General features: G+C 41.5%; 1 protein-coding gene and 1 long non-coding RNA gene across 2 annotated transcripts; one reads left to right on the top strand and one right to left on the bottom strand.

The window, feature by feature from the left end:
* Positions 1-35,052: 35,052 nt before the first annotated feature.
* LOC133891511 (FT-interacting protein 3-like) lies at positions 35,053-40,519 on the bottom strand. The gene is made up of 2 exons (XM_062332240.1): positions 40,034-40,519; positions 35,053-38,336 (listed from the first exon to the last, which is right to left on the bottom strand). The coding sequence occupies exon 2, from the start codon at positions 38,290-38,292 to the stop codon at positions 35,269-35,271; it is 3,024 nt and encodes a 1,007-aa protein (XP_062188224.1). The 5' UTR covers positions 38,293-38,336; positions 40,034-40,519; the 3' UTR covers positions 35,053-35,268.
* Positions 38,600-50,221, top strand: LOC133891512 (uncharacterized). The gene is made up of 2 exons (XR_009904235.1): positions 38,600-39,376; positions 49,860-50,221. It is a non-coding gene; the product is annotated as an uncharacterized LOC133891512 (long non-coding RNA).
* Positions 50,222-72,089: the final 21,868 nt, after the last annotated feature.

Raw genomic sequence — 72,089 nt, forward strand, 5'->3', positions numbered from 1 at the left:
TGCCAGTTTTGGTAAGCTTCTCCATTGGCATGATGAAGATACCAACTTAGCCAGAGTTCTTGTAAAGGTGTTAATCGATGATCCTCCGGAAATACCAAGAAGCATGAGAATCAAATGGGGCAATGAAATGAATGGTGATGGCCGTTCCTGGACTTTTCCTGTATACATTTTGAATACAGAGCTTGTGGGTGCTGAACCTGATGATGAAGACCCCCCTCCTCCACTCAATGGTAACCCACACCCTTTTGAAGGGCCTGTACTGGCAGGCGAGCCAGAAGCGATGGCACATATGGCAGATCAGCAAATGGATCAGCTAATCCAGTTAAATCAAGCACAAGAACTACCTCAAGATCAGTTCTCAGATGCAAGCTCAATTAATCAGCCAGTATCATCTGAACAAACCTCCTTTGTTGCTCAAGGACAAGGAATCCTGAAGGAAATTAAATTGAGCAATGATAAGCAAGTCTTCTCTTCATTCCAGCAGGGTGAATCATCTCAGAGGCCTCTACAACATTAGCTGGATAGTCCAGTCACACAAAACAATGAAGATCAGCAGCAGCAAGCTTGTACTAACCAGTTTGAGGCCATTACACAGTTTCTTGCAACTAATCTCAGAAGACTCATTGGACACTATGTTCAAAACCCTCAAGTCAGTGGAAACAGGATATTCACTCTTCCTATTCCAGCTTCTCTTATCCATTTAAATCTGGACAGAGCTGAGATTTTACAGATGGAAGTGCAAACTCTGAATGCTCACACCAATGTTCAGACGGAAGTGCAAACTCTAAATGCTCACACCAATGTTCAGATGGAAGTGCAAACTCTGAATGCTCACACTAATGTTCATATAACTGAAATTCGAGCTGAATCTCTGACTTTGGATGCCAAAAGGGGGGAATTGATTGAAGAATGCAATACCAAGACAAGAGAAGTGGTAAAACCACCCATCACCAGAGTTTATTACAGAAAGAAGTATAAAATAAAAAATGATCCTAGGCAAGGAAAAAACAGCAGGAACTGCACTACCAACATCTTCCCAAGTTTTAATGAAGAACCTGAGCAAGCAAGAACTAATGCCAGCTGTATTGAAAAAGGAAAAAAGAGGAAGGGTACCCCACTGACTGATGAGGGACTAAGAAGAAGCAGAAGAGTTCAGAACAAAAACAAAGGGCAAAAAGAAAATCAATCATCAGCTACTCAGGGAAGCCATGCCAGAGGAAGGAGGAGTAGAAAGAAAATCTGCTCTCAGAGGCAACTGGCTGGTAATCTCCTAATTCCCAAGTTCAACCTAACTGTTGAATTCCCAGGGCTTTCTAATCTTGAGATTTATGATAAAGTTGGTTTAACTTTTCCTGAAATCCCTTTTGTGGACATTCAAAAGGTTGCAATAGAGAAGTGTCAGCTGCCTCCTTCGGAGGTTACAACAGAACTGCTGATGGCAAGCTTGGAGGGGGAAGGAAGATCTGAGGCCAAAAGCAGGAAGTATCCATTGATGCCAACAGATGGATAGATTTATGTGTTCTACTACTTTTGGCAGGGAATGCCCTGCTTATCATCTTTGTATTCCTAAGTTTGGGTACTTATTTAGCTCTATCAGCAACTCTAGCTGTTCTTTAAGTGGGATTATCCTCAGGACTGATCTGAATGTTATATGTGGTGGTGATGGGCTCTTATGGTACTGTTGGAACTTCATGATTATCTTGATGGAATGTGCTGGCTGTTTCTGCACTTTTAAATGTCACTTAAACCCCAAAATTTCTCCTTTGGGATCTTCATTCAAAATTGGTTTGGGAAGAAATTTTTGGTTATCAAGCAATCTTTGGTTGCCTGATAATTCTCTTTCTAGTCTCAGTGTATATGGATAACAATTCCAAAAGAGTCTGGAACATCCTCAACTGGAACATTAGAGGACTCAATTCAGAAGATAAATGCAATGCTATCAGAGAGAAAATTGATGAAAGTGCCTGTTCAGTTTATTGCATTCAAGAAACAAAAAGAGAACATTTTGACCACTCTTTCATTAGGAAGCTGGCTCCCAAAAAACACAATCAATTTGCCTATTCCCCATCAATTGGCAACTCTGGAGGCATTCTAGTAGGGTGGAATAGTTCTGTCTTTGCTGGAGAACCTATCCTTATAAACAGATTTGCTGTAACTGTCAAGTTCACTTCTCTTCATAATGGAAATTCCTGGAAATTATCCTCAGTTTATGGCCCATGTCAAGGTCGAGAAAGAGACAATTTTGTGAGTTGGCTAAACAGTTTAGAAATTGAAGAAGACAAAAATTGGATGATAATTGGAGATTTCAATTTCTATAGATCTTTGTCAGACAGAAACAAGGAAGGGGGAAACATAAATGACACTTTCATCTTCAATGAAATAATCAGTAACCTTGGTCTCCTTGAAATTCCACTAAAAGGAAGAAAATACACATGGAGCAATATGCAGGAAGACCCCTTATTGGAGCAAATTGACTGGTGTTTCACCTCTCCTAATTGGATTAGTGACTTCCCTAGCACATTGCTTCTACCTCTGGCCAAGCCACTCTCTGATCATATTCCAATCAAGGTTCAAATTGGCACTTCTATTCCAAAAGCTCAGATTTTCAGATTTGAAAATTTCTGGCTAGATCACCCAGGTTTTTTTGAGGTAGTTCAAGAAGTTTGGAGCACAGAACTAAGGACAAACAACAGTGCTTCAAGAGTCTCTTCCAAACTCAAGCTTCTCAGGAAAGCACTCAAGAAATGATGTAAAGGCTTCTCACAACTCAACAAAGTTATCAAAGAGTGTGATGAAGTCTTAGCTGTTCTGGATAAACTAGAGGATCAAAGACCTTTATATCAACAAGAAAGCAACTTCAGAAAAATCCTGAAGAATCACATTCTAAGACTTTTGAAATACAAGCAAGAATATTGGAAAAAGAGGTACACAGTCAGATGGACCAAGTTTGGAGATGAAAGTACAAAGTTCTTTCATGCTGCTGCAACTGAGAGATACAGAATCAACACTATTACAAGCTTGGAGACTCAAGATGGCAGGATTATCACTGATCACTATGAGAAGGCAGCCATTCTACTTGACACTTTTAAGAAAAGAATGGGAACCACAAACCATCCAGAGATGTATTTTGAGCTAGAAAACTTGGTCAACAGGCATAACTTGGAGCAATTATCATCTCCCTTTAGCAGAGATGAAATTGACAAAGCGCCAGGCCCTGATGGATTTAATGGCCTATTTCTCAAGAGATGTTGGCAAATAGTAAAGGAAGATTTCTATGCTTTATGTGATGATTTCTTTAGTGGCTTACTAGACCTGTGTGCCATCAATAGCTCATTCATTACTTTGGTCCCAAAGAACAGTAATCCAACTGGAGTCAATGACTTTAGGCCAATTTCTTTACTGAATTGTATTTTGAAAATTCTCACAAAGCTCTTGGCAAACAGATTGCAAGGCATCATCACAGATATAATCCATGACAATCAATATGGTTTCATCAAAACAAGAACCATACAAGATTGTTTAGCTTGGGCCTTTGAGTACATATACCAGTGCCAGCATTCTAAAAAAGAAATTGTGGTTTTAAAGCTAGACTTTGAAAAGGCTTTTGACACTATTGAGCACAACACTATTCTGAATATGCTAAAGCATCTGGGTTTTGATGACTTATGGATCAGTTGGATTGGAAAAATTCTTGGCTCTGGCACTTCAGCTATATTGCTCAATAATGTTCCTGGTAATTTTTTCCACTGCAAAAGAGGGGTGAGACAAGGAGATCCTTTATCTCCCTTATTATTCGTGTTGGCTGCTGAACTACTTCAGTACATAATCAATAAAGTAAGAACATTGGGAATTCTTAGCTTGCCAATCCCAATCACTTACACTGAGGATTTCCCAATAATTCAATATGCTGATGACACAATCCTTTTCATGAAAGCATCTCAAAAGGAACTTTTTTTTGCCTTAAAGGGATTCTTGAAACATTTTTTCAATCGACTGGGTTAAAGGTAAACTTCAACAAATCATGTATGGTGCCTATAAATGTGTCAGCAGAGAAAGCTGAGCAGCTTGCAGGGGTTTTTGGATGTCAAATTGGGCAAATGCCCTTCACTTATCTGGGACTCCCTTTAGGAACAACAAAGCCGAGAATTGAACACTATGCTCCATTTATGAGCAAAACAGAGAGAAGGCTAACATCAACTTCTTGTATGCTGACTCAAGCTGGTAGATTGCAACTTGTAAACTCAGTTTTATCCTCTCTACCAACCTATATGATGTGCACCCTACAAATTCCTGCCGCGGTCATGGAATACATTGATAGAGCCAGAAAACACTGCCTTTGGAGGGGATCGGACATTAATGCAAAAAATAAACCTCTAGTGGCATGGAAAAGGGTGAGTAAGCCTAAAGACAAGGGAGGACTAGGGGTGATCAATCTCAGAAACCAGAACAAAGCACTGCTTCTTAAGCATTTGGATAAATTCTATAATCAAAAACAAGTTCCTTGGGTAAGGTTGATATGGACTACATACTACTCTAATGGGAAAATTCCCCAAGCAGTTCCTGAAAAAGGCTCATTTTGGTGGAAAGATGTCATGAGATTGTGGGATATTTTCCGAGACATTGCCACCTGCTCTGTTGGAAATGGCCAAACAATTCTTTTTTGGACAGACCACTGGAATGGTCACTTGCTTCAGGATAAATTTCCAAGGTTGTTCTCATTTGCCAAAGACAAATCAATTTCAGTGGCAAAGTTCTTGGCCAATCCATCAATTGGGCAACAATTTCACATCCCTTTAACCATGCAAGCCCATGAAGAATATTTGCAACTGCAGGACATTCTTCAAGGAATACAGACTCAATCAGAAGGAGATAATAAAGATAAATGGCAATACATTTGGGGTTCTTCTATATTCATCAAAACGTTGTTACAATCTGCCTTACAAGTACCTAAGCCCCCCTCAGCCTTTCCTATGGATATGGCAATCCAAATGCTGTAACAAACTCAGAGTGTTTATTTGGCTATTACTAATGGACAGATTGAACACAAGAAACCTACTCAGAAGAAAAAATTTCAAAATTGAGGGAAACAACTACTCCTGTGTCCTCTGCAGACGTCAGCTGGAGGAAACAGCTTTCCACTTGTTTTTTGAATGCAGCTTCAGTCGATCTTGCTGGGAATCAATTGGTCTAAAATGGACTCGCACTCTGCCATTCTTCAGTATGATACAAAATGCCAGACAAAGTTTCAACAAGCCTTTCTTTATGGAAATCTTCATAATAGCTGCTTGGGGAATCTGGAAGCAAATAAATAATATGATCTTTGATCAGAAGCAGCCTTCTCTCCACTCTTGGAAAAAGACCTTTGCTGATGAAGTTCTACTTCAAGCTAATAGAATCAAGGAAGATTTAAGAACTGAGCTTCTAGAATGGACAATCTCAGTTTGCCCTAGTTAAATCTCTTCTGTTAGTGACCTGTTGGCCTCTCTTTTCCCCTGCCTCGGAGTTTCCACCCTCTTTTGGGTTTTGTATAGTCTTACTTACTTTTATCTTTTAATATACTTCTCAGTAGGGGTCTCCCCTGCTGAGTTTACCCCTTTCAAAAAAAAATAAGCCAAGGTAGAGATCATGCATCAATATAGGTTCTACCCATATCGACCCGACATTGACTCACTAAACATGCGAACATACATAAAACATAATTTATCAATTTAGACTCCACAATTCATTCAAAGGGTGCAATATGCTTAGATACTTACCTTACTACTTAGGTGATCGCCTAATACTCCCCGCACAACACCCACAGAATTTGGGAAGGTTGGCGTCGCCTTCAACCACGGCCGGATCATGCGCTGATTCTTCGTTTACTAAACAAGAATGCGTACAATGATGAGCATGAAGGAAGTGCAACAATGCATGCCACCATATGCATATGAAGAGAAGTCATGAAAAGTATGCTTTATAATGCATGGATATTTTTTCTAGTTAGAACAAGTCATAAGAAGACTCGAACTCCAACTTCAAAATCTATCCAACCAAAACACGGATTCTTGCCATAAATGCCTAGGGGACTCACCCAAGATGCTTTGCCGAGCTTGGGGACCGTCAGTTGAAGGAAGAAAGCTCGGGAAGAGTAAGAACACCGGTGCTTCTTGTGCTTTAACCATGAACACCAAAAGACATCAAAACTGGCTCGGATTTTGGGGGTGAAAGAGAGAGGGAGCTTGGGAGAGAGTGAGAGGGAGCACGGGTGGGGAGAAAGTAAGATGAGGGAGAGAGAGGGGAGCAGGTGGGTGCTGCCTCTTTGGATGGTTGGGATAGTGGGGCTGACCAGGAGGTCCCACGTGGAAGAGAAAGAGATATGTTTTAACTGTAAATTTCATTATTTTCTCTCTCGAAATTCTTTCTCTTGCCCGATTGACTTTAAACGAATTGCACTGGCATTTCAAAATACAACTGCACAAAATTAAACATAATGCTTAAGAAACCTGATTACACTTAATTACGTGATTACGGATTTAGGACGTGACAAACTTTCCCCTTATAAGTAATTCATTTTTGCCACTCAAGATGCACGAAAATTTATTTCTGATGAAGTACTGAAAAACCAGAAATGTTTCAATAGCACATCTGAAGACATGCCTTTTGAATCACACCTACCATCCTCCAAGCCATTCCTTCCTTTGGATTAGCCCACCAGGCCACCACTTGCATGATCTTGCCTACCTCAAGAGCTATTTTTATTTATATATTTTTTCGATTAAAAATTTAAATAAATAGATTTCTTGTGGAAAAAAATTACAAAACTAGACGCCTATCACCCTCTCGGGGGGGCGGTAAAGGCCTAACCGCCCTCTGAGAGGCCGCCCTCTCAGGGGCGGGTAGGCTTATAGCCCTATGAAGTGGTGGTAAGCTACACTACATGAACACGGTGAACAGTACTTTAAAGTTTAATTTCCCTCCTATCTTCTCTATTCAAAACAATGATGTTCTGTTGCTCCAAAAATCCTAAATTTTTTTGTACGTGTTAAATAATCCATGTGCAACCCATTTTAATTGAATTCACACAAAAATCATGTTTATAATTTAAACTAAAATTCTCCAAAAAAGGCTACTTTTATAACTTCTAGCAATTGTTAGGGCCTCAAATAAATTTCTAAAAATCTGGTAAAATTCACTAATATTCTTCTTATGTGATGTGAAAATTTCTAAAATTATTTTCACCCCTAGATTATATGGTAAAAAAGTGGATTCCTTTGTAATGCACCATTTATATGTATTTTTATAATTTCATGTGATATTCTTCTTTTAACTTAATTTGAATTAAAACATATATAAAACTAGTGCTAAAAATAATTTTAGAAATTATCACATCATATAAGAAGAATATTAGTGAATTTTACAAGTTTTTTAGAAATTTATTTGAGGCCCTAACAATTGCTAGAAGTTATAAAAGTATCCTTTTTTGAGAATTTTAGTTTAAATTATACATAGGATTTTTCGATGAATTCAATTAAAATGGATTGCACATGGATTATGTAACACTAAAAAAAGTTTTAGGATTTTTGGAGCAACAGAACATCACTGTTTTGAATAGAGAAGATGGGAGGAAAATTAAACTTCAGAGTACTGTTCACCATGTTCATATACTGTAGCTTACCGCCCCTGAGAGGACGGTAAGAGTCTGTGGGACTGCTTACCGTCCTCTCAGGGGGCGGTTATGGCGGTAGGTATCTAGTTTTACAAAATTTTTTATAAGAAATATATTTATTTAAATTTTTAATCGAAAAAATATAAAAATAAAAAAGCTCCCTACCTCAAGGGCTCCTACACTGAAAAATGGCCCAGGCCCAAATCACCCAACAACATGAATCATGAATGCACCTGAATTGCTCCTGGGCTCCTGCCAGGATGCTACTAAATATGCAACAGTGTGCAGTTGGAATCCTCAATTTGCACAACAAACGAAAAACGAGGTCCAACCTAGAACAAGGTGTTTTTTTCATTAAGAAAAGAAGCACCTAAATTCGAGGAGTCTAAAACAAAACTAGATAGCATCAAAGACTGCATCTCTTGGGAACCTTGCCAGGATGCTATCATGCTAAAACTGCAACAGTGTACTCGCAACCCACAATTCCCACAACAAATTTGGTGGAATACAAGACTCGCTAGCATCAAGACTGTATCTTTCGTACCTTCCTCAACCCTGAAGGCGGCAGCAATGCGCCCCCACCCCACCCGAATCTTTGTCTGGGGCAATGCGGCAGAATCAAAGTGACAGCTTGAGCCGCACCGCGCACCTCGGAGCCGGAACGGTGCCTTGCGCGGAGCAGATCTTGGAAATATCGCCGTTGCGCAATGCGGCAAGCGGGAGATGCGTCGTCGTCTTCGCTGCAGCTTCCATCCGATCGCCTTGCGGCGTCGCCTGAGTTTTTTTATGCTCGAGTCGTCTCCTCCCGTGGGGTGGCCGGCGAAGAAGCTAGCTGTCAGGAATTCTTTAGTTGACGTGCCTCGTATCAAAATTCATAGTCAACCCTCTGTATTTCATATTTCCTTTTCTTTAACTAAAAGGGCCCAAATAGAGCAGAATTTGCTAATAATGGGAATGGCTTTGGCATGTGTAGAAAATAGTATAAGAAAAGCTGGTGACAGATATTTGTCTTTTTCAGTTTAATTCCAACTTCTATTTCTATTTTTTTTTAAATAAAGCTTTATTAACTCTCAAGATAATGTAACCGTGTCAGAGTTTTCTTTCAGCTGCTTAGCTAGGATACACACGGCCAAAACACAAGATGAAACAAAATACCAAAATCCAAAAGAAGGTGCCAAACAGTTCGGAAACAAAACTCCTAATCAAAATTATTGTGGTTGGGCTTCTATGTGTAGTCCAAACTATCATCCAAACCGGCTGAAGAGCTTATTGGCTTCTCACTCCAAATATTCCGTTGTTAAAGTAACCACCTCACGTTGCTCCTATCATTGTAGCACATACTATGAGTGGAACCAACATGTACATATAAAAATAACCTGCAAAGAAGAAAAAATTTCCACTTGTTAAAGACAATATTATTTATCCATAGCCATAAGGACCAACATAGGTGGCTATTGGTGCCAGTATATTGGCTTTAAAATTTTTTCTAATACCTGAAGCCAATTCCCACACATATTCGATGCACTTCGTGGTGCGTAAAGATTTGAGACCACCTAGACTATGGACTATGCAAAACAAGCGAAGCGACAATCATAGAAGAGGTGTTTAATTATCTCTTTTTATAACAAAAGCAACAGTTCTGATCCCCTAACCATTGTCTTTTAATCAGATTATCTTTTTGGAGATACCAAAGGAAGATTTTTTATTTTTAGTGGTAGCTTAAGTTTCCATATTGGACTCTTCTAGGTTGGTTCGTCACCTCGCACAAGAGCCTTATATGACGAATTAATGGAAAACTTTCTGGATTGGGTTAAGCTCCATTGGAATATGTCTTGCTCGTGTGCCAAAATGATATTGGTCGTGCATGCAATTAAATCCTTCCACGCCACTAAGTTTGGACCATTTAGATCCCGCATGAAGGTTATATTGTGGGGATTAGTCTGTAGGGCCATAGCCACTGACTCTTGTTTGCTTTGCACTATATTGTAAAGTGGGGGATTTTGCTTAGTCAAATGTCCTCCCATAACTTGATTTCAGAGCCATCCTTTATATTAAAGGTGCCATATCGAAAGAAGACATGTTTCATTCTCATTAATCTGGTCTAGAAGTGAGAGTCACGTGGTTTGCCTTCTATCTGTGAAAGTAGTGTTGACCCTATGCATTTATTACACTGCAAATTTTGCCAGAACCTATCCTCAGGCAGTAATTTATATAACCATTTGGAAAGGTGAGCGGTGTTTTGGATATCGAGGTCATGGATTCCTAGTCCATCCAGATATTTGGGTTTGCAAAGGACTTTCTATTTTGTCAAGCGGTACTTCTTTTTTTGGTTGTCACTTTCCTAATAGAATCTGGAGTGGAAGTAGTCAAGCCTTTTGAGTACCCGACGTGAGATTAGGAAAAATGATATCATGTATGTGGGCAAGTTGTTGAGGGCTGAGTTAAGAAGGACAAGCCTACCCCTCGTGGTAAGATACTTAGCCCTCCAGCTGCTCAATCTCTTTTCTATTTGTTCTTCTACTCTTTTCTAATCTGAATTCCTGAGTTTACAATAGTGAATTATGATACCTAGATATTGTTGGGGGTAGCTCATCCTTTGTACATCCGAATATCTATGCATATTGGTCAGTTTTGTTTTTTGTGCACCAAAATAGAACAATTCACTTTTATAAAAAAATAATTTTTAAGCCTAAGAGTTGCTCAAAAGCATAGAACAAGAGCATCATGTTCTTGGCCTTTTCCAAATCATCTTCCATGAAAAGGATAGTGTCATCAGCATATTGTAGAATTGATAGCCCATTGTCTATCATATGGGGGTACAATTCCTTCAATCTGAACATCGTCTTTAGCTCTATCGATTAAGACTGCTAACATATATGCGACGATATTGGAGAGAGTGAGTCTCCTTGACGAAGACCCCTTTTGTTTAGAAGAACTGATCGGTATTGTCATTCACTTTGACTACTACGCTTCCCCTAGAAATGAAATTTTCAACCTATGAGCACCATTTAGGTGAGAAGCCTTTCATGTGGGGTTATTGTAATAGAAATGGCCATTGAACTTTGCCATAGGCATTCTCAAAGTCAATTTTGAGTATTACTCCGCTCATCTTTTTATGGTGGAGTTCATGCATAACCACCCCTTCTAAATGTTTCAACCACGCATGAAGGGCATTTGTGTGGGATGAATTATTCGATCCGTGGCATTGTTTATCCTGTTGTGGCCACCTTAGTGAAAATTTTGAAGCTAACATTTAATAAGTAGATTGACCTGTATTGTTGAATGCGGCAAGCTTCTTTAGTTTTTGGTAAGAGCGTGATCACCCCAAAGTTGAGGCTGTGAATCGGGAGGTTCCCAAAATGCAGTTCTAGGAACATTTTCATCAAGTCATCATTGATGTCGTCCCAGAATGTCTGGTAGAATTCTATCGGGAAGCCATCTGGGCTTGGTGCTTCGTTATGTTCTATCAGGAAATGGCATCACTCACTTCCTTTTCAGTGAAGGGGGTTGTAAGGAAGTCATTTTTATTGTCAACCACCTGTGTGATATCATCTGTCCATAACTTTTTCATGAAGAAATGGCTATTCATCGAAGGTCCAAATAACTCCTTATAGCATTTTGTTATGTAATCCTTTAACTGAGATGCACATTCAATTTTTTTCCTTCATCTTGTTATAGGCAGACAATGTGTTGTTTCCTATGTTTACCATTTGCAATTATATGCAAATAGCATATATTGTTGTTCCCTTGGTGGATATCATCAACCTTGGCATGTTGTTGCAATTTGGTCTCCTCTTCTTGGAGCATTTAACCAAATTTTTGTTGGAATGATTCTTGAGGTTGATCTCACTTCAATAAGACAACGGAGCTCTGAAAATTTGTCGAGCTCATCGATAATCACTAGGAGTTCTTTTTTTTTGTTATTTATAAGTCCCTCTAGTATGCGCAGTCCATCCTCTAAGGTGGCGCCTTAAGGAACTGAGCTTGATTGTCCACCTTTGAACATAATTCCTTACTCCTGACGGCTCATTCCATATCTCCTTTACGCAGTCTGCAAAACTCTCATGAGCTAACCATCCCAGCTCGAACTTGAAAGGTCTGTGACCCCCAGTAGGGGTCATATCACCTGTATCTAGAAAAATTGGAGTATGGTGTGACATTGACGTCTGCTCCAAGGCCTGTATGGTGACCAATTGGTACTTTGTCTCCCATTCTGTGGTCATTAAAACCCAGTCTCATTTTACGAATGTGGGGATTGGGTGGTTGTTTGACCAGGTATATTGGAGTCCCGATAATTCGATCTCTCTTTATGTCCAAGTTGTCAATGACTGCATTGAACAAGAAAAGCCACCGGTTGTTGAACATATCATTGTTTTTCTCATAACGTAATCTTAAGATATTAAAATCCCCTCCAATCAAAATAGAATGTGGGTTATCACGATAGATGTTCACCATTTCCTAAAGGAAGCTAGCTTTGTGTTCTGTTAGGGCAAGTCCGTACACTGCTATGAGGGTCCGTATGGACACATCGGTCTTATTTCGGAGATGGCATTTCACAAAAAGTCCCCATCTGAAATTTTGGCTATATCAAATGTGGTTGTATTTATCCCAAACAGGATGCCACTAGATCTTCCGCGAGAAGGTAGGCAATGCCAGTATAGGTCCAAACCACCAGATAGGTGGCTAAGAAGCCTGACCTCTGCCTCACTTTGTCGGGTTCTAGCAGAGCGATAAAATCCAAATTATAGTCACAAACATTTCCGTTGATGTACTGGAGTTTAGCCAAGTCACGAAGACATATGTTGTTCTAGAAGATACCTTTCATGTGACACTATTTGGTTTCTTGGATTTTTTGGATTTTTTGGTGTTAACCATAGGCCAGCTCCCCTGACTTGTTTTTTTTTGGAGGATTTTGACTTGCATTTTTTAGTAGTAGCCTTAATGTCACTTAATAAGCTTCTAAGGGCTACCTCATCCATGTCTACCTCGGCGATTTTGTTTATTAAATGGGAGAAAAGAGGATCGCCCCATGAGGCCACCATCTCACCATCACTTGCTTTAGAAAAGTCAACTACTTGTACACTTTCATTGGTTTCCCCAGAGTTTTTTAATTTGAACTTTTACCCTATTGACAGCCAAGTGTTTAAGTGACTTAATTGAAGCTTTAGTCTCTTTATCGTTGTTGCATAAAGAAATACCAGGAGAGGAAATTTTTGTGGAGACAACAAGGGCTGAGGTGTGTGGCGAACCTAGTGGAGATGTGAATGTTGTTGTAGTCGCAGTTCTCGATTTGTTGATGCTACCCCCATTCGCAATAGTGTTTGTATCAAGATTCTTTATTGCACCAACTTCATTGCTCTCGTCATGGAGTTGACATCAGTTGCTGATATGCCATGCTTCAACAGGAGCCCCTGGAGACAGGGGCTTCCACATTGGTCGAGCCAAGGCTTCTCTACGATTGAAGGAGGTGTTAAAGCCTCATGTTGGAATGTGATAATCGTTGATGGTGTGTTCTGTGGATGGCACGGATGGTGCTATGGCCTCGACTAGAGGTGTGACCACAGCTCCTTCAGTCGAAGTATGGTTAGCCCCAGCTGAATATTGCTTTGGTGTTGGGGCACCCTGCTCCTCCTCCCAAGCACCGGCCATGACGCCCATTGGCACGACGGATGGTGGAGAGCCCATTAGGTGTTGTTGTAGCTTGCCAAAGACCTCGTCTTTATCTGTGGAGGATTTGAGGCTTGCGTGTGACCTAGAGTGGATGCAACCTGCAGAGCTCCATGCAAAGCTGAAGCCAGAGAAGTGGATGTCGAGCGATGACGCTCATAGATCTGCAAGCTTTTCACTGTCCCTGCATGAGTCGCCGTCGTGTAGGATGTGTATTTGAGTTCTGCAACACTAGCGCCGCTCAGGGAGCCTTGTAAGACCAGTGATTCATTGATGACTTCCGCACTAGAGGCAACTTCCGTTGCGCTAGATGATCCACTGCCTAGGGAAACATGTTTGACCGGTGATCCATTCACAACCGTCATGCCATAAGCTAATTCATACGTGGCAGGTGACATTCTACTTGCACTGGCCGAACCATAGGCTGCACCAGTGCTAGTGCTATACGAGCCGTTACCCAGTACGCCGACCGCAGGCCTTGGGGCAATTTTTGCACTACGGTCTTCTCCTCCCGCACTAGATGAATCATGGGAGACTACCATGTTGCTTGCACCAACGGTCCTTGTAGCCGGTTAGCTTCCACTACCCGTCGTGGAGCCTATACGATTCGTCGCCTAGTATGCCAACTGCAGGCCCTGGGGCAATTTTTGCACTACGGTCTTCTCCTCCCATGCTCGATGAATTGTGGGATGCCACCATATTGCTTGCACTGACGGTCCTCACAGTCGGTCGGCTTCCACTGCCCATCGCAGAACCAACCTGGGCGGGAGACATGACAGAACCGAACGTAGCCACTAATTGCATGACAACGACATGAGGAGCACTAAAATCTACTTCTTTCACTATAGCCAGTGTGCTACACGCACTGGCTGTCACATCCGATTTTAACGGACAAAACCAAGTGTGCCTTATGTATGCCTAGGTAGTTTAACACACATAAGGACATCATAGGTAAAGTAACAAAAGCAATATTTTAACTTACAAATGTTCAACACTTATATAAAAGACTACACCTAAACAACTTTATTAGCTAAACGACAGCATCTAATCGACGGCAGCGAGACGAAAGCATCAGTGACCAAGCACTTCACAGGCACCGACTGGGAAACACACTCCTAGAACACCAGGTCGTCATCTTGAAAGTCTTGAAACTCCTCCACTGAGCAGCATATGTATTGTGGAAGATAGCAAGGGTAAGCACATGGAGTACTCAACAAATGTGGTAAAGTAATGATATGCAGGCTTATATCAAGAATAGGCTGACACATGGTATATTTGCGTAAATGTGAGTAAATAAAACATTAAAGTAATTGTAAAGCATTAAAAAGTTGTTAAGTGAATGTAACTCAAACCACCAAACTACTACCTTACAAGGCTCCCCACCTTGTAAACCACAACAACCTAGTACTCCCTGTACTAGAAGCAAAACCACGACCATAACCATTCTCATTCCATTACCATACCATAACCAACCCACAACCAACTAATCATGTGAGGATCCAAGTCTTCCATAACTGAGGGCACGACTGATACATCAAATTTTACACTCTGAAGAGGTTGTACAACTATCCCACGGGTCGTGATTTCATCACCTACAAGCAGATGACTAAAGTCTCCATATTGCAATGTCAGCCAAGCACTATACACAGCCAGTGGTGTGTTGCTAGGAGATCACTATGAAGCCTTTACAAAGAATCCTCCCAGTATGTGTCACCAACACTCCAGGTTTCACCGCCAGGTGCTACCACCTAGAAGCCCCCTCTTGTGCCCTGTGATTTCTGAGAATTAACCTCCCTCATCCATGCCTCCCATCTGGCCCACACAACACTGGAAGAACCCTAATTAATCGGCTAAGACTACCCATATCAGTCTCGTGTTTGTACGAAACTTCTCGGGTTGTCGCTCCATGAACCGTTCCTTACTTAGGTCTCTTAAGCAAACATTAAATTAACATCATAACCATGACCACTATCACCAACATTCCTATGCTCAAGGCCTAAGGTTTCATGTTGCTAAACCATTTACAAGTTAACCACCATTGTTGTATATGTTCATTAGTCAAGATTATGACACATACCAGTATCCCAAAAGCATGGCTAAGCAATCTACCCAACAAAGATACCTAACTATAAACCATCTAGGTTTCAAAGGATGATAAGGAAAAATATAGAGAAAACCCTAATATAGGTGACTACCCATCATATTGACAGACAATGCATGCAATTACAACACAACAAAATATACTAAGAACAGAGACAAAACAAAGGAACAACAAAACAAAACCTATCTAGAAAGATAGAGCTCGGAGAAATAAATCTAACGGTGCAAGAATCGCTTAAAACGGAGCTACGACGAAAAAGTTATGAGACTTTTACTAAATAGGGGCTTTTCTGCAAAAAGGATCAAACCTAATTTGTTTAATGTCCAGGGAGTTTTATGTAAAAAGACTGGACCTAAATTCAATTATTAACAAACCTAGAGTGTTTATTGCAAAAACAAGAACCTGTGACGAGTACTATGGAATTTTATTCAGCTTTGCTAATCTGATTTCAATTATTGTCATTCCTTGCTACTAAATATTGCCTGTCCAAGCTACACCTTCTCTCGATCAGATCGTTTTCTCCCCTTGCAACTACCTCACTCGCACTCGATAAGGTATCACGAACCAGCCACCAGTTGTGTCGACTGCGGTGATTGATAAGAACACTTGTAAGAGCGTGGTAAGACGCTTGAGAGTGTGTGACTCCACCTCCACCACCTAGTAGTCGATAGGGGTAATTTATCTTCCGCTGTTTTTTATCTTTGACTAACCATGGCAGGAGAATCATCGAATGCACAGGAGTGTGTTTTGAGAGAAGAACTCACAACGTTGTTGGATGGTCATTGACAAACTATTAATGATGACATAGACGAGAAGCTTGCGGGAACCAATACCGTATTACAGTGACTTAATAAAAGCATTGCAATGCTCAATACACACTTTGATCGATTGGTTAATCCGCCACCGACAATGGTCGAGTGGATTCTCATGGTGCAACCTATGAACAAGAGGAATCCATCACAGATGATGAAGTTTTGAGGCAAGAACGTGACGCCTTTGATGAACGACAAAGGAATCGATTGAACTTCAACCGTCAAGGTATGAGAGATAATAATTTTCAGCAATATAACCCACATATTAATGATGATTCATTTGCTAAGGTTAAGTTTACTATACCATCTTTTGAGGGTGCTTATGATGCTGAAAGGTATTTAGATTGGGAGATGACGGTAGAACAGAAGTTTAATGCTCATTTAGTTCCTAAAGTGCATAGAGTTAGGCAAGCCACTAATAAATTTAAAAATTTTGTAATCATTTGATAGAATAGGTTATGCATTGACGGATTAGCGCCTACTACATGGGATGTTTTAAAGGTTGCTATGCGTAACAGATTTGTTCCACCCTCTTTTAAATGTGATTTTTGTAAGAAATTACAGCGCTTAAACCAAGATGATAGATCCATAGAAGAATATTACTAGGAGCTACAAATTAGTATGTTGCGTTATGATATTATTGAGGATGAAGAGGCTACAATGGCATGCTTTTATGGAGGGTTAAGGCGTGAAATTTAGGACATAGTTGATTAAAAAAATACTATAGTGTTCCTAGATTGTTCCAACTTGCGGGTTTGGTAGAAAAAAATTGCAGGGATTACAACAGAGGCTAAGGAGCAATTTTGGAAGCACGACTACTTCCAAATCAACACCAGCACAAGTCAAAACAGTCCCACATTCAGCTACACGGTCTGTTACCCCCTTCTCGAGTAGGGCACATTCAGCAGTACCTTCGACATCATCACACGCTCCCGAGGTAAGCAAATCCATAAGTGTGTAGGGTCCAGCGAAGAGCTCTTCTTTGGTTGCCTCTACTGGTCACACGATTGGGATTATTTGTCACCGACGTAAGGGAATGGGTCATTTCATGAAGGATTGTCCAAGTCAATGCGTGTACATTGTAACAAAAGACGGTAGATATGTAAGTGTTAGTGATGATGAGGATGAATATGCTCTTGCAGCTAACCATACAGGCGACGAGGATGGACGTGAGACGGATATCGACCATGAGGAAGTGTTCGATGCCATTGCCATAGAGGATTACCATATCCTCATTATGCAGCGAGTGTTAAGCACTCAAATGGAGCAAGTGGAACAGCTACAACACCACAATTTATTTCAGATGTTCATCATAGTCAAGGATTATCATGTTCGAGTCATTATTGATAGAGGAAGCTATAACAACTTGGTAAGTTCAGATATGATCAAGAAGCTTGCCTTGCCGACAAGAAACCATCCTCACCCTTATCATATTCAATGGTTCAATAACAGTGGTAAGGTGAAGGTAATGCAAACAACTAGGGTGCATTTTTCTATTGGTTCATACCATGGTTGTGCTGATTTCAATGTAGCGCCCATGCAAGCATGTTCATTTTTGTTAGGATGGCCATGGGAGTTTGATACTGATGCAACACATCATAGTAGAAATAATAAGTATGTCCTTATGCATAAAGGAAAGAAAATAACTTTTCTACCTTTAACCCCTCCTGAAATTGTGAAATATGAACAAGAGATAGCTGAAAATAAGATAAGAGAGTTTGAAAATGAATCTGAAAATCAGTAAGTAGCGGAAAAAGTTTTTTCCACCCAAAAAGGAGAAAGCAATAACAACTTCTAAGTCCGATAGAATTAGACTAAAAGGGTATGTTATGCTTGCTACTAAATCTGATCTTGCTGAAATTTATGATAATGAGCTAACATGCTATGCCTTGATATGCAAAGATGATTTAGTTTCACTCAAAAATATATCTAGTTCTTTAACTCCTATTGTTGCTAACCTTCTACAGAAGTTTTTGGATGTATTTCCAGCTGAAGTTCCCCTGGGATTACCACCAATTCGAGGGATAAAACATCAAACTGATTTGATTCCGGGAGCAACTTTGCCAATCCGTGCTGCATATAGGACCAACCCAAAAAAGACTAAGGAAATTTAGCGACAAGTTCAAGACCTTTTGGATCACGGGTATGTATGAGAAAGTCTTAGTCCTTATGTTGTTCCTGTTCTTTTAGTTCCTAAGAAAGACGGTAGTTGGCGTATGTGTGTTGATTGTAGAGCCATCGATTATATTACTATAAGATATCATCACCCTATCCCTACGTTAGATGATATGCTTGATGAGTCGATTGGTTCTATAATTTTCACTAAAATTGACTTGCGAAGTGGATACCACTAAATTAGGATGAAACTTGGAGATGAATGGAAAATTGCGTTAAAAACTAAGTTTGGCTTGTATTAGTGGTTAGTTAGGCCTTTTGGGTTAACTAATGCACCTAGTACTTTCATGTGATTGATGAACGAAGTTTTACATGCTTTCATTGGAAGATTTGTGGTGGTATATTTTGATGATATCTTGATTTATAGCCAGTCACATGAGTCACACTTTGATCATCTACGTGCTATTTTTAATGCTTTGAGAGATGCACGTTTGTTCGGTAACCTCAAAAAGTGCATCTTTTGCACGGATCAAGTTTCTTTTCTTGGCTATATTGTTACTCCACAGGGAATAGAAATGCATGAAGTAAAAATTGAAGCTATAAAGAGCTGGCCAACCCCTAATACTGTTACTCAAGTGAGAAGTTTTCATGGTCTTGCGGGTTTCTATCAGCGATTTGTGTGGGATTTCAGCACCATTCCCACCCCATTGAATAAATTGACGAAGAAAAGAGTGGTTTTCAAATGGGGACCTGCACAAGAACAAGCATTCAAGTTGTTGAAAGAGAAGCTCACCCATGCTCCATTGCTCCAACTCCCTGATTTTGGTAAGATCTTTGAACTAGAATGTGATGCTAGTGGGATTGGAATTGGATGTGTGTTAATTCAAGAAGGTAAATCTGTTGCTTATTTCAGTGAGAAATTAAGTGGGCCAAGTCTGAATTATTCCGCTTATGATAAAGAATTGTATGCTTTAGTTCGTGTGCTTGAAATTTGACAACATTATCTTTGGCCCAAAGAATTTGTTATATATTCTGATCATTAATCGTTGAAACATATTAGGAGTCAAGCTAAATTGAATAAATGACATGCTAAATGGGTCGAATTTATTGAGTCTTTTCCATATGTCATAAAAAATAAGAAAAAAAGGACAATGTGATTGCTGATACGCTTTCTAGGCATTATACCATGTTATCTCAACTTGATCATAAGATTTTTGATTTAGAGACCATTAAGGACATATATGCTGCTGATTTAGAATTTAAAGAAGTGCTTGAACATTGTAAAGAAGGAAAAATATGGAATAAATATGTGCTGAATGAAGGATTGCTCTATCGTGCTAACAAGCTATGCATTCCAGCTAACTTCGTTCGTATTTTGTTGTTATAGGAGGCGCATGGAAGAGGATTGATGGCACATTTTGGAGTAAAGAAGAATAAATATGTGATGGCCGCCCACTTCTTTTGGCCAAAGACGAGACGAGATATCGAACGCTACGTGTTCTGATGCATCCACATGGTCTTTACAGGCGTCATCCTATTCCTAGTGCACCATAGGAGGATATTTCTATGGATTTTGTTTTAGGACTGCATAGGTGAAAGTCCTTGATGCCGACTAGAGGGGGGTAAATAGTCATTTCTGAAATTTAAAACTCAGCAGCGGATTAAACAATGTCCAAAGACTCCGGCTCAATCCGGAGACTCCGGGTTCCGGAGTATCTGAGTTCACCCGGATTATCCGAAATATACAGGAACTCGAAATCAAAGTAAGTTTAATAGAATCTACTAGAGTCTACGAGCTACCAATGTATCTCTAAGATGGATATGCTCTTCTCAACAATAATCCTGCTCTCAAATACTCGCAAGCAACAATATTAAGGCAAATCCTCAAATAACAATTTGAATGAATAACTTGCAAGAAATTAAATGGAGACAAGATTTGATTCCGAAGTTCGGCCACCTCACAAAGAAGTGCCAACGTCTCCGTTGAGGAGCTCACAAAGAGATGGATCTTTTATAACCCTATCCTCACCCAAGCAACCACAGAGATCGAGCTAGGGTTCTTACTCAATTCATGGGTGATACAAACTCCTCATGGCACTCCACAACGATTGGGTGCTCTACGGGTGACCTTTTGCCATCTAGAAGCACAAAGCTTCAAGAGAAAAAGATTGCAAATTGCAGCTTGGCAAGAACTCAAAATGCTCAAAGATTTTCTTGTTGCTCTCTTGCTCCAAATCTCACTCCCCAAACCAAACTCACAAATCTTAGCAAAAATTGGACACTAGAGGGGCTTGAGAGGGCTATTGAATGCTCTAGAGAGTGTGTATGCACTGGTGGTTCAGCAAAGCATTAAATGAGAGGGGGTGAAGAGGTATTTATACTCTTCCCCCAAAAACTAGCCGTTATTGTGCTATTCAGACAGACTCAGAGTATCCAGATTCACCCAGAGTCTCCGGGTAGCACAGAAAACCACGCACCTAACCTATCAGAACTAGCCGTTACACTGACCCGGAGTCTCCAAGTAACACTTTGAGAAAAACTAGCTAGAACACTAGTTCGGAGGATGCCCGGAAGATCTGGAACCATCAGGACTCGGAGACTCCGGCTAAAAACCTTGGCTAACCGAGAGCCTTTCTCGGAGTCTCACTCGGAGACTCCAGGACTTAATAGCATCCGGAGTATCCAGACTAACTCGGAGACTCCGGGCTTAAAATTAAAGCGAATCTGAGAGCTCTTCTTGGAGTCTCACTCGGAGGCTCCGGAACATTTGCACAATCCGGAGTATCCGAGCTATCCTGAAGACTCCGGGCTTAGAATTAAAGCCAAACTAAGAGCTCTTTACAGAGTCTCACTCGGAGACTCCGGAACACCTAACAGAGTCCGGAGTTTCCGGACCAACCCAGAGACTCCCGAACCAGACAACTCTACCTATTTTCCCGATGTTCGTGAGTGATGGTGTCTCTCAAAAATTGGTTTTCACAAAATACTTTGAGCACTGAGACACTACCAAAACTACAAAAAGCATCCCTATTAATAGTACGACATTCCTAAAACTCAAATTCAAAATAAAATTGAGTTGAACTCTATGAGTTTCTTCATGTCACTTCTCCTTTCCTTTTGAGGGTCATTGACTTCTTTTAACCTTTTTCAACGGGACTAAAACCTGTTCATACACTTGATAAAACCATTAGTCCCTTAATCGTTTGTCATCAATTAGCCAAAACCCACAAGGGGCCTAGATACACTTTCAATCTCCCCTCTTTTTGGTGATTGATGACAACCCGATTAAAGCTTATAAAAGATAATAGAATTTAAAGGTTTTGAATTTTAAGATATTTAGTGAGCTCCCCCTAAATGTGTGCATTGTCTTGAAATTAGAATTTAAGAGCAAATGCACATATTTAAAGAAAATTTTGCAAGACCTCCCCCTATATCCTAGAACATTTATATACATGATACATATGACATGATATTTCACAAAATCTAAGAAAGAGAAACAAACATCAACCAATTCATTGCATCACTAGCACAAATATAGTCTTACGAATTTAAAAGTTTCTACTACAAGTACACCACATAGTTCATTACAATTATTACATATGTCTCAATTAACCCATAAAATGATGAAGGGAATAAGAAACAAGAAAGACAGGACACATTGGATTTCTCTCCCCCTTTGGCATTAAGCACCAAAAAGAAAGAGAAGCATAATAAGGAGTCAGCCGCTGTCTTCCTCATAGTCGTCATCGCCACCGTCATCGGATCCATCTTCATTGCCATTTTCTGAAGAGCTTGCTTCGGCTTCTTCTATCTCCTCGTCGTCATCGGTATCCTCATCATCTTGAGCATGGGAGGGACCCTCAGTAGCTCTTTGGGCTTCATCATACCAAGCCCAAGGGTCCTCGAACTCTGGCTCACTCGCTTCTTCTTCATCAATAATTGGAGAGCAAGGTGGCTGAATGCCAAGGTGAGTGTGAATTTCCTTCTGCCTTGCTTCAATTTTCCTCATCCTAATTTTGGTCTCTCGAATCTGGGTGGCATTGTGAGTGCAGACTCAAAATATTGCCTTGAGTGCACTCTTGATAAAAGACTGAGAGCCCCTAGAGGATGGAACATGCTGAGGAGCCATTCATTGTGCACTGGGAGCTGCAGGTGGAGGAGAGGGTGGAGGAGATGACCGAGAGCTCACAATTGTCATCCTATAAGGTTCGTGCTTCACCTCCTTGAAGAAGTTTTTCTTTGTTACCCTTTCAATCATATACATGATATAGGGCGCATATGCACAACTCTTGTTGGGAGTATATGAGGTAGCATGAATTTCCTCCCAAATAAAGTCTATCACACTGAAAGGTTCGCCCCCATTAGACATCTGAGCTAGAAGGTTTCTTGAAATTTCTTGGATATTTGTCACATCACCTCCTTTTGGATTTAATGTGAGACGAAATAGACTGTTCAAATACTTGTAGTAGGGCTTCATCCCTGTTGTTGTGCCATGTATCACCCTACTTCGATCCAAATACATAAAATCTATATCATCTGGTGATAGCTGATTCTCCTTATGTATCTTGGAGTTGTGCAAGTCATGAACGTCAAAACCAAATATGTGAGCAAAGGTTTGATATGAGATTCTATATTTCTATCCTTCAATCATCCTGAACATGGACTGATTCTCCTCATGATTATAAGAAAGTGTAGCATAGAATTGGGCAATAACTTATACACTCCAATCACATTTCAGACTCATAAAGTTCTTGATTTTCTTTTCTTCACATGCAGCAATGATAGCCTTGAATGTTTGATCATTATTCTACTCCATGTACTCCCAATCAATCCATTGCATTCGAGTGACAGGGTTCTTCTTGGTGAGGATCACACTTTCATAAAAGTCAGCGTGAAACTCATTCCAAAAGCGTGGGTCTGCCACGCTCTTCTCATATTCATAAGGATCTTTACTTATCCTTCTTGCACTTAGCAGCTTTCTTCATATAATATATCATTCTTCTTGGAATTTCATGTGCTTGGTGAGCTCTGTAGGGCCTGTGTAGCTTCAGAGTTTATAACACAATGTTCTCTTCCTCTATCTCATCATCCTCCTCGTGGATACTAGAACCGGCATCCACGGCTTTTCATTTTCCACGGCCTGTTGTTACAGGAGCTGTTCCCCTTAACCTGAAAGTGCCTCTTCCTCTCATGGCTTGTAACTTATTCGATCTGTGAGGCACATTTTTTTATTGCCGGCTCCTCGATCCGAATTCCTCTTGATTCAACACGCTGAGGAGGAGCATCGCTTTGACCTTGAGCTTGAGAATCACTTTTATGTTTCTTCCTCCTCTCATACCCATATCCCTTGTTTCTATCCATCTCAAAAGACCTGAGATATACATGAAAGATATATAAGAGAAGGCAAAGGGTTGGTTAAGAAAGAATTTTGAATTGAAGGAATGCTGAAACTTCTGATAGACCCGGAGTATCCGAGCCAACCCAGATACTCCGGGTAGCCTAACTTCGGGGCAAGAATTTGGGGATTTCGTGATTCATCTTCCACATTGCAAAAACCCTTCTAGGGATTGATTCTAGGGACCATAAGGAACATCTTCATCAAAGGAATTTGATTCTAGACCAAGCTATTTGGAGATCGGTGAAAAGTACCTTTTAGGGCTAGATAAAGCACGGAGATTCAATCTGGAGGAAAGGTCAGAGATTCCGAGCTAGGGATGATCAAGAATCCAAGAACTTCGCCAAAAATCCTTGGATGAAACTTGAAATAGCCGGAGCTCTCTTCTTGTGGTGAGGGGAAGGAAAAAGAAGTGAAAGGATGGAAGAAAGAAGAAAAACCGACAGGGTTTGCTGTATAAGCTGGGTAACTTGGAGACTCCGGCCTGGCCCAGAGACTCCGGGTGGAGTCTGCAGTCCGAATCGAAAGCTTGTCCTGAAGGGTGACACGGACCCTACGGGTTGAGTGACAGAATCTGGATACTTCGGGTGGACCCGGAGACTCCTGGTTTTGTCAACTCAAAAGAACCAGAAACTCATGAAACAGTGTCAGATTTCGGATACTCCGGCATAGTCCGGACATTCTGGGATCTACAGATTTTGCAGATTGAGCTAGGAGCTGAGATTCGATGGGGAGAAGATTATTGGACAATTGAGACATATATATTTACCACCTGTGATCAGCCAACAAACATCATTACATAACTATGATCACAAGTAGCAAATTATGATCCAAAGATCCAAAATTTTCAAATATTGCACACAAGAGTTTTGAAAAACACTATCTATAAAACTACAAATCTACAACAATCAATTGTATGCAATATGTCAAGCCATGTTGCGAGAATCTAGGATATTGAGCTCACATCTCAACTCGCAAAACCTTCGCTCATCTAATGGCTTTGTGAGGATATCGGCTAGTTGTTTTTCGGTTCTCACATGGCGAATATCAATATCCCCTTTGGTTGAGTGGCCCCTCAAGAAGTGGTGACGTATATCTATGTGTTTGGTTCTTGAGTGTTGTATGGGGTTATTAGCTATTTTGACGGCACTCTCATTGTCACACAAAAGTGGGACTTTGGTCATGTTGTAGCTATAATCTCTCAAGGTTTGCCTCATCCAAATTAGTTGAGCACAACAAGCACCCGCAGCAACATACTCGGCTTCGACGGTGGATAGGTGTAACACCCAGTTTTAAAAGAACAAAACTGGGCACAACACATGTACACCAGGATCAAGTTCCATACATGTGCTTACTTCATTAGTGTATCATCATAGTGCCAAGATTACAACGATAATTAACTATTGCAAAAGGACCCGAGGATCTAGAAGAAAAACACAGCGGAACTAAAAAGAGGTCTTCAATGCCAGTAGGGACTCCATCTTCCATAAGCATCGACCGGGGGCACAACAGTCTAGAATAGCAGCTCCAGGTCGAAGTCGTCCTCATCGAAGGTAGCAGCTTCATTGCCGGCTTCTGAACAACGGTAGAATGCGAGGGGACAACAAGTGTGAGTACAAAGATTGTACTCCACAAGTGAAGGGAAACATGATATGGGGTTTAAGTCAAGGAAAGGTTTAAATACGGGTTAACTGCACTAAGAAACCTGAACCTATGATTCCAACAACAGATATCCTATTTACTAAGTGAAGGCACAACTATGACAAAAGGATTGACTCATCGGATTTCATCCGACTACCAAGACTCACCAGGTAATTCAATTACCCAGCTACCCAACCAACCAGACCAAACCCTGATTCCAACTAATCCTGAAGAAGTCCAAGTTCGCTCTTGACCGTGAGCATAGCTGATCAATCAGTTTATACTCTGCAGAGTTTGCACAGCTTTCCCCATAAGTCGTGATTCCTGTGTTGCTTCACACTTTCGGGGTGTGGAGTCGGGGTCTCACTACAAGGCCTTTACAAAGCTCCCACTATCCTGCAGGCAGCCACTGAGGTTTCACCGTTAACAAATGATTCTATCGCTGTAGAGACCCCCTCTTGTGCCATATAACCGTCCAATGGTGCCCACAGAACTAGAGGGGTGGCTAATTAATTAGCCAGGCCATACCCATTTAGGCCTCATGGTTGTGCGAAACTAACTTGGTTACATGTTCAAGAACCGGTCCTTAGGACCCCACACAGGAACAACCACAACCAACTGTGCACTACCGGCACACGTGCATTCCCGCACCAACCTCGACAACTATTCTGTTGGGATTCCTATACCATGTTGCTACAAAATTACCCTTTCCCGATTCTTGTTCCATAATTCAGTAGTCAACGTTTTCCCAACCACGACTGCACTAGCATACACTACCACTTTTATCTCATGGCTAAACAACGGTGACAAGGAATATTCAATAAGAACTAATAAACCCTAACATGGGATTTCATATTTAGACAAGTATGCATGTTGAAGGATAAAACTACACCTGCAAATCCTAAAACAGGGACATAATGCTCAAGAACACTTTCCTTCGATGGAGTGTTGCTCAAAATATTCGGAAGCTTGGTCTTGGAGATTGCCAAACTGCTCAGCTCCTAACCGACAAACCAAAAAAAGCACACACAAAGGAAATCCTAAGAACAGTACACCAAACGGTACTGAATCTAAGCAAAAACCCTATAAAAATATTTTACACATCGCTACAAACATTTGGACGTGAAAATCGCCCAAATCGTAGCTACGAGCAAAAAGTATTGAGCTTTTGAAGTTATAGGGGCTATTCTGCAAATTTTACTTGAATTTAAGACAAATACCAAATTGATTTTATACTGAAAAATGGATTTATGACGCAATAAAGATTTACTAAATCATTTCTCTATTGGAAAAGCCAAGGAATAAGTGCATGGACCCCGTGGACCACGGCCTGGAGGACGATCCACGGGTCTACGGTGGACCGAAACATAAAGATGAAGGGGTATCTATTTTAGGCCGCCGGATGAGGATCGGACGGCCGGGATTTAAACTGGCTCGGTCCGGTGGCGCTGAACAGGGGCGGGCGGCGGCGGAGACGGTGGCGCCTCGCCGAAGATGCGCTGGAATGCGCATCCGGCCTCGGACCTCGACGGGATTTGGCGTAAAAGAGAGAGGAGGGGAAGGGGGTTCTCATAGCGAGCTCGTCGGCAGCGGAGGGGCTTTGGAGACAGCCGGCGACGGAGAAGAAAGGGAGACGACACTTGGAGCTCAGTGCGGTGGCAGACGGCGTCAGGAGGAGCTCTGAGCAGCCGCGGGAGACGACGCCCGAGCCTCTACGACACTGGAGAAGGAAAAGATGTCAGCAATGGTTTGGCACAGCCGAATTAAGTTGGCGGCAGAGCTCTTACCGGCAACAATGGTGATGGCGGCGGCGGCGAGCTCCAAATCATGCGGGAGAAAGAGGGGAAAGTGGGGGAAATAGACCGGAACCTCGCTACGAAGACCAAGGAGGGCTTAAATACCCGAGAGAGGGAGAGGAGAGGATGGATTCGGGAGGATTCGGCCGGAGCCCCAAATGGCAATAATGCGACCGTTTCCATGGTTATGAGGAGCGAATCAAGGGGGAAACGACCGGAGAGGAGGTAATGAAGGGAGGGGATCGCGGTGGTGGGGTTTGATTGGCGATTTATGGCGCGGGGAGGCACGGATTGGCAACGGCGCGGTGATTGGGGGCGTTCAGGTGTCCGGCGTTGGGAGGAAGAAGGCGAGCCGCGAGCGGGCGGCTCGGTGGTTCGGGCCGGGCCTGCTTGACAGAGAGAGAGGGTGGGGAGGGAGCGGCTCGGCTGCAACGCAGGCCGGCTCGGCTGCCTAGGCTGGTGCAAGGAGGAGGGGTGCGGCCCACGGGAGAGAAAAGAATAGGGGGGAGGATTGGGCCAGGGCGAAGGGAAAAAGAAAAGGGCGGCCCGCTCGGGAGAAGAAAGAATGGAGGGAGAGGAAGAGGAAGGATGAATGGGCCAGGGAGAAAAGGATTTCAGCCCAAGAGCTCTTTTCCAATTAGAAATTCCTTTTCTATTTTGATTTTCAACACATTTTCAAAAAGGGGTTTAAACGAGCGACTTCTAGTGAAATTTTGCAAACTTTTCCCACGCATAAAAACCTTATTGCATCTACAACGGCATGAATGCAACAAACATATAACCTAGGCCAATTTAAATTTAGAAATTAATTTCCCTATTGAGAAAAATTGCAACCACCTATTTAAATTCTAGCAAAATTTTAAATTATTGCGAAATTTGAAATTTAGGGTGTTACAATAGGGCTACGGAATTTTGTTTCTTGGATGACCAAGACACCAAGGACCTACCCAAGAATTGGCAAGTCCCGAATGTACTCTTCCTATCCACTTTACAACCGATATAATCGGAGTCCGAATAGCTGATAAGTTCGAAGGATGAACCTTTGGGGTACCAGAAGCCAAGGTATGGAGTATGAACTAAATATCTAAGAATTCTCTTAACGGCCATTAAATGGCACTCTTTACGAGCGACTTTAAATCTTGCACACATGCACAAAGGTAAAGTAAAAAACCAATCATAGAACAATATACCTTTTGATCTACGGCCTTGCCTTCTTTATTTAGGTCGAGATGCCCATTTGATTGTATTGGAGTCTTGATGGGCTTTGCATTCTCCATATCAAACTTCTTGAGCATATCCTTGATATACTTTATTTGACAAATAAAAGTTCCTTCCTTGAGTTTTTTTATTTGAAATCCTAGGAAGAACTTTAATTCACCCATCATTGACATTTCGAACCTCTTGGTCATAATGCTACTAAACTCTTCGCAAAACATCTTTTTAGTAGAACAAAATATAATGTCATCGACATATATTTGGCAAACAAATAAATCATTATCGACATTTTTAGTGAAAAGGGTAGAATTGACTTTGCCTATTTCAAAGCCTTTCTTAATGAGAAAATCCCTAAGCTATTCATACCATGCTCTAGGTGCTTGCTTAAGCCCATAGAGCGCCTTATGGAGTTTATACACATAATGAGGACATTTGGGATCTTCAAATTCGGGAGGTTGCTCTACGTACACCAATTCTGATATTGGTCCATTTAGGAAAGCGCTCTTCACGTACATTTGATATAGCTTGAAATCATGGTGAGTAGCATAGGCCAGTAATATACAAATTGATTCAAGCCTAGCTACGGGAGCATAAGTCTCACCAAAAACCAAACCATCTATTTGCGTGAAGCCTTGAGCAACCAACCTTGCTTTGTTTCTTGTCACGATCCCGTTTTCATCTTGTTTGTTGCGGAAGACCCATTTAGTGTCAATTATGTTTTGGTTTGGTCTTTCCACCAATGTCCAAACTTCATTTCTCTTGAAATTGTTCAATTCTTCTTGTATAGCCATCATCCAATCCAGATCTCCAAGTGCGTCTTCCACCTTCAATGGTTTCAAAGAGGAAACAAAAGAGTAATATTCACAAAAAATTGCAATTCTAGACCAAGTGGTTACCCCCTTTTGTATATCACTAAGTATGTTATCCACGTGGTAATCTCTTTGGATGCTTTGATGAACTCTTGGGTATGGCACTTGAGACTGGGGTTGAATGTCTTCTCCTTCATCATCAAAAAACTTGTTGAAATCATCATGAGCTTGATCTTGATCTTATTCTTAATTTTGATCTTGCATAGGAGTTGATGTCGATGGCTCTACTTGAATTGATGAGGATGGTTAACTTGGGTCATTATTGGCCATATGTTTCTCTTGTGATTCTTTAGGCTTGATTTCTCCAATTGCCATCTTTTTAATTGCTTCACTTAGAATTTCTTCATCACCTAAAATATTAGGATCAACTTGCTCCACTTAGGGGCCGTTAGATTCATCAAATGTCACGTCCCGTGCAATTTCAACACAGCCGGAGGTTTTTGTTGAAAACACGATAGGCGTAGACATTTGATCCATAACCAAGCATAAAACCTTCATCTACTTTAGGAGCAAATTTAGAACATTTTGCCTTCTTATTAATAATAAAACATTTGCTATCAAAAACTCTAAAGTAGAATTTTGGTTTGTTACTAGTTAGGAGTTCGTAGGCGGTCTTCTTCAAGATCTTGTGGAGATACAATCGGTTGATTGCATGGCAAGCGGTGTTGATGGCCTCCGCTCAAAATTGATCTGATATCTTGTATTCATCAAGCATGGTTCTTGCCGACTCTATAAGAGTCATATTCTTCCTCTCAACAATCCCATTTTGTTGAGGGGAGTAGAGTGCTGAGAACTCATGCTTTATTTCTTCTTCATCGAGAAATTCTTCAATTTGAGTGTTCTTAAATTCACTTCCATTGTCACTTCTCACTCTCTTACTCTTCACATCGAATTCATTTTGAGCTCTCCTCACAAACTTCTTGAATATGGCTTGTGTTTCTCTTTTGTCATGTAAAAAGAATACCCAAGTGAAACAAGAATAATCATCAATAATTACTAAGCCATATTTGTTACTACCAATGCTTATGTAGGCAATTGGTCCAAATAGATCCATGTGAAGGAGTTTCAAAGGCCTTTTTGTCGTCATCATATTTTTGGTGGGGTGAGGAGCTCCAATTTGTTTTCCTGCTTGACAAGCACTGCAAATCCTATCTTTCTCAAAAGAAATATTTGTTAGTCCTAGGATGTGCTCCACCTTTAGGAGTTTAGAACAATTCCTCATGCCAACATGGGCTAAGCTAACCCATGCTAGACTTAGCAATCAAGCAAGTTTTAGGCCTCATTTCATCCGTTGAAAAATCAACAAGATAAAGTTTACCCTTCAACTTACCAGTGAAAGCTATTGAGGCGTCATCCCTTCTAGAGACGGCCACACCCTCATTAGTAAAAAGACAATTATAACACATCTCACATAATTGTGACACGGATAACAAATTGTAACTAAGTGGTTTAACTAACAAAATATTAGAGATAGAATGATCATTTGAGATAGCAATTTTACCTAGACCCATTACCTCTCCTTTTCCATCATCACCAAAAATGATGTTTTCATGTGATCCTCCATTTTCTTCAAAAGATGAGAACATACTCTTCTCTCTGGTCATATGATTTGTGCATCCACTATCGATCACTCAACTTGATCCACCGGAGGAGTATGCCTACAAAACAAATTTTAAGCTTTTGCTTTAGGTACCCAAATTTGTTTGGATCCTTTCATGTTAGTTATAAGAATTTTTGTTACCCACACACTCTTTTTCATAATTCTATCTTTTGTCCGGGCACCAATATATAGAGCAACCACTTTACCACGATGGTTCCTCTTGAGCATGTAAGAAGCATAAAAAGAGGATTGAGGCGCATAAGCCTTTTGTTGCTTCACTTGAGAGGTGTGATCAGCTTGCTTGCTTCCTTTCATGAATTTTAGGCACTCCTTGCCCTTCATCACAACATGCTCATTTGTTTTGCTTGTATGCGTGTCAAATCCGAGACCTCTCTTTAGCTTGTTGTCTTTGGTCTCAATGGTCTTGTATAGTGCATCCTTTGATTTATAGGTTTTAATGCATCCATACTTGACCAAGGCATTTAGCCTCTCATTCTCTTTTTGTAAAGCTTGCAAGGATTCAATGTTAGTAGCATAAGCATTTATATCTATATTATAGCACCGAGAACAACCATTGCTTATGGAAACACTAGAGAGCCATTGCTTATGGAAACACTAGAGAGCAAGGTTGCATCATTAGAGTGGGATGAGCTATTTTTAAGGATATTAATTTGTGCTTAAAGAGTTTTATGACTCTCATCTAAACTTGACAATTTTTCTTGAACCATAGAATTATTATTCTCAAAACTAGCAATTGAGCTATTGGCCAAATTTAGCTCTTTGGTCAATTTCTCAACTTTCTCTCTTTCTTTAGCAAGAAGTTCCTTGAGTTTAAGGTTTCTCTTCTTTTTAAGGATGAGCAAATCTTCTTGACCCTCTATTATTTCCATAAGTTCTTTCAATTTGGATATATCATTTTTACTAAGACCTTTAAACATGCTTTCATCACAACTATCACTATCACTATCACTAACTAGAGGCTTAGGATGTGATTTTACCTTTCGTCCTTTTGCCATGAAGCATGTGGGGGTGTCGTCGTCGCTCATTTCACCAAATAGTGATTTTGTTGGTGTAGGGGCTCTAATGACGATGGTGGCGATTCCTTCATCATCGGAGTTGGAGTCAGAGTTTGAGTCCCACTCCTCGCCAATATGAGCGTGATCGGAATATTTCTTCTTGTATGCCTTGCTCTTGTCCTTCTTGAATGGCTTGCCCTTCTTTTCTTCTTTGTCTTTGCCCTTCTTCTTGTTAGGACAATCCGCTATGAAATGGCCAACTTCACCACACTCATAGCACGCCCTTTTGGAAGTTCTTCTTTTGGGCATGTCTCTTTTATATTTTCTATATCCTCCCTTCCTCATAAATTTCTTGAATTTCCTAAAAAAAAGCTATTTCTTCATCATTGGAGCTTTCATCTTCACTTGAACAAGACTCTTCAACTTGTTTGCTCTTGCTTGCCTTGAAAGCTATTTCTTTGTTCTTAGAAGTGGAACTTTGTTTGGACAAGTTCTTCACCTCATTTGCTTCTTCTTCCATGAGCTCATGAGCAAGTATTCTCCCAATAACATCACCTGAGGTGAGCCTTTTGTAATCTCTCATTTCCCGGATGAGGGTGACCAAAGTTGGATTTCTTGGAGCGAATGCTCTAAGTAACCTCCTCATAACCTTATGGTCATCGAGTTCTTCACTACCAAGTCCTCCTATCTTGTTCATAAGCACCATCATCCGATCATACATGGCTTGTGGAGTATCATCATCCTCCATGACAAACCTTCCCAATTTTCCTTCAAGTAATTCAATCTTGGATTCCCCCACACTAGTTGTACCTTCATGAGACACTTGAAGTGTACCCCCAAATTGATTTAGCCTCCTCAAGCCCATCCACTTTGTTGAACTCTTCGGTGCTTAAAGCACTAAGTAGGACACTTGTTGTTTGGGCATTTCTATGTATGGCTTGTTCTTATTCGGGTGTAAACTCCATATCTTTGGCCGGAAAATCAAGACCTACACACACAATTTTCCAAATGCTCGGATGGAGCGATATTAAATGCATCTTCATCTTGTGCCTCCAAACGGCGTAGTGAGTACCATCAAAAAATGGAGTACACTTGGAAGGCACGGAGATAAAGTTGTTAGAAGGAGAATTTAATTTGCTATAATCAAAATTAATTTCAACTCCCTTTCTTTCTTTGGAGCCACTGGCTGTGGAAGCATCTCCCGAATCCATTTATCTTCTCGAACCACCACCCGAGATTTCATCTTTAGGACTTCTCGAGCTTTTCTCTCTGGATGCCGACATCTTTAATTCCTCCAAGCGGTTAAGCCTTGTAGGAGGTTAGGTTCTGATACCAATTGAAAGTCTTTGATGTTGACTAAAGGGGGGTGAATAGTCGTTTCTGAAATTTAAAACTCAGCAGCGGATTAAACAATGCCGGAGACTCCGGCTCAATCCAGATACTCTGGGTTCCGAAGTATCCAAGTTCACCCGGATTATCTGAACTATACAGGAACTCGAAATCAAAGTAAGTTTAACAGAATCTACTAGAGTCTACGAGCTACCACTGTATCTCTAAGATGGATATGTTCTTCTCAACAATAATCATGATCTCAAATACTCGCAAGCAACAATATTGAGGCAAATCCTCAAATAACAATTTGAATGAATACCTTGCAAGAAATTAAATGGAGACACGATTTGATTCCGAAGTACGGCCACCTCACAAAGAAGTGCCTACGTCTCCGTTGACGAGCTCACAAAGAGCCAGGTCTTTTTCAACCCTATCCTCACCCAAGCGACCACAAAGATCGAGCTAGGGTTCTTACTCAATTCGTGGGTGATACAAACTCCCCGTGGCACTCCGCAACGATTGGGTGCTCTACGGGTGACCTCTTGCCGTCTAGAAACACAAAGCTTCAAGAGAAAAAGATTGCAAATCGCAGCTTGGCAAGAACTCAAAATGCTCAAAGATTTTCTTATTGCTCTCTTGCTCCAAATCTCACTCCCCAAACCAAACTCACAAATCTTAGCAAAGATTGGGCACTAGAGGGGTTTGGGAGGGCTATTGAATGCTCTAGAGAGTGTGTATGCACTGGTGGTTCAGCAAAGCATTAAATGAGAGGGGGTGAAGAGGTATTTATACTCTTCCCCCCAAAACTAGCTGTTACTGTGCTATTCAGACAGACTCGCAGTATCCAGGTTAACCCGGAGTCTCTGGGTAGCACAGAAAACCACACACCTAACCTGTCAGAACTAGCCGTTACATTGACCCGAAATCTCTGGGTAACACTTTGAGAAAAACCGGCTAGAACACTTGTTCGGAGGATGCCTGGAAGATCCGAAAGCATCAGGACTCAGTGACTTTGGACCAACTCGGAGACTCCAGCTAAAAACCTTGGCTAACTGAAAGCCTTTCTCGGAGTCTCACTTGGAGACTCTGGGACTTAACAGCATCCAGAGTATTCAGACTAACTCGGAGACTCCAGGCTTAAAATTAAAGCCAAACCGAGAGCTCTTCTCGAAGTCTCACTTGGAGGCTCCGGAACATTTGCACAATCCGGAGTACTCGGGCTATCCCGGAGACTCTGGGCTCAGAATTAAAGCCAAACCAAGAGCTCTTTACGGAGTCTCACTCGGAGACTCCGGAACACCTAACAGAGTCTAGAATTTCCGGACCAACCCGGAGACACCGAAGCCAGACAACTTTGCCCTATTTTCCCGATGTTCGTGAGTGATGGTGTCTCTCAAAAATTGGTTTTCACAAAATAGTTTGAGCACTGAGATACTACCAAAACTACAAAAATATCCCTCTTAATAGTACAACATTCCTAAAACTCAAATTCAGGCTGTGTTTGTTTGCTGCTTCTGAAACTGCTTCTGCTACTGGCAGAAGCCAGAAGTCAGAAGCCAGAACAAACGAGGTTCTGGAGAAGTGGCTTCTGGCGTTTCTGAGGAAAATGAACTAAAGCTGAGAAGCTCGCTGAGATGTGCTTCTCTGAGAAGCTATGTGCTGAGAAACCAAAAATTTATTATAGAAGCCAACAACCTATTTCTAAAAGCAGTTTTTCAGACAAACCAAAAGCATAACTTTTCAGAAAAGCTCAAAAGCAGAAGCTCAAACAAACAAGGCCTCAGTAGTCTTTCAGCATGACAAATTTGACTCACTTGGAGAAACTCTTGTTGATGCAGACATCTTATAAACATTTCATGCTATACTGAAGTTTGAGTATCTTCTTAACATCTAAAAGCAGGAAAATTGTCTGACGAAATTGACTTATTTTGTTCTGTCACATAAGCAGCAATTACATATGATCTCACTTAATGCTATTATATAACAATATATGGGCCACAAAAAACAGATACAAAGTGGTACATTAGACATCACTGGCTGATATGTGATATCCGAAGAACTTTACAGCAAAGAATCTGTCTTTGCAGGTAGCCTCCTGAAGAAGTTTACCAGTGCTGCAGGCACCTTGTGGCGAAACCGAGGGTGCCTCATCCAGAAGAACCCAAGGCAGAGTGCAATCACTTGGAATGGTGTCACATATAGTATAATCGCAGTGATCAAGCAAAGTAATAGGAACATAGCTGTTGCCCTTGGGTCCCTCCAGCTCAGCAGCGATTGCAGTCTCTCTCCCTGAGTGGCGATATCCCCGACCACTGTCTGTATCCTCCCAGCAACATGCCGTAACCTGTCGTACCTCATCCTAATGAGATCTGGGCTCTTTGTGGTTGGGAATGTATCAAATTCCTCATCAAGCTCATCTGGATGGGCAACATCAGCATAAGATATTCTTGTGTTCATGTGTGGTGGGAAGCGCGGCCGGAACCGGTAATTCCACAACCCTATCAAGAACATGTAGAGGAAGATCGTTGGCAGGATAAGGTCTGGATAGAACACAAGCATGACAAAGAGCACATGTACCAAGACGGTGGTGACTGGGTTTTTCCACTGGCAAACATCGCCGAACCACTTCCCTGCAGCAATGACTCCAGAAAAGACTTGCATAAGACGGAAGAAGTTAGCTTTGCTCCGTCGCATGCTCCATAGGTGAGAGCGGGCATCTGACATGAACTCAACAACTTCCCTGTGAACTGGTGGCTCCATGCGCCCCAGTCGCTGTGCAACCAGCTGGACAGCCTGGTGGCGGAGCATTTCCTGCTGGACTATTGACAGAGGCTGCACATAATGCATCTTGGGAAAGAGGGGCCGAGAGTATGTAAAGAGCACATTGATCAGGGATGTGGCTGAGAACCGGATGGCAAGGTGAAGTTCACCCATCTTTTTAACTCCTGATGGGTGGAGGATAAGCAATGGATATGTGTGTGTGTACACCCGCCCGGTCTCAAGCGTTGAAAGACGAATTCGCACTTTCCCAATGGGTTTATCCATATGGCCGGGAGAATTATGGTTGCTATCTCCACTTATGTGGCAGTTGTCAAACAGACCAATGGTGAGTACTGTTCCATGATCAAAGACATCCCATGTATACTGCTCATTGAATCGAGGGCTCAAGCTATCAACAATTGTGCGTGTCCGCACCCATTTCTGCCCATATTTGGCAACACAATATGCATCGCATGACCCCCGGTCGTTTCTGGTTTTTGTTGGATTTAGACCATTTGCACCTAGAATGCCAACTTCAAGCAACCCGATTGGTGGTTTCCAAAGCTGCTTCATTGTTGGCCGGAGATCGCTGCAATATTGTGTGGACTCATCAAGCACATGATACCCGCCTTCAAGGCAAACACGAAGGTGTACCTTTGCATAGAATTTATCTTCCTTTAGCTGGTTCACATCAATCAGCCCTGGTCTTCTGAGATCGAACCACGCTGGCCGTACTGGCTTGTGATCAGCCCGCCTTTGAAGCTTTGTGAGTGGTATGATAGCTTCACCAATCACTTCATCTTTGTTATGTGCAACACGGTCTTCTATTGATATGATCAAGTCATCATCAAAAGGCTCTGCTGCGACAAACATCATCTCCTCATTCCACGTAAAGTTTTTGGTTGGTGAGCGAGCTTGCCTTGTCTTCAACAATTGGTGGCCCAGCCTCACTTTTACAAACACATCAGGTATACGGTTCTCCATTGGGATTATATCCTGTGCCTCGATTACATTGACCCTCACGTACCACATTCTTTGTGTAGGGTAGACCTTCCCACGGATATAATTGTGAAGATGGGAATCAACTGGGGTTGATCCCGCATGGATGGCACTTGGGAAGCATTCATCCGCTTGAGTTCCATACCAGACTGCAAGCATCAGCTCTCCTCTGTCCCTCATGCCATCCTTTCCCACAAGACGATACCACTCCGGCGCCAATGGGCTGTCAGGAGGGACCCTTAGAGGCACCTCATTCAGGTCGAGCATCACCCGACCAACATAGTCATCCCGAAGGACATCCTTGTCTTTCACAACAACTTCGAGTGTAGTTGACTGCAGGACTTCCTTAGGGAATGCAAACACCTCGTCCCACTCAGGCCTCTGATTCTTCTCGAAGTGCTTTGTTTTCATTTTGTAGTTTCCAAGGTGCACCTCCACATAAGGGTCAAGACTCCCGGTGATGTCCATGTTGGGCAGGTCATGGGCCTTGACCACACGCACAAAGAGGTACTGCATCTTCTCAACAAGGTCGTATGCTCCAGCCTTTTCACCAGGGATCACCCGGCCGCCAATAACACGTCCTCCACCAAGCATTGGGCTTGTCTCCTTCAGCTGAAAGTCTATAGGCTGTTGTGGACCTGGAGCGTACATCCTTGCTACCCGAGGCTGAGGGGCTCCAGTTTTATTCCCAACTGCAGAAAAGCTTCTCTGTTGCGGCTCTCCATATGAACCTTCAGAGTAGTATGGTTGCGCAGTCATTGATTCCGGACGGTGCTGTTCTCTTGGCAAGTGCTGGAATTGTCTCACTGGGTTTGGTCTGGTCTCTTGGAAAGGATTTGGAATGGAGTTCACTGCTGCCTGCTCTTGTGCGGTGGTAGGCGTGCTCAACATATTGAATTCCTGACCTGGTGCAGACACCCTTACTGATGGGTCATCTGTAAGGAATACTCTTAGCCCAAGCTCACCACGTGCACGTGATAAGATTGTGCGCTTCTCCAGGGGGTAGTGCAGGGCTGAGGCATCAGGTTGGCTGACAAAGGATGTGCCCGAGATGCGAACCTTGCCAAGGCAAGCCTTGGAATTGCTGGCGCGGTTCGCATGGTACACATAGGCCTCAAGGTGTAGCTCTGGGAGGCAGGATGGATCAGATATGTTGAAGTAGAACTGCTCGTTCCAGACAGGGTTGAGGTCCCTGTCTTTGATGGCTGTACGGAACTTCTGGTCGTCAAATTCGACCTCGACAAAAGCATTGGCTGTGCCCTGCTCTTTCGGGAGGAGGTCATGAGCACTGAGGACCTCAACACCAAGCCTAAGATTGCTCATCATGGCCTATCACTTGATCTTCTACCACCGAACAGATTCACCTTCTTCTGAAACATGAACAAAAACATGTGTTGAGAAAACTTTGGTATCAGAAACTACAGCAACAGCTAGCATTGTAACTACCAGTTCGACAACTATTTCGGTTGTACCAAGAGTGGAAAAAAGAAGAATATGTTAACGTTGTAGAAAGTTGTATCAATAGGTGGTTGGAAAAAAAAAATACTGGTGATGCCCGCAAGTATTTTTCTTTCTTGGTCCCATGGAATCAAATATTGGTAGTCGGATACACGTTCTTTGAAGCATAAAAGTATAAAAGGCAAAATATGTTTTATTTGTGCAGATTATTGTATTCACATGTGGTAGTAGATAGGAATTTTCGTTCTTCCACTTCTGATTTAGATTAAACATTTGAACAGCCTTTTCTGAAGGATAGTTTATTGCAATTTGTAAACACTTGTTGTCTATATTGAACTATCCTGCACATACACATTATTTAACAATCATTAACACATCAGGTGTACATTTTCAATGCAATGCAACCAGGATGATGACATTTGTTTATGCACAAATAGACAGCAACCAAAACTTAGAGCTAAGAACACGTTTTAAATCCAGTCCAGATAATGGCATGCGTCAACGTTATTTGCTGATGTAAGGTGTAACCATCACCTACATTTTGCAGGTCAGGTGAGATTCTGAGCGCAGGGAAAGGGAGAGGCCACTGGCCTCTTTTCTGATAACGACTGCCACTGTGACCACAAAGGACTACAATTATCGACAAAATATCGCAACCTAACTGAAACTTCATTCTGTAACAGGATGCATAGGTTTAGTATGAATATGATGTTTATTTATTGCACTGATACCACTTGTTTGCGCAGAAGACGCAACCTTAACAGGGAAAGGAGATTTGAAGGCATAAATGAAGCAGCATAAGTCTAACGTCCGGAAAGCGGAACTGAATTTGTTCTTCAATCAACAGCGTATGAGATGGGCAGCATGGACCATTCTTCCAACTCCTTCCCTGAAGAAAGGTTGGTTGGTAGGCAGGTGATGGAACTATGGGATGCGGGGTGTCAACATTGAGGTAAGTGAAATGCATGGTCCATGATGTTGCTTCCACCCATCACCAGATAATTAAAAATCAATCCATAAACACCATATTTATTTTTATTTGTAGCTCTGCCTACGGAAATTCAGCGACTTCATTAAATAGATAATTAATTGCTAAACTAGCATAGGTGTATCAGCCAATCAGAGAGCAGATTTAGGCTGAAGGAAAAACTGGGTCTTTCTCAAGAAATTTGGACTTGCCTTCCACATTTACCTTCAGACTTTCTTTCGGTTTGGACATTTCAGACAGCATGTACTAGAATTTAAGAAAAATCAAGGACAGCCTTGTAGAAAAGAAAGCACATACACCTAGCGTGTAAGATGCAAAATTTGCAACCCACATAGTAATTCCCAAACTGTTTTAGTGGTATATCCCTGAACCTGGGATCCCTTCTCTCATGCATTACACGAAAGAAAGGGGAATCAAAAGTTTTGGGTCCACAGATTATCACCAAATTCACGAACAAAATTACTTAGGATCTCACCGAAGAGAAAATCTTGGGGAAGAAAGGAGAAACAGGGAAGCAAATAAAAACGAAAACAAAACCATGGAGGAGCACCAAGAAAGACGGGTATAGCTTTGGAAATTCAGAAGGCAAAGTAAACCAGAGAAGGATGGGTTATTTCAAACCTTGAGGCTGAGTCAGGAGCCTTGCTATCCTTCAACAGTCAGCAGCTTCAGACCTTGGCGGTCTCTCTCTCGATTTCAAGGGATGAGAGAGACGGAGATGAAATATCCTGCTTGCTACGACGAGAGAGGACAACTGGCCGCACGCAGCTGAAAGCTCCAAGCCATGGCTGGGTAGGAAACTGAAAAGAAAAGGAGGGGAGCAAAACGTGCAACAACCTATAGCACCAGCAGAAAGAGAGAGAGAGTGGGGTTGGTTTCCCTATATCTAGAATGGAAAGAACAACTACTTTAGAGGCAAGCAATGACTGGACTACCTATGCTGCGAGGAACACATGCATGGTGGTTTGGCTGTGGTTCTTCTTGTGGGGTGCGGTCGCTGCTGCTGCTAATGCCGTGTTGGACGTTGGCGGTTTCTTTCCTGGAGATTAACTGGAAAGAGAGGAGAAGGGAGCGTGTGAAGGAGATTTAGCAGCTGGGGATAATCAAGGTTAGGTTAATACACGTTGGAAAAAAAGATGGGTTAATAGGGACAGGTGAGTAGAAAAGACTGATGGATGAGCTCTCTTAGATAGTGGTATTATTTCCATCACTTTTTTTTTATTCCCATCACCTTCCTACCTTGACCCTTCCTTCTGTGTGCCCACCACCATAGTTTTGTTTTCTTCTCCTTGTTCCTTGTTTGCTTCCTTGCTTGTATACTTTCTTTTCTGTCTTCCTTTCTTGCTCTATGATCTCTATTTATTTAGTGTCCTTTTGTAATGATTACTATTGTGTTTCTTTTTTTCCCGGTCATCCTTACTTATCATTGCTGAAATTTGTCACTCAATCTTGCGTGTTTCAATGCTCCTGTTTGGATGTTGAAAAATGACCTAACTTAATTGCAATTTCCTAATTAATCATATACTTCTGTTTTTCCATGGAAAATGGAGTGGGGCTGCCCCTTGCTCATTTTTTTTTGCAAGTTACTAGCTTTCATCAACACCGGTATTTACATGTGTCAATACTAGAGCTGGGACTTGGGCCGACCCAAACACGATATGGCATGACCCATCCCAAGCACAGCACGACATGAGCACAGATGTGTCAGGCCAGCCCGGCATGATTCATGGGTTGGGCCGGATCTTAATATAAGACACGATGAGTGGCCCGATCTAGCACGAAAAATAGGTCATGCCTAGGCCGGCCCAGCACAAAAAAGGCCCAAGGCACAGTGGCCACACGACATATGTGTAGATAAGCTTAGCCCACCAAACAATCACAGCATGAGGAGCCATGGAGGCCAAGCTAGCACTGGCAAATCCAATCTTCTGCATGGCAACACCAAGGCACCACTACCTTTACTCCTCCCTCCCTCTCATCTGCGCTCTCCCCTCCACACTTCTCTCCCAAGCCAAACTGCAACAGAGGAGCACACTGCGTAGTGCACAGTAGAGCACAACAACAGTCGCTACCGAAACACAACACCACCAAATCCGGTCGCCGCCGTCTACGTCCGTGGAGGCTGAGTGCTCAGGAGCAAGGAAGGACATCACCGCCCCCTCCTTCACTTTCCTGGGTGGATTCGCAGTCTCCTCGTTGGATTTGAGCTCGTGTGGCCATCTTTCCCAAGTTTGGTCCACCCTCCGCCCTTCACCGATTTTCTTGACCAGCCGCTGCCTCCTTAGCTGCTCCATCAAACTGAGCCTGTGGTGAGTCTCCCTCACCTATAGCATGCCTCTGCCCATGCTAGCTCGGTGTTGGCCCAACGCTGGCCTAGTCCTCCATGGAGACCGAAATTCGACCGCACTACCATGCTCGCCGTTAGCGAGTTCTGGTCAGGCCCACTGCTCCAGGCTCACTCAAACGAGATCCCCCAATTGTGCTCATCCTTCTACTATTTTCCCCTAGCATTGCGCTGGTTGGCTTGACACCGTCGTATTCATCGCGCTGGCTCACTGCAGCTTCGCGCACGCCTAACACCGCCAGACTCGTGCGTCGCAGCTATGCGTCATTCGCGCTTGACTTCGCCATCTCCCGCACTCTCCCCTCACTGCCCCGGCTCGCCACCATGCTCCGGTGTCACGCCTGTGCCAATCCAGCACGATGCGGGTCGTCGTGCCTTCATGTCGTGCTTAGGCCTCGCTGGAGCACTTGTAAGTTGTAACATAAACAAGTTTGTGGCAAGCGGCGCGCCCCCTTCTCCACGAGCATCGTGGCTATCGTGTCCTCCTACTACTTGAACGTGCTGCCGCCATATCTTGCTAGGAAGCAGCTTCTCCTTGTCGACTGACGCTTCTCGTGACATGTCGCCACCTCCTCGTGGGTGTTCTGGGTGCTCGAGCAACACGAGGAGGGCATTAGGGTGGTTGATCTGGCGCTTCCAGCTTTGCTGGGAGTGTGCGGTCTTGCCCAGCGTGGTCACCTCCTCCCTAACGCTTGTCGATCTGTCTCCAGCACAGAACCCCTCCCGATCTAGTCGTGTTTGAGATGCTAGTTCTCCTGCCGATATTATTTATCCTGCATTGCTGCCATTTGCAGGTCTTGGTGTTGCCTCCCTCCGACCAAGCTATGCCATACATCGAACCTGTTTGAAGCAAGAGCTAGGATTAGAGTTGAGCAAATTAGTTCACTCTTCAGCGCAAATGGGATAGAATGCGGACTCCGCAAGCAACACCATGAGGTCATGGACCCTCATCATCGACGCCCCCATCGGTTTCGAGGGGAGGTACTCAAGACGAGGAGGTGGGAGCTCGTGCTCGGCGGCTCACGATGGCCTCGGGAGCTCTGCTAGCGATGAGTTATGCGTCTCATGGGGAGGTCAACTGTCATGGGTCACCGGCGTAGATGGCAATTCTGGTGATTGTGAAAGCAAGCGCGTCTCATCATCTTTGTTTCAGGTAAGATCTGAGGTATGTGATGATACAACAGTGAAGAGGAGTGCTTCTGATTCCATTATAGGAGCAAGTCTAGGGTTTGTAGATAAACGCAAGGAAGCTTTTAGGCGTATGGAACACAAAATCCTTCATGCCCTAAACAATCCTCCTCTGTCGTCACCAGAACCTCAATGGGTTCTATGGAGAGGAGTATAAGAGCCTTAGAGATCCAAAATAGTTTGTTTGTACCATCGCCATGGGAGGCAGAGGTCAATGATCTAGGGAAAGCTGCAGATGAATTGGAGTGAGCAATTGAGCAAATCCCTAATTCGAGGGTGAGATTCATGGCAAAAATTCTCTCAGAGAGTGGTGACAAGGATTTAATTCTGTTGTCACATCCGATTCTAGCGAGGTCCCCAGTGAGGATTCCGGTGAGGTTACCAGAGAGGGAGATGAGACATCGTGAATGTTTTAGAGAGTTGGAGAAGGATATGTTTTTGGGCCATCAGGGTAGTATTCAGATTGGCCAGGCTTTGTCCAATTGTAGACCCACGGCCCAATCACACACAATTATATTCTCTCATTCCACTCGACTGCTACCAGAACCGTGGGTGTGGGTGTGGGTGTCAAAGGCAAGTGCGCTGCTTGGGTTAGGGTTCCTAGCAAGAAAGAGTGAAATCCGATGGTTCGGTGCGACTACGCACAAGGTGCATCGAATTGGCCCTCCTCCACATCTTCTCTGCTCATTTGCTCAAGCTTTGAGTGGTGAGAAGATGGCCAACCGGTCGGAGCAAGGACATGGTTAGGGGTGGGGCAAAAGGAGATCTGAAGAAGAAGCATTGATGTAAGAAGATGATCCTCTTAGTGGGGACTTCAATCGTGAGCAGGATCTTCATCAGAAGCTCCAAAGAGGTATGGATACCTAACATGAGAGAAGAGGGTTCCATTCTCAAGGCAGAAATGCACATCAGCAGAGGGACCAAGTTGGTCACCGGATTACACATCAAGATTCAAGAGTTGTATCTACCCAGGGGGGTGGAATGCACATCAAAGATCAAAGGAACACTCACTCTCAAGGATGTTGGGTGGTAGGAATCTTAATCTGGAAGCACAAGGCGGTTCAAGGTTCTAGAGAAAGGAAGATCCCATGAAGGAGCAGCCTGATGTAACTCGGGAAATTTATTGAGGTAAAGTTCATAAACCTAAACCTTCTGAAGTTATCAAATGCTTTAGATGTCAACAGGAAGATCATCATCAATTAGACTGCACCAATGAACCTATTTGCTACAAGTGTAAAAAAGTTGGTCATATGGCTGCAGAATGTGGGTCTTTAGCAGTTAAGGACAAACAACTTAAGATGTTTTGGTTTAGTATTCCTGATCAGGGTTTTTATAGCATTAGTATTCCTGAAGCAAAGACCAAATCATTTTTAACCACTAAGGTAATTTCTGTGTTTAAGGGTGATGCAAGTGAAGCTAAACTAGAAACTGAACTTAGAAACTTGATTAATCTCAAATGGAAGTGGAATATCAGGATGCTTGATAGAAATGAATAATATGTGGTTTTCCCTAATAAGGAGTCCCTAGAAACCTTTTCAGGCTATCCATAGTGCAACTAGCCTTACATGCTTTGGTAGTTAACATTTCTAAGAGGAATGTTGATCCAACAATCACAAATCTCCTTTAGACTATTTGGATTAGGATATATGGCATTCGTGATTATGCCAACGGAGAGGAACTGGTCAAGGAGACCACTACCTTGGTGGCTGAACCAGTAGTGGTGGATGAACTAAGTCTCTTGAGGGCTGATCCTGTTAGAGTTAAGGTGAACTGCAAAGAGCCTTATAAGATTAGGATTGCAATTGATATTTTCTTTAATAAAGAGGGTAAAGATATTACCTTAGCAGTGGAAAGTTTTGTGGGGAAAAGGAAAAAGGATGGCCCTCGACCCTAAGGACCAGAATGATGATGATCAAGACACTTATATTGATGACTTTTCTTCTAGTGATAATAACCCTAAAAGAGGTTACAAAGGAGACAAGGAGGAAAAGCATGAAGAAATCAGGAAAGAGGGTGATACATCTAAAACCAGTAAGTGCCAATGCCTTGTGGTAGAGGAAGATAAAGTGCATTATGAAATAGCAAATCCTTTAACATATTTTGATCCCAAGGATGGGAATATGATTGTGTATTTTGCCAAAGGTGAGATTGATGCTGAGGATGCTCAAAAAGAACCATTTGGGAAATTTAATGGTAATGAACCTAAGAAGGAAATGGGTAACTAGGATATCTCTGCGCTCCCAGTAGATGAGACAACTAATGGGAAAGAAATAGGTCATCAACTCCAGATCCCCGTTTGCAAGATTTTAGTCCATAATCTTGAAGGGCCATATCTCATGAATGCTTCCCATTGGCCATCTATATGGGCTAATACTGAGAAGGTTTCTCTAGGCGAGGGGCATTCTACTTTGATTTTTGAAGCTGAGATTCACATCATTAATTGCGGTGAGGTCCAGGACTCTCATCCAATCATGGGGGATTGTGATGATGGTCTAGAAGGTCTGGAAACTAGCTCTTTGGGAAATGAATTTAATCAAGAGGAAGAGGAGGAAGAAAATGCTGATAATGACCAAGGTTGGTCCATCCCTATTGGAAAGAAGACAATGGGGAGGAGAATGAATCACCCATTAATTGCTATCAGATTTAGCACAAGAGTTCCTCGAGATGGAACCCCAATCTAGGAGAAAGCCATGGCCAGAATGCAAGCAAAAGATAAGGAGCTTCAAGGTTAGTCTTCTTCAGTTAATCCTTTTAGTATTCTTAACAATGCTCTTATAGAACATATTAGTTCTGTTATGAATCCTTTAGATGTCAAAGTAGAAGATTTAGAGGGAACTATCTCTGCTTTTAAAGCTGAAGAAATTGCTAGAGCAGCTATTGCTGAAGCGAATTACAAAAACTACTTACAAAAAATGACTGAAAAGAATATGGTGAATGGAAATGATAATGAGTTTCCCTTTGAAACTATGAAATTAGATGGTATAGGGTTTCAAGAAACTATGAAATCTAACTTTTCTAACAAGGAACTATCCCAATTGATTGGTGAGATGAATTTTTTGTGGTTCTGGTTACCTTCTAGAGGTCTCTTTGGTGGTACTTTAATGGGCATCAAGGTTGATGCTATGGAAGTGGAAGATAATTGGGTAGGTGAGTTTGTATCAAGGTCACTATTAGAAATAGAGTATCAAATCATAGATGGAACTTGATTATAGTCTATGGGCCTGCTGATCATGATTTCTCTAGTGAATTCATTAAAGAACTTTAGGATATTTGTGACAAGGAGTCGCTGCCTTTAGTCTTTGGTGGTGATTTCAATTTGATCAGGTCCAAGGAGGACATTAGCACTAGTCACATCAATCCAAGGCTGGATGACATGTTTAATGGCTTCATTGATAAGAATCACTTGATTGAGCTTAAGAGGAAGGGAGGCAAGTTCACCTGGACCAATAAGTAGTGGATCTTCTATCAAATATTTCTTCTATGAAAAGCAGTGGATCTTACAGGAAGGTTTTAAGGACAAGCTTACTCAAAAATGGTGTGCATGGATACAAAGGATGCCAAGTCAAATATACTCTCTGGATATATGGCTTAGATTGGAGATAACAAAAAGAAAAGGTAATCATTTAAGATAAAACTAGAAGAACCAGACAAGAAAACCGATGAGCTCGGGCTTGGTGCTACTGATTGGGAGTTTAGATATAAGTTAGAGCAAGAAATGGAACTATTATATCTCATGGATGAGATATATTGGCCAATGGTAGAAGGAAGAAATACCAGATTTTTTTCCTTGGAAACTGAAAATGGTATTGTTACTGACAACCTGATTTAGAAAAGCATGTAGTGGCTTTTTACAAGAACCTATTTGGATCTAATGGAGAGCCTCATATAAATCTTAAAGAGGGATTCTGGGATAATGATCAACAATTGTCTCTTCAGGACAAGGAGTCCTTGATCAAGGAGATCTTAGAAGAAGAAATTAAGCAGGTGGTTTTTAACATGAAATTGATTCCGCACTTGGCTCTAATGGGTTTGGGGCCTCTTTTGTTAGGCATTTTTGGGATTTCTTAAAGGTGATCTCATGGACATGGTGGAAGATTTCCATAGTGGGGTTCTTGATTTGAAAAGGCTTAACTATGGTGTTATCACTTTGCTTCCTAAGGTCAAGGAAGCAACTTCTATCAAACAATACATGCCAATCTATTTATTAAATGTGGATTATAAGTTTTTTACTAAGATGATAACTGACAGAATTACCCCTATGGCTCCTCATCTGATCAACCATCAACAGATTGCATTCATCAAAGGGATGAATATTCTAGAGGGGGTAGTGGTTTTGCATGCGGTGTTACAAGAGTTGAAACAGAGTAAAACAAAAGGTGTCATCTTAAAGATAGATTTTGAAAAGGCATATGACAAAGTTTGATGGAACTTCTTACTTGAAGTGTTAATTAGGAAAGGCTTCCCTAATACTTGGATCAAGTGGGTAATGCAATATGTCTAGGGTGGACTGGTGTGTATTAACATAAATGGACAAAGGAGTTCATACTTCGAAACTTCCCAAGGTTTAAGGCATGGTGATCCATTATCTCCAATTCTTTTAAATTTGGTGGCTGATGTTCTGGGAGAAATGGTAGAGAAGGCTATAAATAAGGGATTAATTACTAGGGTATTGACCCATTTGATGCTAAGGGGGGTGTCTCATATCCAATATGCTAATGATACTATTATGATGATTGATGGAACGGATCAATCAATTCTCAATCTAAAGTTTTTTTTTGTACCATTTTGAGTGGTTGTCATGGCTTAAAAGCAACTTTCATAAAAGTGATGTCTTTGTCTTTGGTTTTGATCAAGATGATAGAGAGAGGGTTGCCAACATGTTGAACTATAAATTGGGGCTCTGAACTATCTTGGGATTCCTATCTCTGATCAACATTTAGGGATTAGGGTTTTTGAGCCTTTAAGTTTGAAAATGTATAAGAGGTTATCTCCTTCGAAAGGGAAGAACATGTCTTTGGGGAAGGCTAACTCTGACCAATTCATGTTTAAGCAGTCTGCCAATGTACACTATGATTTTTTATCATCTGCCAACAGGGTGCATGGCAAGTTGGATTCTATAAGAGCTAACTTCTTCTGGCAAGGAGCTCATGACAAATTTAAATACCACATGCTGAAGTGGGAAGCAGTTTGTAGGCCAAAAGAATATGGGGGACTAGGTATTGCAAATACCATAAAATTAAATGATTGTTTGCTAGTAAAATAGATCTGGAAGTTAGTGAACAGTAGTAATGAGGCATGGTGCCAGATCTTGAGAGCCAAATATATGCCTGACGGGCTATTTTTTAGATCCAAGAAAAGAGGGACTATCGGTGTAAAGAATAGTGGGGTCCCCTCGCGGGCGGACCCATTTCGGTAAGATATCAGTAGGTGCTGCATGCCACGTTTGTCCGGAATCGTAGCCACCCCGCGCGACTAGCCTGCGACCATGCAACCAGGCTCTCTAACCAAGCTCCGCGACCAGTCCCCAGGTCACAGGAGCAAACCCCACGACTAGTCTCCACTGGTCGCGGGGTAGGTATGTGTCCAAACAGTCTAAATCGCAATAAATGCCTTTTTCACTTGAGTATTTCCTTCCCTAGGTCATCTTTCTGGTTGTCCAAAGCATGGCCGGCGCAAAGCTACCGTGTCCCGTCTCGTAGCATTAAATGCTACGGGACGGCCTGGCGGGTGTGGCAGGAGGTCTTTTACAGGTGCGCAAGCTGCGTGTGGGGATGGGATAGGATTGTTCGGGCGACCGGAATGACGCAGGCGGTGGAGCGATGAGACAGGCTCTGTGGCGCCGTAGAGCAAATAGGATACGTCCACTCTTAGTAATGATGGGCCTAGGTAGAAAGCTCTAGCTAGGCCTGGGTCTATGTCTTGACTCATGTGTAAGTCCTCTCTCCCTCTGTTATAAAAGGGGAGGGGAAGAAAGAAAAAGAGAAGGGGGCTTGGCAAGAACATCAACTATAACTGGCTTAGACCACAAGAAAAAGAATACACAAGATGTAGGGCTATTACCCTGAGGGGGGTCTGAACCTGGATAAACCCTGGTGTCTTGAGTTGAACATACACAACCAGATCCAACAGACGCATTCCGAACAAAGATCACGCACCCACTGTCCAACATACCTCAGAATCATTGTCAGGGATTACCCTCGATAGGGACCTCACAGTTTTGGTAGAGCTTGCATAGTATCAAACACCTTTGCCAATGGGGTGCCTAGTATAAGGTTAATAAAGGGGATAAGACTATTTTCTGGAAAGATGTATGGCTGGGAAATACTCCCGTTAAAGTTCAATATCTTGATCTTTATAACCCATGTGAGGATCCTGATGTCCTGCTTGAGGACTGTCTCATTGATACCAGCTAGAATTTAAAGTTTAGGAGGACTTTAAACATAGAAAATGATAGGTTGCAAACACTCTATGAGCAATTACAGGAAATACATCCAGTGATAGGGAGGATGAAGTGCTATGGATGTTGGATAAATCTAGAAAATTCACTACCAGATCTTTGTATACATTTCTTACTTTTGGAGGAATGATCATCAAGGGTGCTGGAATGATTTGGGATAGTAAATTGCCACTCAAAATCAAGATTTTTCTATGGCAAGCTGCCAACAATAAATTGCAATTAGCAGCTACTTTGAAGAAGAGAGGTTGGAAGGGTAGTGAGAAATGTTGTCCTTGTGAAAAATTAGAAACCCCTTATGATATTCTGTTTAGATGTCATTTAGCTCGTTTTGCATGGTGTTGCCTGATCGAATGCTTTGGCTGGATGGATCAGCCCACATTCTGTGGGTGATTTGTTAGCTACTTGGCTTAAACTAAATTTTAAAAAATTACATAATTTGGGTTTGTTTCTTTTTACAGGTTTAGCGTGGGCCATTTGGAGGGCACGGAATAAAATGGTGATAGAAAAGAAATTCCCTGCTTCTCCAATTGATATTCTATTTTCTAGGATTTTATTTTGCAGAGGTGGAAGGTCATACTCAAAACTGATGAAAAGGCAACCATGGAGGCATTGATGATAAAAAAAAAATGCAATGGATCACTGCTTTTGTTGTCAGTTCAGTGCCTGTTACTGATATAGTGTAACTTTAGGTTTTTTCATGAAGTGCTGCTCTTGAGGTTTATTCCTGGTTAGCTCATGGGTGATCTAGTGTTCTCTGGTTCTGGTAATCATGCTTGTATAAGAATCCTTGTTGGCTTTCAATAAAAATCGAGTAATCTCCTTTTTGGCTTTCAATAAAAATCATGCTTGTATAAGACTCCTTTTTGGCAGAAATGTAACAAAGCCAACAAGGAGTCTTATACAAGCATGATTACCAGAACCAAAACAAAACAGAATGCTAGGGATACCGGCTTACAATTTTAGCTAAAATTGTAAGCCGGTATCCCAAAACAAAATGCTAGGGATACCGGCTTACAATTTTAGCTAAAATTGTAACCGGTATCCTAGCATTCTGTTTTGTTTCGTGTTTCGTGTTTCGTTATTTTGTGACATTTCTGCTAAAATTGTAAGATGGTATCCCTAGCATTTTGTTTTGTTCTGTGTTTCGTTGTTTTGTTCCATTTCTGCTAAAATTGTAAGCCGGTATCCCTAGCATTCTGTTTTGTTTTGGTTCTGATAATCATGCTTGTATAAGACTCCTTGTTGGCTTTCAATAAAAACCGAGTAATCTCTCTTATAAAAAAAACATAAACAAGTTTGCAATATCTCTTGCTATCAAAAATAATATATATATATATATATATATATATATATATTTCCTCATCTTCAATTATTTTTTGTACATTTTGCACTAAATTGAAGTAGTTGTCCAGTAGTACTATGGGTACTGCTGCAGAGAATGGCTTGACTCAAATGGCGAGGGAAAAAAAGTTTGTATGGACACCCACTTCCCACTTTTGGAAGGACAAATTAAGAAGCAGGAGCATGGGTTCAGATCTGAGTGACAAACATAGCAACTTCTACTTCAGCTGATGTTGACATGGACTCCACACTACTTAGCTAGACAACACAAGAATCGTATAGTTTTGGTTCTGGTAATCATGTTCTGTGTTTCGTTGTTTTGTTACATTTCTGCTAAAACTGTAAGCTGGTATCCCTTGCATTCTGTTTTGTTTTGGTTCTGGTAATCATGCTTGTATAAGACTCCTTATTGGCTTTGAATAAAAACTGAGCAATCTCTCTTCTAAAAAAAAACATAAACAAGTTTGCAGTATCTCTTGCTATAAAGAAGATATATATATATATACATATATATATATATATATATATATATATATATATATATATTCCCTCATCTTCAATTAATTTCTGTACATTTTGCACTAAATTGAAGTAGTTGTCCAGTAGTACTATGGGTACTGCTGCAGAGAATGGCTTGACTCAAATGGCTGTATGGACACCCACTTCCCACTTTTGGAAGGACAAATTAAGAAGCAGGAGCATGGGTTCAGATCTGAGTGACAAACATAGCAACTTCTACTTCAGCTGATGTTGACATGGACTCCACACCACTTAGCTAGACAACACAAGAATCGTATAGTAGTTGTTTTAATAATTACCTCATCACACAATAATCAAATAAGAATTTAAAGGAACAACACACATAAGACATAAGATGTAGTATATTGCTCTACTTTATTGGTGATTATGCGTACAACTTAGGAATTGAATCTCTCCTTATATTTGGGGAGGAGAAACTCATTTTACATAGATGAGCAACAAAGGACTAAACTTCCTACCACTAATTGGTCTGATGGGTCATGCCCTCATGAGCTTTGTTTATGAGTAAGTGATCACATTAATAGTCCCATGATATGGGCCTATATTATAGTACTCCCCTTGTACACTTATCTAATGTCATGATCATGCCTTATTGAAAACAACTTGCAAAAACCCAATGGGAAAATTGGTAAGAAGAAAAGAGTGCATAGTTGGCGTGCCTTATTGTCGCAAGTGTTGCCTCATTAAAAACCTTACATTGAGAAAACCCAGTGGGACAAAAATCAACCAATGGAAATAGAGTACAACACTCAAATTCATTCTGAGTAAATTAGTTTGATGAAGACCTGAAGTTTCCCCCTGAGGTAAGCAAGCCTCTAAGCCTCCTCATGCCAATACCTTGAATATGTTTCTCAAACAGTGGAACAGGTAATGATTTTGTGAAAAGATTTGCAAGATTCTCACCTTACTTGATCTTTTCTATTTTTATTTCCTTTACCTCTTGTTGTTCGAAAGGATACAAATATAGAGAGAGTATATGCTTTGTCATGTTACTTTCGATATAGCTATTCTTCATATGTGCAATGCAAGTAGAATTACCCTTATAAAAGGATGGTTGAGGATTTATCCACCTTTACACCACTGGATTCTCAGATATGGTGTACCAATCTTCTTAGACAAACACATTCCTTTGTGGTTTCTACAGAGCTATAATCTCTGAATGGTTTGTCGACATGGAGACAAGCGTTTGCTTAATAGATATCCACAAAATAGTTGTCCTACCACTGAGAAACACATATCCATTATGTGATTTGGCATTATGGAGATAAGACATATAGCCAGAATCCGAGTAACCTGACAATATGATATCTTGTCTTTTGGGATAAAAGAGACCAGGATCAATTGTCTTATTGAGGTATATTAGGACTTTTGTAGCTCTGTTTCAATGCCTCTTAGTAGATTGTGAACTATATCTTTCCAAACAACTAACTGCAAAAGAAATACTAGTCCTGGTGTTGTTTGTAAGGTATAAGAGTGCTCCAATAACGCTCAAATATGGAGTTTCAGGACCTAATACTTCCTCATCATCTTGCTTAGGTTTGAAGGGATCCTTATCCACTTCTAATGACCTTTCGACATGGGAATATCAGTCGAATGAGCTTTGTCGAAGTAGAACTCTCCAAAATTTATGTGTAGGTGGATTGGTGTAGGAATATGCCACCAGGCAAAATCTCTATTTATAATCTGAGACAAAATTTGGTATCACCAAAATATTTTATCTTGAATTATGTCTTGAAATATGAGCTATCTTCAATGATGTCTTCCTTTATACCAATTATGTTTAAGTCATCAACATACACCAATATGATGCAAAATCCATCTAAGGATTTCTTAATAAATACACATGGGCACAAACTATTGTTGATGTATCCCTTCCCTTGAAGGAATTGACTCAATCAATTGTACAACATTCTACCCGATTGTTTGAGTCTATATGGTGAACTCTCTAACTTGACACTATATGTGTTGCGATAATCATTTTTGCTTATATTTGGGATTTTAAGTATATAGATTTCAGAATCCAATGATTCAGATAAGTATGTGGTCACTACATCGATGAGCTTAATATTCAAGTTCATTTATGTTGCCAAACTTCTCAATTAACAGAAGGTAGTACAATCCATAATTAGAGAATAAGTATCTTCATAATCGATACCAGGTCTCTGTACAAACCCTTGTGCTACTAATCTCGCTTTATATTTCGCCACTTGGTTGTGCTCATTCCTTTTGTGTATGAACACCCACTTGTGTCCTACAAGAATCACACCTCGAGGAGTCTTGACCACAGGTCCAAAGACTTCCCTCTTATTTAGTGATATGAGTTCTACCTTTACTGCATCATTACATTTATTTGAATCAGAGCGATTTTTGCACTCTGCAATAGTCTTTAGTTTCGGATATGAACATTCCATATGGAATGCAATCATATGGCCAAAGCAGCTGCTATTAGCACACATTTGTCTATAAAAGACTTCTTTGGTTTCAAGGCAGTTTCTACTAAACTCCTTATCCAACATAGATCAAATAAATCAATTCACCATCATTTCCCAGTATGGTTGAACCTGATTGTTTTTGTTGCCTTGATTTCAACGGTTGTGCATTCCCATAAATCAGGTGTGTTTCTCCATGTATTAGAATTGAGTGGCACATCCACTGGACACCCATCAATTAAACGAAGTTTCTTCCCCTATTCCTTACATCTCTTTAGCAGACGTTTCCGTGGAACGATATCCTTAGAGCCAGATGTCTCCCCCTCTTCATACGCAAGAAGGGAGAGTTAGAGATTAAACCCTTCACCAGGGGTGGTTCAACTATCTCGGGTGCATATACCATAGGTATTGCAACTGTGTTACTCCCTTATGATCCGTCAATGAATTTGGAAGCTCATTTGTAAGATTTTGCAAATCAATTACACTTTGGACCTCTATCTTAGCTTCTTTTGTGCGTCCTATCATTCCAATTAGACAGGGTCCTTTCCTCCCCCTAATGCTGGGAATAGCTCATCATTAAAGATTGAATCAATGTACCTTGCCTTAAGCAGATCCTTGTATTTGGTTCCAAGTATTTGAGTATAGACAAAGACTCAAATCCAATGTAAATTCTCAACTTACATTGCAGATGTAGCAAACATCGCCCTCTTATGGCATGTATGTGATTTTGGTGATTAATGACAACATAGTCAATAAGACTAACATGTTTGTCAAGTATATGCTTTAGTAGGTCTCATAGATACAACAAAAGAGAAGTCACTGAAACCGGAACAAAGAGATGAATGAATTGGACTTGTTTCATGAATTTTTGATATGATCAAATGGGATGTATTTTTGTACAATCATGTAGAGCACTTCAAAAGCTTTCCATAGAGCCCAAAATCATCAAAATTGGATTTCGGAGTAAAAAGTTATGTCCAAAATACATAATGTTGTTCTGCTGAAATTTGCCTCACCGGATGATCCGGTGCTCATAACAAAAATAGTCTGGTGCTACACCGGATAGTCCGGTGCTCACAAAGAAAAATGGTCTGGTGTTTACAAAAAAATTGCACCAAAGTCTATATGCTTCACCAGATGATCCGGTGTTCACAAAAATGAACTCACCGGACTATTTTCCAGAGAGGTTGCAAAATGGCTTGGTTGACACCGTATGCACACCGGATGTTCTGGTGTTTACAATAAAAAATACTCCAGAGTTCACAAAAATGACAGTAGAGTTCCAACAGCTAGTTTTTAGAGAGTACACACCGGATAGTCCGGTGCTTGTAATGTTGCACACGCCGGATCATCCGGTGAGTACAAAAAGAATGTGACCGTTGGAGCAACGACTAGTTCACGGAGTTGAGCCTATTTATACCCCTTCACTCAGTCATTTGAAGGTGCTGGAGTACAGAGAAACCCTTGTACACCTAAGAAGACATCCAAGCCATCTAAGAGCATAAAGTGTTCATCCAAGGCAATTAATCACACTATTAGTGAGTGATTAGTGCTTATAGGCCTGAGAGAAGAGTTGCTAGGTGCTGCAACCTAGAGTGTGGATCAAGAAGTGATCCAAAAGTGTACCGAGAGGTATGCCGACGCCTTGGAGTCTTTGTGACTCGCCGGTAACTTATTTACCCTCCGACTTGGTATGAAGTGGCAACAAGAGAATTGTGCGGGGATGCGGAGGCCCTTGTCTTTGTGACTAAAGCTCCGAAGTGAAGACGGCGTATAAGTGACCGGAAGAGAGGTTAGTGGTGAGACCTTGCCTTGGTGATTTGGTGGCTCATTGTGTTTGAGGCCTTATCTTGGTGACTTGGTATCTCAATAGCCATGACTGGAAAAGATTTGGCGATCGGGAGCATATCCTTTGTGGAGCTCCAACATGAACTAGGGTGGCTTGTGTGCCACTGATACCATGGAATAAAAATCCCTCGTGCCGAGTTTATCTCTCTACCTCATTTACATTTCCGCATTTACATACTTGCAATTTACCTTGCAATCCTTATGAGCGGTAGAAGTAGACACACTAGATAAACCTAGAGCACATTTAGATAGAAATTGTGATAGGCTTATCTTGTGAAAGCTTTGGAGCCAATAGTTTTAAGTATCCTAATTCACCCCCTCTTAGTATGTCCTAGATTCCCTTCAATTTGTATCAGGGTCTTGTGTTCTTGATAGACTTAAAATCCTAGAGTTGTGACGTCCGAGGTTGGGATAGATTCCCATAGTGCTCCACTTTTTAATGGCACAAATTTTCCGCGTTAGAAAATTCTAATATCTTGTTATTTGCAAGCTAGAGGCTTAGATGTTTGGAGAGTCACAGAGGAAAGGATTGATGAGCCCATGGATCATTCGGATACGATCAATACCACCAATAATCCTCAAATCATATAAAGTCCAATGACAAGAGCATGTGCACGACAATTAGACCACCAGTGAACTCGTTCCTTGTTGTTTATGTTTCCTTGGATGCATTACTACTAAATTCTTGTAATGTTTTATTGCATAGAAACGTGGGAGAAGCATCACAACCTTACTCGAACGTCACTCCTTGAAGGCCAAGTCTACTCAGACTCAAGGCTGTGCTCTAGTCGTGGTCATAGTCGTGGTCGTGGTCGAAGTCGAGTTCCAGGACAGCACGTTAGTAAAACGGGAATAACTCTCTCATACGAAGTCCGTTTTAGGTAATCTTGGATATTCTGGAAAGCTTACGATGAGCCCTTTTCAATGGATATAAGTTTGACCAAACATTCCTTATAGTATAAGGTACTGCATCACCGTTTTGAACCCTACCGGATTTTGTAATCATGTCGGAATTGGAGTCCAGCTTGTGCATGCCTCTCTCCATGGTTGCACAACCCTAGGTCGACCTCCTCATGCCCCCCTATATATACACAGTAGCCATCATAGTTTAGGCTTGGGTTTAGCTTAGATTATTCTATTTAATATAGTTTTGCCATTTATCGGTTTGTTGAACCCCAAACTCGAGTGCTTCATTGGTAATTAGCAATATTCAGATTGCATCTACTTGTTCCTGCTTGTGTTCCCGATTCACTTGCAGGAAAATCCTTCTTTGTGAGGTCAACCGCGTCTTAGCACAGTTGATAACCACGGAGTAGTGGTGTAGTGGTTGCGAGGGTTCTTGATACATTCTGATTGGAGCCTTTGGATTATCAACATCGAAACTCCACTAATAACTTATCATATTACCTTCGGAAGATCGGGCAAATGCGCATCAAGTGGTATTAGAGCCTCGGGTGCCCATTAGGTAATCTCAGTTATCCCTTTTATTTCATCGAGTTCCTTTACCCAGAGTCTAGAAAATTACCCCACAAAAAAGGATTTAGATCTTAGTTTTCCACTATTGAAACCATTTTGTGCCTTTCGCAATTTTTTTTTCACTTTTCGCGTTGTTGAGTTTGAGTCCATTGTCGGTGTCTCATTTCTAGTTGAGTCATCATGTTCTAGTTTCTAGCATCGAGTCTTTGCTAATTTAGTCGTCGAGTTACTCGGCTTGCCTAGTCTGTTATAGCCAAGTTTGTGTTCCACTCGGGGTCCCAACCAATCACTCCGACCACCCCTCGGGTCCCGACCACTCACTCTGACCACTCACTCGGAGTCCCGATCAGTCACTCTGACCAACCACTCGGGGTCCGACCAGTCACTCCGACCAACCACTCGGGGTCCGACCAGTCACTCCGACCATCCACTCATTGTCCGACCAGTCACTCCGCCCACCTTCTCGGATCCGATCACTTAGTCGGAGTCATCCACCTTCTCGGATCCGACCACCATAGCTGAAACAGAGGTAGCCAGAGTTCAGAGAGAGAGAGAGAGGGTCTTTTATTACCTTTATACCCCTACTCTCTAAAAAAAGTTTGTGACCCACATACCTCACTGGTCTTAGAAAAGGCAGTAGAAGAGTTTTAAGTTTGTGTCACATTCACAAAAAAAGAAAGAAAGAAAGAAAAGAAAAGAAAGCAAGAAGCAAAAAAAAAGGGAGAAGAAGCAAAGAGTGCAAAAGAGAGAGAGAGAGAATTTAAAAAAAAGAATCAGTTTGCATTGCGAATTTTGTTCCATTGTGCTGGTGTCTATTATAGTTTTCAGCTTGCTTGAGCTAGTTCTAGGAACGTGTTCGGGCCAGCAATTGTGACGAGTACTGTGGACTTCTATTCAGCTTTGCTAATCTAATTTCAATTATTGCTATTCCTTGCTACTAAATATTGCCTGTCCAAGCTACACCTTCTCTCGATCAGAACAGTTTCTCCCCTTACAACTACCTCACTCGCACCCGATAAGGTATCACGAACCAACCACCGGTTGTACCAACTGTTGTGTATGGTAAGAACACTTGCAAGAGCGTGGTAAGACGCTTGAGAGTGTGTGACACCACCTCCACCACCTAGTAGTCGATAAAGATAATATCTTTTGTTACCTTCTGTCTACTACTAACCATGGCAAGTGAAACATCAAATGCGAAAGAGTGTATTTTGAGAGAAGAACTCACAATATTGTTGGATGATCATCGGCAAACTATTAGTAACGACATTGAAAAGAAGCTTGCGGGAACCAATACCACATTGCAATGACTCAATGAAAGCATTGCAATACTCAATATATGTTTTGATCAATTGGTTAATCTACCACCGAACAATGGTCGACTGGATCCTCATGTTGCAGCTCATGAACAAGAGGAATCCGTCGCAGATGAAGAAATTTTGAGGCAAGAACATGATGCATTTGATGCATGACAACGGAATCGATTGAACTTCAACCATCAAGGTATGAGAGGTAATGATTTTCAGCAACATAACCCACGTGTTAATGATGATCTATTTGCTAAGGTTAAGTTTACTATATCATCTTTTGCGGGTGCTTATGATACTGACAAGTATTTAGATTGGGAGATGACGGTCAAACAGAAGTTTAATGCTCATTTGGTTCCTGAAGTGCATAGAGTTAGGCAAGCCACTATTGAATTTAAAGATTTTGCAATCATTTGGTGGAATAGAGTTTGCATCGATGGATTAGCGCCTACGACATGGAATGCTTTAAAGGTTGCTATGCGTAATAGATCTGTTCCACCATCGTTTAAACGTGATTTGTGTAAAAAAATTGCAGTGCTTAAACTAAGGTGATAGATCCGTAGAAGAATATTATCAGGAGATACAAATTAGTATGTTGTGTTGTGATATTATTGAGGATGAAGAGGCTATGCTTTTATGGAGAGTTAAGGCGTAAAATTCAGGACATAGTTGATTACAAAGAATACGATAGTGTTCCTAAATTCTTCCAACTTGTGTGTTTGGTAGAAAAAGAATTGCAGGGACGACAACAGAAGCCAAGGAATAATTTTGGAAGCTCGACTTCTTCAAATCAACACCGGGTCAAGACAAAATAGCCCCATGTTAAGCTTCATGGTCTGCTGTCCCCTTTTCGAGTAGGCGCGTTCAGCAGTACCCTCAACATCGTCACATGCTCCTGAGGTAAGCAAATCCATAAGTGTGTAGGGTCCAGCCAAGAGCTCTTCTTCGGTTGCCTCTACAGGCCGATCGACTGGGATTGTATGCCACCGATGCAAGGGAATGGGCCACATCATGAAGGATTTTCTAAGTCAGCAAGCATACATTGCAACAGAGGACGGCGGATATGTAAGTGCTAGTGATGTTGAGGATGAATATGCTCTTGTAGATAACCTTGCAGGTAAAGAGGACGAACTCGAGATGGATATCGATCAAGAGGAAGAATTGAGTGCAGCTGCTACAGAGAATTATAGGACACTTATTGTGCAGCGAGTTTTAAGTACTCAAATGGAGCAAACGGAACAGTTACAACGTCATAATCTATTTCAGATGTTCCTCCTAGTCAAGGACTTTCGTGTTCGAGTCATTATTGATGGAGGAAGCTGTAACAATTTGGTAAGTTCAAATTTGATCAAGAAACTTTTCTTGCCTACAAGAACACATCCTCATCCGTACCACATTTAGTGGTTCAACAATAGTGGTAAGGTGAAGGTAATGCAAACAGCTATGGTGCATTTTTCTATTGGTTCATACCATGATTGTGCTGATTTTGATGTAGTTCCCATGCAAGCATGCTCTCCTTTGCTAGGATGACCATGGGAGTTTGATATTGATACAACACATCATGGTAGAAGCAATAAGTACACTCTTATGCATAAAAGGAAAGAAAATAATTTTTCTACCTTTAACCCCTGCAGAAATTGTGAAATATGAACAAGAGATAGCTGAAAATAAGAGAAAAGAGCTTGAGAATGAATTTAAAAATCAGCAAGTAGCGGAAAAAGTTTTTCCACCAAAAAGGAGAAAGCAACAACAACTTCTAAGTCCGATGGAATTAAACTGAAAGGGTGTGTTATGCTTACCACTAAATCTGACCTTACTGAAATTTATGATAATGAGCTACCATTCTATGCTTTGATATGCAAAGATGCTTTAGTTTCACTTGAGGATATATCTACCTCTTTGCCTCCAGCTGTTGCTAACCTTTTGCAGGAGTTTGTGGATGTATTTCCAGCTGAGGTACCCCTGGGATTACCACCTATTCGAGGAATTGAGCATCAAATTGATTTGATTCTGGGAGCAACTTTACCAAACCATGCTGCATATAGGACCAATCCGGAAGAGACTAAGAAAATTCAGCAAGTCACAAGAACAACACTTCGATCATTTACTTGCTGTTTTTAATACTTTGAGAGATGCACGTTTGTTCGGTAACCTAGAAAAGTGCACCTTTTGCACGGATCGAGTTTCTTTTATTGGCTATGTTGTTACTCCATAGGGAATAGAGGTGGATGAAGGAAAAATTGAAGCTCTAAAGAGCTGGCCGACCTCTGAGACTGTTACTCAAGTAAGAAGCTTTCATAGTCTTGCAGGTTTCTATGAACGATTTGTGCGGGATTTCAGCATCATTACTGCTCTATTAAATGAGTTGAAAAAGAAAAGAGTAATTTTCAAATGGGGACCTGCACAAGAAAAAGCATTCAAGTTGTTGAAAGAGAAACTTACCCATACTCCATTGCTCCAACTCCCTGATTTTGGTAAGACCTTTAAACTAGAATGTGGTGCTAGTGGGATTGGAATTGGAGGTGTGTTAGGTCAAGAATGTAAACCTGTTGCTTATTTTAGCAAAAATTAAGTGGGACAAGTCTGAATTATTCCCCTTATGATAAATAATTGTATGCTTTAATTCGTGTTCTTGAAACTTGGCAACATTATCTATGGTCCAAAGAATTTGTTATACATTCTGATCATGAATCGCTGAAACATATTAGAAGTCAAGCTAAACTGAATAAATGACATGCTAAATGGATATAATTTATTGAGTCATTTCCATATGTTATAAAACATAAGAAAAGAAAAGACAATGTGATTGCTGATGCGCTTTCTAGGCGTTATACCATGTTATCTCAACTTGATCATAAGATTTTTGGTTTAGAGACCATTAAGGACTTATATGCTACTGATTTAGACTTTAAAGAAGTGCTTGAACACTGTATAGAAAGGAAAGCATAAAATAAATATGTGCTGAATGACGGATTGCTCTATCGTGCTAACAAGTTATGCATTCCAGCTAGCTCCGTTCGTCTTTTATTGTTGCAAGAGGCGCATGGAGGAGGATTGATGGCACATTTTGAAGCAAAGAAGACTGAAGATGTGCTGGCCGCTCATTTCTTTTAGCCAAAGATGAGGCGTGGCATCGAGTGCTACGTGTCATGTTGCACCACTTGCAATAAAGCTAAGTCTCGCTTAAATCCACATGGCTTTTACATGCCTCTTCCTGTTCCTAGTGTACCTTGGGATGATATTTCCATGGATTTTTTTCTAGGATTGCCTAAGACAACGAGGGGGAGGGATAGCATATTTGTAGTTGTGGATCGATTCTCTAAAATGGCACATTTTATACCTTATCACAAGAGCTGATTTGTTTTTTCAGGGAAACCGTTCGACTATATGGAGTGCCTAATAGTATCATCTCGGATTATGACACAAAGTTTTTGAGTCACTTTTGGAGATCACTTTGGAATAAATTAGGGACAATTAGATGCATTAGTAAAGAGTATCCTTTTATCATCTATATGTGTTGATACATTCAATCGTGTTTATTCTCTCACCAATGCACATGATATTTGGAATAGTCTCATTGAAATACATGAAGGCACAAAGGATGTGCGCAATGAGAAGTATTATGTGCTTGTTACTAAGCTTAATATCATCAAGTAACTACCCCATGAAAGTTCTAATGATATGTACTCAAGTTTGTACATTCTTGTCAATGAGATCAATAGGTTAGGTTTGATGCCAATTGAAGATGATCAAGTGGTGAGAATAATACTTCAAGCTCTTCTTCCAATATACAAGTTGATCGTCTCTATCATCTATGACAACAATGACATCAAGAAGATGACTCCAAGTCAAGTGCTCGTCAAGATCAATGCCCATGTAAGATCCCCATTACCGGGATCTCCTGTGCCTCCTATATCAGTTCCTGGATTACGTAGCTGATATGCACAGTATAATAGTTGTAGTATCACAGTCAACTTTGTATGTAAATAGTAAGATTCTGGGTACAAAAGGCTTACAAACCATACCGAATATTACAAACCTGGCCTAGCGGCTAGCAAAACACACAACGGAAGCAAAAGCCCAAGCCACAAGCAGCGAGGGGGCGAACGCGACCTCAGAGACTAATCTTCATCCCCGACTTCACCTCCGATGGTGTCGGCATTGGGTTTTTCATCTGAATGAAAGCAAGAGTGAGTACGGAAGGTACTCAGCAAGCCCTATACTACTTCAAAGTGTTGATAGATGTATAAAGGGGTTTATTCAAGGATAGGCTTTACGGTTTAGATTTAAGCGTAAAGCAGTTTATGCAGATTACCAATTGTATCCACTATGATCGACTTCAAGATAATTTAAGTAGTTCAAAAACCAATGACGAGCTGTATCTGGGGTTTCTCCGTCCTAGGAGGGGCTATACCTCACTCCACCATCACTTTTATCACATCAGGTGCACCTCTAGTACCACACAGCTTCTGGAGGAGTGAGCCAGGAACCGCATCACATGGACATCAAGTTCACACACTCACTCATCAAAACTCACTCACCCGGAGTCTATTCAAGCGTGACCATGCCTTTGCATGTCCATGACCGTGGACACGGCTATTCAAATATATTTACACTCTGCAGTGATTGTACAACTTTACCCACGCGATATGCTCAGCCTCCAATCGTTGCAAGTGGAGGAGCGAATCATACCGAGGCTCTTCAAGCACCTTTCCTGCCGGGCTTTTTCACGAGACATGCCAAGTCCTAGAGCTGCATGTTCCAAAGGCCAGCATCCCTTTTTAAGCCTAAGCCGATCCTGAAACATCCAAACAGTGGGACAGATGGACCCTTGGTTGCTCGTTGCTCTCAGCCTCCTGGTATGATGCCCAACTCAGTCTAGTGAAGGAAAGTCAAGTCCTGCCTATACAGGACGCATGGTTGCACGGGAGTGGCTAAGCATGACAGCGCAAGACTCAGTCCTTAAGCGGCCGGGCTAGGCATCTTCATGGGCAATGAATACCACCATGTAACTCAAGCCCCCAAGAGCATCTTTCCTGGAGGACCACTCTACCTGCCCGTGCCAAAACAGTTTTCACCCATTTTTACACATCACCATCCATGTCCCATATGGCATCAAGGATTTTATGACCATCATGGAATTCACAACCATCAAGGAGGCATGGTATATGAGTTGTCATTGATAACAGTAAATCTTGTCTCTAAAGAGAGGTGTTTTTAAAAGTGACATCTTCGAGGATATGTATTCAACCCTAAGCATGCTAGATATCATGGAGTCGTCCGACGTTAATATAGACAACGACAGGTAATCCTAGGGTGATATGTATTCTGGATGATGATATGTAAGGCATGGCAGTGTTGATAGGATTAACTACTACAAGTAGTTTGAAAGAAAACACAATATATAACACATGCGATAATAAGTCCAGTTTTAGTTGATCATGTATATTATTTGAAAACCATAGGTTCAGTATGATCAAGGAGATAGGACTTGCCTTCTTCGGAATTTTCTTCGAAGTCTTGATTGTAATCGGGATCCTCCTCACTCTTGATCCTTCCGGCGCAGCACTCGCAGAACTCGGGTTGCCCTGAAATCGCGACTATGATCAATAACAGTGATACTAAAGAAGAACCAATTTAACACCAAATGGAAAGCCAAATGAGCCCTAATGGATACCACAATGTGACAGATGAGTAGATCTCGATTTTAGATGAATTTTGGTGAAAGAATCGTCCAAATCAAAGCCAGAACGGAGAAGTTACAGCTCCCGGAAGATTTAATCAGAATTTAAATCGAGAAATTAGGAAATGGCACTATTCTATCGGGCCAGGATGGGCCTAAATTGGGCTTGGATGGGTTGGATCTGGGTTTGTACAGGCTGGGCTACACAGTGCTGGGCCTGCACTATGCAGGCCCGCTTGGGTTTTGGGCTGGCTGGCTAACGGGCCGCGGAGGCAGGCTGGCATACCAAGCAGCCTATCTGGCAGCTAGGTCGGCGAGGCCGGTGACTGGGCCGAGCTAGACGGAGCCACAGCCCGAGGCCTTTTTCCATGCACGAGCGACGACCCAGCTTTGCGCGCGTGCGAGCGCGCTGCGAAGAAGGGGGAGAGATTCGGCTGGTGGTGAGGAATTTCGATGGGGCATCACCAGAAAGGTCGTTCGGTTGGGTTTTCGTCGGAGTTTCACAATGACGAGCTAGCGCCAGCCTTCTACGTGATACGGCGGACTTGACAGGGAGCATCTCGTCATCGACCAGCGGTGAAGACGACACCAATTGACCGCCGAAGAGGAAGCAGCAGTGCGGCGCAATTGGACAGCACCTCCCATGCACGGGGAGGGGCCAATCCTGCATGGAGAAGAGGCCTAACACCTGTAGAGCACACGGCACGACGGCCGGTGACCACACAGAGTGCATAAGCACATTGGCGGCGACGTTTACACGGCGGCGCGCGGCAATCATACGGTGGCGCACGAAGACAAACAAAAAGGGGGCTTGGGAGACGCCTACATGCTATCTAGGGGGGTGTTAGGGGAACCAAGAGGCTCACCAAGCTCAAGAACGATGAGAAGCGGGTCGGCGGCCCGTGACTCGTCAAAAAGGTGGCGGCGGTGATGCCCGGCTATTGGCACGAACGGTTTCCCATCGGGCTCCCTGCGATTGGATAGCGGCACAAGGATGGTGATGGCCCCCCGGTGCTCCCTGGTAGCACGTCGTCAGCTGACAGGCATTGAAGAGGTCGTAGCGACGACAATGGCGATGGTGGCAACGCTGTGGTGAGACGAATAGAGAAGAGGGAGAGAGAGAAACACGGGGCTGCCATTAATAGGGAGGGAGAGAGAGCACGGAGAGGGGGTGCACGTGCTGGCGTCATGGGGACATCAGCGGTGAGGTGTCAGCCGGAGCCCACCTTATTTCTCGGATCATGGGCACGCTTTGTGTCGGCCAAGCACGTGGGCGCACGAAGTTACGACGCAGACACATGGGTGGCAGAGAGAGAGAGAGAGAGAGAGAGAGAGAAGAGAATAGAGAGAGTAGAGAAAGGGGGAGCCAGTTGGGAGAGCTTCCCGAGGAACGATGACCGGCGGAGGCATCGTCGCGCTGGAAAGGGAAGGAGGGAGAGAAGGCGTGCGGAACGGAGGCCAGATTAGCAACACGTGCACCTGCGGACGGCCGAGCGGCATGCGGGGTGCTGGCCCGCAGGCGCGTGCTGGGCCGGCAGTGTTGTGACATGGGCCGAGCGCTGCGAGAGAGAAAGGAAGGGCCGGCACATGCAGGAGGAGAGAAAGAAGGGCCGGCTGGTGGGCTGAGAAGGAGAGGGAGGAAGGAAATTCGACCCGGGTGAAATAAAAGAGAAGGAGAAAAGGAAAAGAAAAGAAAAGAGAGAGGGAGCGATTTTTGGGAATAAATCAAAATGGAAAAAATTTTAATTTGAATTTTGACTTGGGATTAAGATCAACTCTATTTGGAATATTTAAACTTTGATTTGAATTTGGACTAAGATCTTTGGGGAAGGATTTGAACTCAATTTGAATTGGAGCCGAAAGAATCTAAGAGTAAGTTTGAAATTGAGAGACATTCAATTTCAAACCTCCACATAAGAACCAAGAAATCTCAAACTAATGCATATGAACCAATTTAATGCAGAGACTATTTTGAATTTGATTCTAGTGTACTTTGAATTACTTATGAAACTTATAGACATGAATGTACATATATACTGGTACATATACATCCACTTACCTATTCTCTTAACCCATAGTTAGCTTAATTTCAATCCTAAGGTAGATGCTTCCACTATTGTGATGATTTAATTATTTTATCTAGCTCACCTCTTTGCAATGAGATTTGTGTTGAGAATGTTGTTGTAGAATCATCTGACAACCTCATTGCACAAGAGAATGATGAGCTTAAGCAAGAAGTGGAGAAGCTCAAGAAGAACTTGGCAATATTAAAGGGCAAAGAACATGTCCAAGCTCCTCAAAATAACCGTGCTATCATGGTGAAAAAACTTGTGGAGGGGTCAACCGTGACATGCTTCAAGTGCTACCAAGAAGGCCACAAGTCCTTCCAATGCAAGCAAGTCAAGAAGGAGACCAAGGAGAAGAAGAAAATGATAAACCTCTCCAAAAAGATCTCCAATATCTACACCAAGATCAACTACAAGAACAAGATCAAGAGCAACCACTACAAACTCAAGAAGAAGAACAATGGCAAAATGGTTGCACGCATGGTTAGAAGAAAGAATCGGAGGTGGAACCAACCAATTTGGGTGCACAAGGAAGTCATCACCAACATGGAAGGGCCCCAATCAATTTGGGTTCCAAAGAAGACTTAAATTCCACAGATCTTCGGGGATTTGGAGACTTGACACACAAGATTAAGCGAAAATTCAAGCAAAAAGCCAAGTGTACAAGATTGGACGCATTGATGAAGATCATGATCATCATATACCCAAATCCCCATCCAAATGTGACAGGTACTAGATATAAAATATTTTCAATTGGTATCTTTGCCTTGCCTAGAATTGCATGTGCTTAATTTAATTCATTGCAATTCCTAGTGTAGATTTTAAATATGGTAGGTTGCTTGTGTTTCTTTCTCTCTCCTATGAGCAACCTACATGGTTTTATTAGTTGTATGTTTCTTTCAAGGCACTTATCCTTCAATTAATAATCACTAGATCTTCAATTAGTACTCCTTATGTGCCATGAACCAATCCATAGGATAAATTCCCTATTGTTATCAATAACAAGTGCATATCTGTTACAAGTATTCAACACTTATATGCACATTTTTAGGGGAAGTATATCTTATGGGTTGTAATTTTGAGACTAACATGTGTTTCAAGTGATATCTTTTGTAGTCTCATGAAGTGATCAACAAGCCCCGGAGGTATGCAATGCTTAAACGCTTCAATTTGTATATTGTACATTTAAGGTACCTCCATGCATAATATGGCTTAGACTTCCTAACTTGTCATATTGTCTAGCTGTGCATATGTTTTACTCTCATCATATATATGCACATATATAGGGGGAGTTTAGATCATATTATGTGAGTTTCTTAAATTGTGATCTATTGCTCATTATCTTCAATTGGTATCCGCATAATCCTTTAAATTGCATTCCTACAAGTGGTACCATCTTTTATCGGATCATGATTCATGAAGCTCTTTCCCATGTGCTCTAACGTTTTTCCTTGAGTTCAACATGTGTTTTTAGCTCTTTTTTTTAAGACTGTTGACAAAGGGAGAGAATTTTGATGACCAAAGCAAGATGCAAGATGCTCGGGTTGACAAAGGAGGATAATTTAGTTGACAAAGGAGAAGAAGAAACTCTTGCATTGGTAGATCAAGGGAGATAATGGAAATAAAGAAAGAGGAAGAACTATCTCCATAGCAGCCACAACAAAAAGGGGGACATAATGTTGGTAAGGACATGGTTGCCCTTATAATTGGTATCATAGTTTGTTCTTATCATGCATCCAAGCAAAGTGGTAATGCATTGTGCTCTTGAAAATTTGATATCATTTCCTTTACAATTGGTATCTTTTATCATTTGCCTCTTGCTTTGGTTATGTGGTCATCAATCACCAAAAAGGGGGAGATTGTAGCAAACATGGCCCTCTTAAGGCATGTATGTGATTTTGGTGATTAATGACAACATAGTCAAGGAGACTAACATGTTTTTCAAGTATATGCTTTAGTAGGTCTCATAGATGCAACAAAAGAGAAGTCACTGAAGCCAGAACAAAGAGATGAATGAATTGGACTTGTTTCATGAATTTTTGATATGATCAAATGTGATGGATTTTTGTACAATCATGTAGAGCACTTCACAAGCTTTCCATACAACCCAAGATCATCAAAATCGTAGTTCAGAGCGAAAAGTTATGTCCAAAATATATAATACTGTTTTGCTGAAATTTGCCTCATCGGATGAACCGGTGCTCATAATAAAAATAGTCCGGTGCTACACCGGATAGTCTGGTGCTCGTAGAGAAAAATGGTCCGGTGTTCAAAAAAAATTGCACCAAAGTCTATATGCCTCACCAGATGATCCGGTGTTCACAAAAATGAACTCACTGGACTATTTTCCAGAGAGATTGCAAAATGGCTCGATTGACACCGTATGCACACCAGATGTTCCTGTGTTCACAATGAAAAATACTCCAGTGTTCACAAAAATGACGGTGGAGTTCCAACGGCTAGTTTTTAGAGAGTACACACCGGATAGTCTGGTACTTGTAATGTTGCACACGCTGGACCATCCGGTGAGTACAAAAAGAATGTGACTGTTGGAGTAACGACTAGTTCACATAGTTGAGCCTATTTATACCCTTCCACTCAGTCATTTGAAGGTGCTGGAGTCCATAGAAACCCTTGTACACCTAAGACATCCAAGCCATCCAAGAGCATAAAGTGTTCATCCAAGGCGATTAATCACACCATTAGTGAGTGATTAGTGCTTATAGGCCTAGAGAGAAGAGTTGCTAGGTGCTGCAACCTAGATTGTGGATCAAAGAGTGATCCAAAAGTGTACCGAGAGGTCCGCTGGTGCCTTGGAATCTTTGTGACTCGCTGGTAACTTGTTGACCCTCCGACTTGGTGTGGAGCAGCGACAAAGGATTATGTAGGGACGCGGATGCCCTTGTCTTTTTGACTGAAGCTCCAAAGTGAAGACAATGTACAAGTGACCGAAAGAGAGGTTAGTGGTGAGACCTCGCGTTGGTGGCTTGGTGTTTCACCGTGTTTGAGGCCTTATCTTGGTGACTTGGTATCTCAAGAGCCGTGATCGGAAGAGACTTGGCGACCGAGAGCATATCCTTTGTGGAGCTCCAACGTGGACTAGGGGTAGCTTGTGTGCCACCGATACCATGGGATAAAAATCCCTCGTGCTGAGTCTATCTCTCTACCTCATTTACGTTTCCACATTACATACTTGCAGTTTACCTTGCAATCCTTATGAGTGGTAGAAGTACACACACTAGATAAGCCTAGAGCACATTTTAAATAGAAATTGTGATAGGCTTATCTTGTGAAAGTTTTGGAGCCAATAGTTTTAAGTGTCCTAATTCACCCCCCCCCCCTCTTAGGATGTCCTTGATTCCCTTCAGCAGACTCATAGAAGTATACTAAGGTGGTGAAATTGATATGTACTCAACACTACTGAACTGTCACAAGTGGAAAATATTTGGTTCTCTCCCACATACAAGCTAGAAAGATGAATACTCATGGTATGCTGATGGTCGTAGCTGAATCAAAGCAACAACATGAATACAGTATGTCCCCAACATGTGGTTGGCATAATAGACTTCATTAATAAGGGTGTAGCTATCAGCTTGATCTGCTTGGTTAATGATTCTGCAAGTCCATTGTGAGTATGAACATGTGGAATCAAATGTTCCACCGTTATACCTAAGGCTATGTAATAGTCATCAAATGCTATGGAAGTAGACTCCCTAGCATTGTCCATCCTAATGGACTAGATCATTTGATTCAGGAACTTTTCCCTTAGGTTAATAGCTTGTGAAATCAGCTTGGCAAATGCATGATTTCTAGTGGAAAGTAGACTAGCATACGTCCACCTAGTGGATGTGTCTATCAATATCATAAAGTACTGAAATGGCCCAAACTAGGAACTAATTGTTCTGTATATGTCTCCCTAAATTCTTCGAAGAAAATCAAGTATCTCATCCTTGATCTTTTGATGCGAGGGTCTCGCAATCAACTTTCGCTTAGAGCAAACCTCACACACATATTGTGTAGAGTCAAGGATTGCATTTGACTTGAGATTATGTCCATATGAATGCTATATGATTTGGTGCATCATACTGGTTTCAAGAATCATTCATGCCATACTCTGAACAATTCATGAACTTGTGCCTGGACACTCATCGCAACAATATTTTCATCAAATCTGATTAAGGTATAGTATAACCCCGAGGGTAGTGACAGAAACATTTCCATAATTTATATCTTATATCTAAGTTTCCTAGTTATGATTAGATACTAATATTCATTCTCCTCATCAGTTTCCACATGGAAACCGTTCTTATGGATATCATTGAAATGAAGTAATGTATGTGCCAATTCGGGAAACAATAATGCATCATCGATGATAATTTTGGTACCCATAGGCAGTATAATTATGACTCCTCCAGTCTAAAAATCTTACCACACTTGCCAGCTACAAATTGGACTTTTGTACTAGAAGTATTGTCTATCTCTCAAGATAGCGATACCGTTGTTGATCAGATAGATCTCTTGCTTTCTGTCTATTGGTTGTACACTATAAGCAATAAGTAAATGATCTTGCATAAATAACATGAACATGTATATAAAGCATGCAAGATACAGATTAAAATCCTAAACTATAATCTATTTATGCTATTGAATTACACAAGTTGTAAAATATAGTCTCCTTATGATCTAATTTAAATCACAAACTGATAAATGGCATGAACGGATACCTTTGACCTTTATTATGACTCATATTAGGATAAGCAAGATCCTATTCCTTAGAATCGTTTTTCTGTGAAGCATTTAGCAGATTATCATCCAATAATGAAGAATATTCAACATCATATAGAGCGTCACTATCATCTATATCTTTCTCCATTCCAGCCGTAATTTCTCCCTTTGGCTCATTCAATACATGTACCTCTATGAAATGACCTTTAGAAGTATTTTGTTTTTTAGCTTCCTAGTAAAGCTCAACCAAATGCTCAGGAGTCCTACACTCCTTTGCCCAATGATTTGTACGGCCACACTTGAAACAAGAGGCATTATTACCGGTTTGCTTGATGGGAGTCTTCTTCTTTTGTATCTTTCCCTTCCCCTTAGGGCCATAGGATTTAAGTTTCTTGGCTCCTCTTCCCTTCCTTTTCCTTCCAGTATTGCCAATGTTTGATTTAGGAGCAATGAGGGTCCTTGTGAGGCTCGCATATAAGATCTACATGACTCTCATATGCTTGCCTCTTAAATTGCTGAGCCAAGATAATCTTGGTAGCATGGAAAGTGGAAAGAGTCTTCTCAATTAACTCCTTATCTTTGACCTCTTTATCAAAAACTTTAAATTGAGTAAGAATCTTATGAAGGGTACAATTATATGCTCCCATAGACTTGAGGTCTTGGTAGCGTAATGCTGCCAGTCATGTTCTGCTTGAGGCAACAATTGTGAACTGCTCCTGTTCATACCTCTTAACAGGAGATTTCCTGAGTAAATACGGATTTCTTACAATGAGGTACATGTACTGATTTTTTAGATCCTTATTGATATGATGGCACATGAAGAAGATTGTCTCTGCCTTTTGGGCATTAGATGGAGCTTCACTAGATTTATCTTTAGGTGGAGCAGGCTTGATCGTTGAACTTAACCCATTGGAGGCTAAGTAGAACTGAACATAATGTGCCTAGATTAGGTAGTTGTGTCCATCAACTCCCAGCTCCTCGATGCTTTTCTTAGCAAGATCCGACATCTTTGAGTCAATACAGATGAATGAGTTGGCTTTATGGTAGTTTGGACAATAAATATGTTTAATATGAATTTCTACTATTTGAATATGCATAGAAAATAATTCTACACTTAAACAGGAAAAAATCGAAATTGAATCCTGCTTAAACATGTGAATTACAATATGTTTAAAGCCTTAAAACATTAAAATGTAAATTCTAGGGGTTTATTTGTAATTTTACATCCAAAAACATATATTTGTAAGGCAGTTTTAAGAAGGACATAAATGCC

Source organism: Phragmites australis, chromosome 14 (assembly GCF_958298935.1).
Source record: "Phragmites australis chromosome 14, lpPhrAust1.1, whole genome shotgun sequence".
NCBI lineage: Eukaryota > Viridiplantae > Streptophyta > Magnoliopsida > Poales > Poaceae > Phragmites > Phragmites australis.

Excerpts from the sequence above, each read along its gene's own strand:
- LOC133891511 (XM_062332240.1), bottom strand. The coding sequence starts at position 38,292 with ATGATGAGCAATCTTAGGCTTGGTGTTGAGGTCCTCAGTGCTCATGAC.